The 72,089-nt window shown below is 39.5% G+C and overlaps 4 protein-coding genes across 5 annotated transcripts; all 4 read right to left on the bottom strand.

The window, feature by feature from the left end:
- Positions 1-14,853: 14,853 nt before the first annotated feature.
- LOC137124559 (E3 SUMO-protein ligase EGR2) lies at positions 14,854-18,217 on the bottom strand. Its single transcript, XM_067499631.1, has 2 exons — positions 17,836-18,217; positions 14,854-17,573 (listed from the first exon to the last, which is right to left on the bottom strand). Exons 1-2 carry the CDS (start codon positions 17,990-17,992, stop codon positions 16,255-16,257), a joined length of 1,476 nt encoding a protein of 491 aa, XP_067355732.1. The 5' UTR covers positions 17,993-18,217; the 3' UTR covers positions 14,854-16,254.
- A 9,224-nt stretch (positions 18,218-27,441) lies between these two features.
- On the bottom strand, positions 27,442-34,588 carry mogs (mannosyl-oligosaccharide glucosidase). The gene is made up of 5 exons (XM_067497174.1): positions 34,469-34,588; positions 32,712-33,075; positions 31,772-31,995; positions 31,412-31,602; positions 27,442-29,921 (listed from the first exon to the last, which is right to left on the bottom strand). Exons 2-5 carry the CDS (start codon positions 33,058-33,060, stop codon positions 28,151-28,153), a joined length of 2,535 nt encoding a protein of 844 aa, XP_067353275.1. The 5' UTR covers positions 33,061-33,075; positions 34,469-34,588; the 3' UTR covers positions 27,442-28,150.
- Positions 34,589-36,070: 1,482 nt separating this feature from the next.
- Positions 36,071-51,473, bottom strand: pdcd4a (programmed cell death 4a). The gene is made up of 11 exons (XM_067497175.1): positions 50,982-51,473; positions 44,681-44,983; positions 44,231-44,328; positions 42,371-42,484; positions 41,924-42,145; positions 41,413-41,510; positions 40,938-41,052; positions 39,349-39,456; positions 38,306-38,416; positions 38,042-38,181; positions 36,071-37,818 (listed from the first exon to the last, which is right to left on the bottom strand). The coding sequence occupies exons 1-11, from the start codon at positions 51,025-51,027 to the stop codon at positions 37,767-37,769; spliced, it is 1,407 nt and encodes a 468-aa protein (XP_067353276.1). The 5' UTR covers positions 51,028-51,473; the 3' UTR covers positions 36,071-37,766.
- Positions 51,474-52,065: 592 nt separating this feature from the next.
- On the bottom strand, positions 52,066-63,387 carry LOC137124123 (uncharacterized). Of its 2 annotated transcripts, XM_067498813.1 has the most exons (6): positions 62,865-63,385; positions 59,016-59,060; positions 58,633-58,677; positions 58,180-58,327; positions 57,397-57,558; positions 52,066-57,265 (listed from the first exon to the last, which is right to left on the bottom strand). In XM_067498813.1, the coding sequence occupies exons 1-6, from the start codon at positions 62,913-62,915 to the stop codon at positions 56,142-56,144; spliced, it is 1,575 nt and encodes a 524-aa protein (XP_067354914.1). In that variant the 5' UTR covers positions 62,916-63,385; the 3' UTR covers positions 52,066-56,141. The 2 variants fall into 2 exon arrangements, with proteins under 2 accessions (XP_067354914.1, XP_067354916.1); XM_067498815.1 differs by lacking the exon at positions 59,016-59,060 and having other exon boundaries at positions 62,865-63,387.
- Between the last annotated feature and the right edge of the window lie 8,702 nt (positions 63,388-72,089).

Here is a 72,089-nt window from a genome sequence, read left to right as displayed (position 1 = left end):
CATGAGACGTCCTTGAATTCATAATTGGCTGCAGCTTGTTTTCTTCTGGGGATACTCAATAAAATTAAAAGTAGCCAAGATGGAAATTGTTGTATTATTGCCATTATTTTGATTCACTAAAAGTTGTTGGATAATTTAAAAAAATCCCCCTAAAAATCTGTGAATTCTATGAAACAGGCGTGATCAAGCTGGTGTTAAGTTGATCGATAAAGTTCTGTCAGTGTTGCTGGGCAGACAACTGCAGGATGCTGTTTAAATCCATCCACCCATCTATTACCTGCAATAGCTACACCACTTGTCCTGTTAAGGGCTCCAGGTGGGCTGGACCTGATCCAAGCTGCCACTGGGCAACAGGCTGCTGAGACTTGTACTGAGACAGTCAGTTGTTTACACTCATATTCACTATAGTTTTATGGCTAAAACGAAATATATATAACATTAGCACAATGGAAAGCAATCTGCAAGTGGGCAAACTGAATCAACAGTTTAATATTAGTAAATGTTAGGCACTAAAATCTACTGGTCATAACAGGAGTATAGGGACAGTGCCAGAGGGGGGATCCCCCCCCCCCCCCTCGCCAGAGTAAGAAGATTGTAAGTATTAGCTCTAGCACTTTCAGCTCAAGGAGAACTGACAAAATCTGAAGCTGTAATAAATCATTATCAACATAAATAAAGAATATTACATTATCACTGACATCTTAGGTGTTTTCATATATTTTGTCACAACATAATTTTGTAGCAGGTGCAATGAGGCAGACTGGTCCTGTAAAGGATAGATTTTTACCTCTCCCCAACGGTTTATTATCATTTGTTTATGACTAGTTCGAGTCACAAATAGGGGTTAAGTTATATATTTTAAATTTCTGTCACTGAACAATAACTTTATAAAGACACTATTAGCCTATTAATATTAAGTTTATTATTTCAAAAAAGGTTTTTAAATTTGAGTTTCTAACCTTTTCTAACCTTCTAATCACAATCTGAGCCCCTTCAGTAACTTCTCTCCATTGGCTTCTCATAAAATCTAGAATAGAATTTTAAACCCTGCTTCTTACATATAAAGCCCTCAAGCTTTATATGTATCAACCGCCATCATATAAAAGATCTCATAGTACCACATCATCCCAGTAGACCACTTCGATCTCAGAATGCAGGCCTACTTGTGGTTATATAATTCAATTCAACTTCATTTATATAGCGCCAATTCAGAACAAATTTATCTCAAGGCACTTTACAGAATAAAGTCTAGACTATACAGAGAAAAGCCAACAATTCCCCCCTTCAGCAATCATAGACAGCGTTCAGATCACCATTTATCAGTTCATTTCTTGTTACCAATACACATTCCAACCTTCATCTTCTGTTCTATATTTCTGCGTCCAAATACAGAATCGTCACACTTTGGCAGAAAACTGAATTCAACAATGATGCATATTATTGCTTGCGAATAAAAATTTTATTTGTAGGAAGATTGCCTTACGTCTCTCTTACTTGAGATTCCTAACCGAATTTTACATTTAAAATTGAATAAATACAGTGAATACAGTTTAAAGAAATACTCCAGTAATTAACAACTTGCAGTGAATCTTAAAATGCTTTTTGCCATGATGAAACAGTTCAATTAATAGCAAATTCCTAAGGTTTTTTTGGGCATCTGTGCTTTTTTTTCTTTAGAAAGGTGATCGTACATGGGTTATGAGGGAGGAGAAGTCAGTATCAGTGCATTTCTTTTTGGGTCCTTGACATCACAAAGTTTGGGAACACTCTGGATCTATTTACGTCGAGTGTTTGTGTATTACAGTGGGAGGTCATACCTCCTGCCACCAATCACCCATTAAGTTGATATGTGGTGACAGGAAAGAGAAACAGAAACAAGATTGCACAACAAGAAATCAGCTTTTATTCTCCATCTGAGGTTTTGGTACCGTACATCATGGCATGGGGGGTTTATACTATATACGATACTGTATACTTTATACAATTATACTACGCACAATTTGAGCCTTTGTTGTCTTCAGCAGGTTTCCTATTAATTAAAGCATTATCACACATAATATACACAATGTACACAATGTAAATTGGGCCATTTAGATGGTTTCAACTAATTGAATGTGTAAATATTGTTTATGGAACGTATAACGTCACACTTTGGATAATAAATCACAACTGTGGTTCAGGGGTTAGAGCAGTCATTCACTAATCCTAGAGTTGTCGGTTTGATTCCTGGCCCCTCCTGTCACATGTCGAAGTGTCCTTAAGCAAGACACTTAACCCTGAATTAGATGGTCCCATTGAGTGCAGAACAGCTGCAATATGGGTCAATGAGAAGCTGTGTTAAGTACTGTGGGTACCAATAAAGTAGAAAAGCACTATATAAGTGCAGACCATTTACCATTTAAAAGTGTGTACATAAGTAAAGACAGTCATTAAAAGTGCCATATGTTCTTTTGTGTATTAATGCACACTAAATCCCTCTTTATCTAGTAAAATCTTTGATTTATAAGGATGAACCTCGCAGGTTAATGTTTAGTGTAGCTTAAAAATAAACACAGCCATAACCAAGAAGTGTATCTGTGAGTGGGAGAGAGGGAATGAATTAGAGTGAGAGTTTCAGAATCCCCAGATCTCACATTTAGGAGCTCAAGCACCACTTACTGGTCAGAGAAGAGAAGTACATCATGCGCAAACTACCATTTTTAAAACAATGACTGAGCATCATTGTGGATAACTGACTTACTTGTAAAAGTACCAAATAAACATGTAACCATAGTTAGCACTGAATAACTGTCGCACTACTCCCTTACATTGTTCGTGCATACGAAATATTTTTTAACATGTCATCACATACTGAGTAACACACAGCTCGTTTGAGACTTTTTGTCCAGTTTGAAAACTAACATTAATTTTACTGTAAGAGGCACAAACAGTATTATACATAACAAACTATAAAAGCTATTATAAATATCACACATGTATAATTAGTTATTAGTAATAAGAAAAACAAAACCTACGACATCATTACCTTTTATACCATACATGATGTGACATGAATTATCAACATAAAGAGACACAAATACAAGCCAAGTACAGGCTGTCACCTGTAACAACAGAAAATAACCATTTTTATGGTAGTGTCTGATTTTAGGATGCCAAACTGACGAAAATACATTCAATAAAGTACAGTTCTTCACAATGTACTCCTTTGTCCAATAAAACGTATAAAATTAAAATTGCAATTAAAGTGCCAAACTCTTTTTTTTTGTACTCTAATGTTTTTAATTAATTCATTTAGTCCGCTCAACTTTATTCTTAGCAAGTACGGAGAACATTAAGGTGTCAAATGGGCCATAATTCATCACACTTCAACCATCAATTTATTCGTTCCAAATGGCAACATTTTCCTTACTAATTTTCTCTGTAAAGCTTGTAGGAAATCAATGATATAGTGTGTTCTTTGTGGCCTGGGAGTATTTACATAAGAGCTTACTGTGCTGATCAAATAGACAGTAAATTTTTTACTCTAGAATGATTCTAAATGACATACACACCTTATCCTGTCGCTTCTGTCACATACAATTTAACTTTGTAAAGGTGGAAATTCTTACATTAAAATGTATGTAAACACCAAATGTAAAAAAAAAAACAAATATAGATTTTTTTGGTGTTATTTACTTATAATTTATAATTAATATCTTCTTTAGCAATGTTTGTATGGTATATATTTACTCTAATTAAACATGGCTGCATCATTTGTTTGTATATCAATTAAAACCAAAATCCCCACAGCACTAAGACATTCAGACATTTTAATAAACACCCATCACGTACTGTAGCCTGAATAAAATGAAGATTAATCAATTATTCTGAACTTTACTATAACACTTTATATTGTTTAAATGTAATTGTAGATCATCAATCCTGCCTATTACGCCCTTCATCGATGCTAAGTGATACGTGTGCTGCAGGAACAGGAGATTTTCACCTAGCTCAGTATCATATAAACTAACAAGTGAGCAAAGCAGTTGTGGATGTATCTTTGCATTTTATAAATGTAGATTTAATGTCTGATTTATCCTTGAATGTTTCCTGCGGTTTAGAGTAACAGCTGATCCCTTGAGGCAGTTTCTTAAACATATAACCCCTTCTATAATTAAAAAAGTAAAAACCCAAACCTGTTACATCAATCTCTACCCCTCTACGCCCTCTACATGCTGCACTCCTCTAGTCATGACAGGGAAAGACTGACACACAAAAGCCTAAAAACTCTCTCCCTCAGGAGATTTTGATAGGATCAATATGATGCTGGGCCGTTTTCTCGTTCTCACGTCAAAATCCGTAGCAAATTTAGACCGAACACCTTTATCCGTCCCTCCTTATTCATATTTATGAGAAGTGACTGACAAACTCTTTGTTGGGTAATTACAGTGTGGTGAACCTTCATTGTCTTTAGACTGGTAGAGACTGAGACATGCTGTGCTTTGGCTTGCTGCACTAATGCAAACCTCTTCCATGTAGATATTATTAGTCACTGTTTGCTTAGCAACCACAACACATGTCTGACATTTTTGTACAATGAAAACGTTTTGCCTGGAGTTTATTATATTTTGGCTGTAAAGATGCTTAAAAGGTGATAAAGGAGGAGAAAACAGAGGACAGAGTAAAGTCTCTTGTGTCATTATTATTATTATATATCAAACTAATATACTCAAGTCAATTAACAATTGTGTCTTTAAGTATTGTCAACATCAAATGTAAAATGAATGGAAGAGAAAAACATCTAGAAGCAGGTGTGGTAATCACGGGTTGGATACATCATGGAGAAAATCCCAAATTTTTATATTGGGGATGTGATTAGCTCCTTCATCGGAAATATACAGTAGCAGTCATTACTAAAAAAGAAATGTGCCTGTCTGTGTCAACTTAAGATCTATTAAATTCAATAGGTCACGTTTGACTAAATGCGCCACACTTAGCCACGTCTGTATGATGCAGCAGCAACATTTCAACAGGAAAATACCTGGAAAGCATTTAAAGCTCTGAACAGCAGGGGGAAGCAGTAATATTCAAGCATTAATTGATGAACATTATAATCTAATATTTACTAAGAGAGGTACTGCTTTTTATAACTTTGGAACCAGAATCAAATATTTTTAACGTCCGTAAATGTGCAGACATTGTGTTTTGATGGGCGATTATCCCCTTGTTGTCAGTCTGTTGTCTACACTTGTCTCATTTCTAAACTCAAACCAACATAATGCTCAGAAATGATTAGATGAATACTGGAATATGTAAAAAGGATTTGAGTGCCAAATTACTCCTCTGTAAACATTGATTTATAATTTCACAAATCCCACTGATCAGAGACCACACACTGTGCAAAGTGACAGGAAGCCTGGCTTCTTCAAAGCATGAGGAATTCTTGGTGCATCAGTAAGTCAAATGGGCCTTTGCCATCTGTTAACACTCAGGGTAACACAATAGAGCAACATACAAGACTGTGGGAGCTCAGACAATATCAATATATCACCTCAAGTCCCAATTATAGTCATTAAAAGGATAAAATGTGATGAAAATGCAGGCGAACAGCCTGAAAATCATTATCACATTCACTTCACGACAGTGCAACTCAACTGTAAGTGTACAGTTTATTATCGAGCAGTCCAGCTATGAAAATGAATGTGTGCACAGACACTTTGGGACAAAAATATAAAACATCACTTGACAATCACTTGAAGAATTATTCAAGTAATTTTATCAAACGGTGCTGCTATTACTTTTTTATCAAAGCGCTGCCGAAATGGTACAGCTCCAGAGCAGTTACTGCATCGAAGAATTATTGTCTCCTATCTCTGCTGAATCAAATGTGTGTTTTCATTTGTTCTCAATAGTCTGGTTTTGTCCAACAGCAATTAAATTGTTTCTAAGTGTAGCAGACAATGCCAGCTGTCATTTTCACTAAAATAGAAAAACTAGAAAGATATGTTGTCATGGCTGACTGTTTGAAAATGTCTGTCAAATTAAAATGTTCAATCAAGCACGAGCAACTCAGGAAGTAAAGATTATAGTGAGGGTTTTCCTTGACTGTGGTCTTTGAACCATTCAAGCAACTTACTTTTTTACGGCAAATACTGTAGTTAAATTACATTTTACACAATTACAAGTACTAGTATTTACAATCATGTTGCAATGCTGTTTTTATTTGAGTGTAATTAAACTACTACTACTTTTGAATCTACTTTGTAGATTAAAAACACTCTAAAACTGTTTCTGCACAGCATCCATCAAATGTTTCAGGTGCTTAAGGTCAGAAAAAAAAAAGGAAAACAGAATAGATTTAAGATGATTTATCATTTGTGCACACGCTGCCACAATATTGTAATTTAAGTGCAAGGTGTAACTTCTTTCTACATATTTGTGCAAAAAGGAAAGCACAGAGGATATAAATCTTGAAAACAGAGTTATAATGATGGACAGAGGCTTTTGTGCTGCTGACAGATGAGAGTATGTATAGTCATTGTTAAGATGACTTCCCAGTGGGAACTGATCTTGCTGACTGCAAACGCATTAATGTCCCAGTATAATGATACACAGATTTATAGCAAAACCCCATGTATCACAATGACAACGATTATCCAGATCTCTGCATTCTTAGCTTGAGCCATGGGTGTTGCCATAGTAACAGGAGTATGTCTTATCAAGTGCGGCCCTTGTGATTTTTCACTGCAACTTATTTAGGCTGTTCACTGTAGGTATGACAACAGGCTATTGAGTTGTTGCATTCATTTCCATGTTAATAGCTTTAACAGCCATTGTGTGTTAGCTTAACCTTTGATCTTGCCTTGTCAAATTGTTGTCAGCTAATATTAAATTAGACTAGTAATAGGCTAGGCTTTTTATGTAAATGGTGTAAAATGTTTTAAAACTATAAATAGGGATAATTCAGCTGAGAGCTAATATGATGTTCTGTGTAATATCAAAACATTTTTGCTGCACTTAATGATCAGACTGTAAAAAGGCCGTTTTTGATCTGGGATATTCAGAAGTGCTGATGTTGAATCTTAATCATCATAATCACAGCATATTTGGGATTTATTAGTATGGTGACCAAGCATGCACAAAGTAGATGTACATGCAGGTTTGTTGCTGAAGAGGCTGAAGTATCATGTTAAAACATTACAGGTCCTGATTTCACATAAATTTTCCCCAAATACTGTGCAAATATTAGCATAACTGGAGACTTGAAGCCCCATGTCACTAGGCTGAAGGCACACAGCACTTTAATCTCAGCAGCATTTTGCTTGCTTAGTATAACCACAAAGTGCAGATTTTATTTGAACTTGGTAGTCACTTTTTAGCTCAAACTCGTCACACACTTGCGCTTCCTCCCTCGTTGAAAATAATGAGGCTGTTTGATGTGAGACCACTATGGGCCGTAATGAGAGGAGTAGACTGTTCAGGACACATGAAAGCTCTTCAGTCCATTTGGACCGTGAGCGGCCATTACGGCGCGGGACCGAGACACCATGGAGGTCTGCTGACTTTATGGAGGGGTACAGAATTTAATGATGGAGGCAACAGCTAAATCTGTCACCCTTTTAACTTCTCGTCGAAGGAGGGAGAAAATATTTCAGAGGTGTTAAACACTGGGAGACCTACAGCATTTGAGGGCATTGTGAATGGGCCATACTAACAGAAACATGGTCACACTGAAAATGACTTTCTACAGCACAGGTACTACAGGAGATCACAAATGAAGAGAATCTGCTACATAAATTAAAGTCCTTGATTGTACCAGCTCTGCGACTGTTTAAGTGATTGTTCAACTTCAATCATACTTCTGTATTCGTTCATAATGATAATTTCTTTGAGGGTTATTCTTTGTTCGAAAAAATACAGTTTTCACGACCTGCACAGTGATGAGTCCATAAATTATCTCTTTCTTGTCCAGAGGCAGGAAGCAGCACATCTACCTCTCATCATATCAATCTCTTCCTCCTTCACAAGACGCCACTGTCAGTGGTGCCAGAACAGACACTAACACACAGAGCGGATGAGTAGGAGGAAGGCAAAGCTGATGGAGATGGAAGGATCAGCATCTCTTCATTTATCTGCACGGTGATAGAGGAAGAGCCCCAGCTGTGATGGGGTTAATATTTCTCCAGGCTAAGTTCTGGGGAACATTGTGATTTGTTACCTCAGTATTAAGCCCCAGTGCCAAGAATCTAGTTAATGTTTAGACACAGCATCCTGCCACTGGGCACCATTTTGGCTTCTTTAACAAAGGAAGGCCTGCCTCAGCCACCGAGTCCTGGGAAGGACTGGGGACCCTGTCACTTTCTGTCCCCCCTGAAGATGGCAGTTCCTGATCAGTTAATGGTTAACGGACATAAGGATGCATCAATCTTGAGGAGTGACAAGGAGTATAAATGCACAAATACACAGACGGTGGGAGCCCAATGCTGATGCTGTAAACACATCTTGTTAACAGGAAGCAGACCCTATGCCGCCACAGCATTGACTGACAGGATCACAGATGACTAACAACAACAGCACTGTTTTTCCCTTTTCTGTTTCCTTACTGAGTAATTGTGTGCTGCTAATTGTTCATTGCCGATATTAGCTGAAATTATTTAAAGGCCTCACAGGCAACTAAACTCAGGAACGTTTAACACAAGGCAACATAAATAATTTGGACCAGGGACAATAAGGGAAACAAATATATCTTTAAGCTATATTCAGAGGCTTATAAAACTACACACATTACCGTGAGCTACTGTGCTGCAAGCTCCATTTCTCAATTTTCAGCCTTACTTGGACATACCATACTTCAAAGCTACAAAAGCAGTTATGAAAACTACAACCAAAATCTCATTGTTAATTCACATGGTGATTGCATACAGCACAAGACGAGGGAATTTGGGGACCTGCAATTGGAGAAAGTGTTCTGATTTTTTAATGTGTGCTGCTAATCTGAGTCATACATATGAAAGCCCTCATTTAAAGTGCCAAGAATCACAGGAGGGGGCAAAACACGTCTCTTCAGGTTTCCAACACTCTTGAGATCCAACCATCTAATGTATGGTTGGGCCTTTTTAAGCTTGGGAAACTCACTGTATTGAATATGCCCCTTTGTGACCTCAACATGGCTCCTATTCACCCAGACAAGGAGAGACGTCACTCTCTGGGCACCCCCCCCGTGAAAAGTGATGGTCCGTCACGAGCTAAAACCACTGGGGGGGTAGAGCTGGCTATTATTCACTGCTGTGGGGAAACAGCTAGGAATAAGGAGAGGAGGGGAGGGGGAGTTTCTGATTCTCCGCCTTACCTTTAATCAGAGGGGGGGTAGCAGGCAGAAGCAGGGCTGACTGAATGAGACATGTGTAAAGAACATTTCAATTAGAGGCCCATTTCAATTGTGCACAGCAGCTCTATAGTACATCCTTACTGACCCACATTGAACTCAGTGGTGGAAATACATTTACTCAAGCACTATAAATGACTACAATGAAGGTACTGAGGTATTTTTACTTCACAATATTATTTTAAGCTGCTTTAGACTATTGCATTTTACAACAGTAATTTCACAGCTATATTTATACAAAATACCTACAATAAGCACAACCTCAACTAGTTACAGCACTGTTATTTAGATTGTTAATGTTAATGAATAGTTGATAATATTAGAATGATTCAACCTACAGTATACAATGAGCATTCAAAGACAATCATAATTTATCAATGCGCTGTATGGATTTGGGATTCTTACTTATTGCATGTATTTAAAATCAGAGAGATATTCATAAGATTTTAGTTTTTAGGGACTACAACTTTAGTGACTCCTCACATGATGCTGAAACCTCAGAAAGCTCTGAGATGGGTTTTGACTACAAACTCTAGAAACATTCAACCCTTTCAGTAAAATGTAGTTGAACATGTATTGACTTATTTCTCACAGTAACTCATAGTCATGAGAAGTCTAAAATGGAGAAGAGGAGAGTAGAATAGCGCACTTCTATTAATTATAAAACAAAAGTGAGAAAATGCATGTAAACATAAATTAAGTGACGTTAAACCTTTATAAACAACCCCTGTATGATTCTCTCTGTAGGTCACTAATGGGAGTCTGCTCTTCTTTACTAATGGCTCCAATTCACAATGATCAGAATTCAGCGGGGCATTAAAAAAAGTGTTGCTGTAGAAAAAGCAAGCTGCTAATGCTGAAGTAGCTATATTCTGCATACATTTCATGGATTCTGAAGAGCGTTGCTTGATTTTGATGGTTAATTTAGATGCAGAATACATACTGTAGCTGAGGCGTTGAGACTGGTGTGCACATGCAAATTGTCGCCCTGCCTGACGGGAGGGTGCACTGTATGAGCGGAGCGTGTTCAGCCCACTCATTTTTTATACTAGTCTTTATGTCCCAGCCCAGCCTCCTCTCCCAGTCTCTGATTCCATCTTGGCAATGACAGCCATGCATACACACACACACATAAACACATACGCTAATACGTACACTTCACATGCACTCACAGTCGGCCTCCCTCACTCACTTCTTTCTCTCACTAAACACACATGCGCACACTTTCCTTAGACTTCGACACATTCTCTCTGCTTCTCTATGGGTGAGCCATCATTATCTAGAGAGAGTGCCAGTGTTTGGCCACAGTGTGCCTCCTTCCCAGTGTTGAACTGAACAGCCAAGACATAGGCTGCTGGTAGTGACACAGCTGTCACAGACATGCCTCATTACTGCTGTTGCAAATGTCAAAGCACTAAAGTAATCACTCACAGCTCTATTGGACACACGGTCACACATTAATTTATTTTATAGGAAGAGGGGTTAACAGCGGTGTGTATATATGGTGATGTTTTATAGATGAGTGGATCTTACACAATTTTTGAAAGATGGCTGCATGCTAATGTGACGGCAGGTTTTCTAGGTATTTGCAACAAGTAATAGAATGCCAGACACACTTCTTTTTATTATTTTTTTTTTATTTGAAAAAGCACAAACTTGCTTCAGAGTTATTACTGTCACTCCAATCTATGTTATGTTATATATGCACCTGAAGCTAGTTTACTCCGCAAATGTCAAAGTATTTGTGCTGGATTAACAAAGTGATGAGGTGAGAAATGTTTTGTGCATATAGCTATCGACATATATCATGACTGATTTAAGTGATCATTCACTGTGAGAGGAAGCTCCAGTGTTCTGCCACCAGCTGATTGAGTTAATGGTTAACATTTCATCCTGTTGTCAGATCAAGTCGCTGTCAAAGCCGTCTGAACTAGACTGGACCACAGTCAGAGTGGCATTGTGATGGAGGGAGGTTAAGAGAACCTAATCAGTATGTTGTTGTAAGAACATGAGTGACTTGTCTCTGACAGAAAACAACTGATGGCATATTCTTTTTCTTCCTCTAAAGAAGTCAAAGGTCCCATTTATCTTAAAAAAGCTGTAATGACTTTTCAGGGAACTGAGATGTGCAAGTGAGAACAGACAACAGTGACATATCATTATGTTAAGTTGAAATGGGGAACTTGAAGATAACCGACCCATTTTATATTATACACGGGCATCTTATTTTTGCTTAGTATAAAATTTTAATTAGTACAGCTTTAAATCATCTATTATGCTATACTGCAGATAAAAACATTGGCATTTCAGACCAACAGGTTAAATTAATACATGGTTGTAAAGGTAAATTGTGTATGGGTTGAAATTATTATTTCCATTGACTCCAGATTCCTGCAGGTTGCTATGGTATACAGCTCCACCACAGCACTGCAACAATACTGAAAGGGTTCCAATCTGGAATGTTTCAAGGGCAGCGATACTGTAAATTCTCCAAGCAATTGAATTATCATGAAGTAATTAAGCTGGCTTAGTTATGTTAACACCTTTCAATTCAACCCAGGCGTAGCATATATCATAACGACGATACCACATGCACAGGATGGACATGGTAGACTCGGTTCCTTGACCCTAGAGCTCAATGTGAAGGGGAAAAGAAAAACTTCTTTTCTCAGACTTGTGCTTTGCTTGATCAGTAATATAAATGAAGAATTTGGGAGCCAGAACAATGGAAAGAATTAGGCACTTTAAAATGTTTGCATAACAAGCTCCTTCTCACCGCAATGGTTCTCTTCTTTTTAATCACCTGCACTCTCCAGACCACCTACACCCTTCTTCATGATCAGATACAGGACCGACGCGTTGATGTATGATCTGGGGAATTAATCTGCTAAGCCTGATTGCCATTATCGCCATGCGATTATGCACCTTGATTGCTAAGCCCACCCCAAGGACCATGACGTGCCCCAGTGCACATTTTTAAAGGTGCACATAAAATTATGTGGTGATTACCCCACAATAGATCAATCCACAAGCGAATGAGAATGTGTGGCCATATAGACCGTCTCAAGTAGAACTGTGATTATTAATAGGTACTTGAGGTGACCTGATACCTGAAGCCTGAACCACTGAAACTGCTTCTGAACCTACACATAAGCAAATAAATTCATTTTCATACATTCTGAAAGTCATTATTGGATTATTGTTGTAGAGGTAGAATTGTTTAGAGTTCAAGCATTGACAAAAGGGATGTTAGGCTCTTCAGAGACGACTGGGGCTGTACTTATGCCTCTTGAGATAGACTTCAGACATTTAATGGCTCCACAGATGTGGATGTGCTTGACACTGATGAAGGCAACATGCTCCAGGTATCAGTCTGCATGATATAAACATATTGGAGGTTAATGTTTGCTTGTGTATGATGCAAATGAATTAAAAAAAAAAAAAAAAGGTTGTGTGGAAAAAATACTTTTGTATATCAATCAGAAGAAAAAGGGAAAGCGTGTGCTTAGAAGTAATAAACATGTAAGTACATATCATTCTGCCATGACACTTATCCTCAAAATTTGGACCCATCTAATCCCTCACTGTCATTTTTAAGAATTTATTTTAATCCTGAGCCAAAGTACTCATTTGGTACAGCAGATAAATAGTTCTATTGACTTATCCAGAAGCAATCCTACATCAAGCGATTAATTGGATGAGACAATAAAGATGCAAAATCACATTTGTTTATGGTTTTCTCCATATTTACATATGGAATATGTTAGTCACACAGGAACACTAGCTTGGATAAACCCCCAATCCAGCATTCCCAATGTTAACAAGTTTGCATTAGTAATACCCTGGCAAGGATTTAATGGACTTGATGTGCTACCATTCACAGCAGAGGTCCACATTCTGAGAAAGCATGGTTCTCAGTGGCAGTCAGGAGTCCTTCCTGCACAATTACTTAATGGCTGCAGCAATTACACATATCCAGAAGAGTAAAAAACATAAATGTCACTCAGTGGAAAATAATTTGATTTATGTCTTTTGCATGAGTTAGGAAGGTTTACAACAAGGTAAACATATTGGATAAAGACAACACAGCTGGAATCATGCTCACATGCTGTAGATATATCAAGGACCATTTACAGTATGCAAATGTGAATTTGAGCTTCCAAATGCACAAATGCAGAAATTCCATCACTGGCCAGAGTTCAATAACTCTTCAGTCTTCAAGTGTCTGCATAATGGTCACTGTGACTGCACAGCACTGCAATTCAAAACCTCAACTATCCATCACTGGACAATGCTAACCACTAAATCAACATGGATAACGGAGTGCGTGCTGATGCTGGTTGGGCCCTGTGCTATTGTAAGTGATGATGAGTGATGGACAGGAGAGGATGGGTACATACTATTCACAGTGCTCCGTGTGGCAGCTTGCATTTTCACACTTGTACAGTATGTTTGTCAGCTACAGGCAACGCAGGCACTTACGCACTGCCGTGGGCAAGCAAAGCAGTGTTCTGCCAGGCGACTGCGTCACGGGCACATGCATGTCCTACGTACCACCATGGAGTCCCTGGTAATACATGCCCTCATGGTTTGCAAAGAGAGACGTAAAATCTTGGCATGACGGAGAGATGCACAGAACACGAAGCGTCGTGGAAACCCACTGTAACAGTCTTCTCTCAATTGTTTGTTAACAACTAACATTTGCTTATTTGTGCTATGCTGCATGCGAAGTTCACCACTTTATACAGAAATGACATTTTGGTTTGCTCTTGGTTTTACTGGCACGGTGGTGTTGTTGCTTTGAAAGCATCACAAAAAGAATTAACAGCTGGCGCCACAGTTTTTCTTGTTTTTTTTTTTCTTGTTTTTTTCTAGCTGAGAGGTTTCAAGACACGGAAACCATTTACTGCATTTGCAAGAATGTACAGACAGTTTAGACAAGAGGAGATTTCAGTGCCACCATTCTTTGAGTGAAAAAAAAACCCATAATAATAGACCATAATCACATTCAGCAATTGAGTGGAAATTAATATCCTTTTATTGCAAAAATGGATGAGTCAATGAACAAAGGAATGAATGAACTGAGAGCATCAGATCATGTCACTGACATGGCAAGAAAATCTCCTGTTTAACAGGTTTCCTGTAGAGATTTTCATGGCATTCATGGTGCTCATCTCTACATTTACATCATGAGAAAATTGATCTTTGAAGTTGAGGGAATTCAGAATCACAGCACTGAAAAACAGGCTTTTTAACTATAATGTGTTTGAGTCAAAAGCTTTGTGAGTCACGGGGCTCAACTGTGATGTCTAATGTTAGGGCTACAGCGTGGTGCCACAGGTGGCCTGTTATAATGTATATTTTGGGAAAAGATACGCTCCTCTGAATGCTCCGATAGGGGGTCTCCACTGTATGAAACAGAGTGGGCCCACTGAGAAAGGGAAAGTTGTTGCTGTTTTGACCGTTCTAAATCACACACAAGAAAACTGTTGCTTGCAGAAAATGTTTATTTTGTTCATAAATTTTTCATAAAAATAACAACATCAATATTAATTTAAAGTATTGTAGAAACTGTGTATGTACAAAATCTTTACTTCAACAGTTAATATAACTTAAGGCGAGTTAAATTACTTTTTGCAGTACCCTGTTGGTGACAATTTCACCAAACTCTCAACATTGTCTTTTTGTGAACATTTCAGCCAACAGTATCTCCAGTCAAAGATAGGAGGTGTCAAACCCTTTCATCACCAAGGTAAAGTCCACAGAAACTCGCAGCAATGTGTGCTACCTGATTACTCAAAAGCAATGTTTATATGATTTGCTAGTCATTTCTAGCTTGATTAAATATACTTCTGTACAGACTGTAAAATCATTTTTGTTTAAAAGCCATACCACAATTAGTCTACATTCTGGTCCCTTCAAATCTACATCAGCAGTCCAGTGAAATAACTCTTATCATACCAACAATGGAATGAAGTGCGAAAAATGTTTCTGATATCAAATTGTAACATTTAAAATATTACTAAACAATAGCCCTCAAAAACCAAGACATTATTAATGATTTAGAATACATTTCACCTTAGAAATGATGCTCAAATGTGATAGATGTAAAATATTCAGTTATCTATAAAAATACAAAGAAGTACAGTAATACAAATATATTTATTTTCCATTTATGATATATCTTCCACAATTGTAATAATCCAAACAATTGTTACACAACACAAAGACCAATGACAAAAAACACTGACAGCCAAATGATAAGAAGTTAAACAAACACTAAATCTGATCAAAGATGGACAGATTTATAGCCAAAGCCATAAATATGTTAGCCTACATTCATTCAATAACCCTCACTGTGAAGTGAAAGGTGAACCTTGACAGTGGTTGATATTCCAATTAAAGGAAAAAAAAAACACTGACATAAACATGCATTTTAAGAAACATAGTCCAAACCATTGCTCTAAGAATGCTAAAAGCAGAAAAAAAGAATCTTAAATGGAGATATTAATAATCTTTAAGTGCAATCCATCCAGGATCAGAGGCGGATGGAGGTCGGAGCTGTCCAGATGAAGAGGTGCTGAACAGCAGTCATGCAATGCCGCAGCAGAGAGGTTTGGCTCTACTACAGTAACAGCAACAAGTCACCGTTGAGCTGTTTACCGAATTTTACAATTTATGCATGTTTGCATAAAGTCAGCAGCATCAGCAGCTGGTAATAAGGCCGAAGCAGACCTCTTTCTTACCCCTTGCTTCTTAAAAACTGCAATTTTTGGAAAACCTCTAATGTCAGCCATTGGCTTGCAGGTCAAACCAACTCGGACATCAACTCGTTGGCTTATCTTCCAAGACGGAAAGATCCTAGTATTGTATGTGTGGTCACATAGTCTTCATATTCCCTCGGGAAGAGTGAATGGCCATGCACCGGTGGTAACTTGTGGCTTTATTTCCATTTTCTCCTTCTGTTTCAGGTGTACGCGCCCGTGCCGTTTCCTCTCGTCGCTCCGGGCAAACCTTTTACCGCACACGTCGCAGGAAAACGGCTTCTCGCCGGTGTGAGTCCTGGTGTGGGTGGTAAGGTGATCGCTACGGCTGAAACTGCGCAAACAAATGCGGCACTGAAAAGGTTTGTGGCCCGTGTGGATGCGGATGTGCCGGTTGAGCTCGTCCGAGCGAGAGAAGCGCCGGTCGCAGCTCTCCATGGGGCAGGTGAACGGTTTCTCCTTCGCTGGGCCATGAGAGGCTGCGGGACTCTTTCTGGCCCTCGGGGACTTCGTTGCACGGGTAGTGTAACTTTGGGCAAAGGAATCTGGCAATAAGGAAGAGTACATGATGGAGTCTATGGTGCTCGGTAATGCTGGCGATGTGTATAAGGAATCACACTGATTAGATGGCTGTGGAGGTTCGGGAAAGGGCTTCAGGTTAGAAGAGAGGCCCATCGGTGGGGGTGGGAGGTAATTATTGTACAGGGGGCTAGAGTAACTCTGAGAACAGGTGTCAGAGAAACACGGTTCCTGCTTGATGCCTCCTTCCACCTTAAACTCTATCTCTGGGTTGGGGCAAATTGGGGGGAACGTGTCTAAAAGTTCCTTTACGTCCATTTGCTGGTCAGGGGGGAAATCGCTTGACATCGGGAAGGTTTCTGTCTGGAAACTCGTCTCCAAACACTCAGACTTATTAAATGTCCCCCACTCGTAGCAGCTGCTTTCAAACTCATTCTTGACCACGACTGGGAAAGAAGCGGCCTCTGACTTTGGTTCCGCCGTCTTCTGGTTTGGAGCTCGGGAAGAGCCGAAACTGATCTGGGAAGTGGACGGTTCTTGGGCTTGGCTGCCCGCCTGATCATCGGCATACCTCTGGCACGTCTGGTTCGGAGAGTATACAGGAGGAGTAGGTCCGGAGCAGGTGTAAGATTGCCTTTTTGGGTCTCCAAAACTGCCACTTTCCATCGGGGCAGGCGATGGATACGTTCCCCGACTGTTGCCGCTCTGTTGCACTTCTGAAAGTGGCAGTGTGGATATACCAACAATCTCGGTGATCATATTGAGGAGTGTTTCGGTGCTGCACGGCGCTCCCTGAGATGCCTCAACATAGAAACTGCCAGAGTAGGAGAGTGAGGTGGGGGTGTATGTGTCTTTTGGGCACTCGCAGGGGTTAAAAGCAAATTCCGAGTTGGAAGCTTCGGTTTTGAGGGTTGCAGGTGTTCCTTCTGTTGAATTGAAAGGACAGAAAACTTTGTCATCGCGGGTGTTTTATATCTGAGAACAAGTGCAAATTAAACGAGGATGGAAACCATTGTTACATAAACATTCATGCGTATTTTGGCACAGACGTGTCTCGATGTGAAGCCTTGACATAGACAATTGCACGAAAAGTGTTATCTGATTCCATCGGCGCTCACATATTTACTACATTTTAATCAAACACGCATGCACATATTATCGACTGACTGTGTAAAGACGCGAACTCACCGTGGCCAAACTGGGCAGGTACCCCCCGCTCTGCATCGACGTACACCTCCTGGTTGTCTTTCCGCACGCTGTTTTCCATTCCCAGGGAAGAACTGTTGCAATTCTCAAACTGAGGGTAAAAAGAATCTTTCGCGTTCAAATCCATATTGTTCAACATAGTGATGCGCTTAGAGGTCCGTCTCTTCCAGGGAAATGAGGGGAAAATGTGAAACAATTTATGCAGATGAATGTTTTCTCTCAACCCCCTTTTTGATAGTTTTCAACAAATGATCCGAAGTGGCCTGTGTCAAACGGTGTAAAAAGCAATTAAAGGTATTCCTTTTTCGTCTCTGCTCCTCGGTTGGTATTTGCTTGCTGTGGATTTCACACCAGCGACTTCCCCTCTCTCTCCTTATATACACTTTGGCAGCTCCCTCGGCCCTCCTCCCCATTCATCAGCTCCAGTGAGAGGATTCCCCGCTGCGTGTAAACTTCATGCCCATATATGGACAGAGGATGTGACGGAGTACCCTCCCCCCTCCAATCCTCTCTCCTCCCATGTCGGGGAGATGGAGTCTGACGTTGCAACAAGTGGCGACCAGTGCTGGGTGGTAAAACGTTGTAATGATGGTATTTCTTAGCACATTAACATCGCAATTAAAAGGACATCAGACTAAACATGAAGATGTTTATTTCAGTAGCACCCTTCACTTTGAAGGTCGATTACCCCAAACGGTGTAGCCGATTACTTCGATGGGCTCTTCTCTCATGTTGATAGGTAAGACATGGCAAAAAAGAAAGTGGACAGTGGGGCTGTCGATCACCCTCAAAGCATTATTATTGCACTTTTTGTAGGTACGGAGCCGTGCAGTCGGCTACTGAGGAGGTGTGATGAGGATAGTGTGGCTCAAATTTACTCCGGGTTCATCAAAAGTCAAAGACACGTTTTCGGGAAGATCCTGTCAGTTAAACAGCCACATCTGTCCTCTCAGCCTGTGCCATATCTAAAGAAAAGCGTGTATCTTAGAGATGAAATATCATAAAACAGATTGTATATATTAGGATCTGTTATTTGGAGACTTGAAACCGATGTTTGTTAGGTCATGGATTACCTGATTCCATAAAACCTATAGCTAACCGAGGTTAATGTGAAATTAATTTAGAGTATTTCAGAGCATAAGTCAAAGCATTAAAGGACGATTCATTTTAAGCCAAACCTCAACCTCAACGGAGTCTGAGCCCGCTAGATTATATTTTAATATAAGTTGAAAATAGTTCAATAATCACTTTCAGACTAATACAAGGACAGCGTTTAGCTGAGTTTAACTGGTTTCTCTCCTGGCGCTTCTCTCTTCATTTGTGGGCCAGACTGCATGGTCTAGATGTTTTCATCAGTTACTCTGATCACCTCTTCTCTACCTCTCGTGTGGCTGCTGGAAATTGTGGTTGCTTACACCATGAGGGCGAATAACTGCAAAGCCCGGTCTAAACGAACCCTTGGCCTTTAAAAGCATTGAAGGGAGTCGATATCACCCCTGAGGTGTTCAGTGGTTGAACCCAACTGTTCACATGACATTTCAATCCCCAAAGCATTTTTTTTCTGTTTCGCATCTGTTGCTGGGTGCACTCTGCGGTCATACTTCCTATTACAAAAAGTCGATACTCTTTCATACACTTTCCAGTCTGCAGCAGACCTCTGGCACCGGCTGGAGGTTCAGGACCACGGATAGCGACGGTGCAGCATTCAGCCGTGTAATCACACATGAACCAGCAGCTCACAAACTCTTTACTTATTTACCTTGGCTCTGAATGGGTCTTGCGGTTCTGTATTCGTGTGAATGGCATTCTTTTGCATGAAATCAATTCAATCACACCTCAGACAACTATGGAAGAGTTTGAGTAACTACTAAAATAACAACGTTGCCACAGTGGTTGGGGGCATTACTTTTTACAGTAGCAGTGATCAACAATGTGGAAAGTAACTACTTAAATACAAGGTAATCGTACTTTACTAGAGTATTCGATGTATTTTCCTGGAATAACTGAGTGAAAACAGTGTTAATTTTACTCCAAATCACACACACAGACACACACAAAGCAACACATGATCAGCTTTTAAAATATGTCTAATCTATTTTGATATTCAAAAAATATTCGCAAACCTATTTGAACCTAATAATTTAGCTCCACCTTGGCCAACTACAAAGCATTGTTTAGATTTTAGTGCATCAAATATGACAACAGAAAAATAATATTAATAAAACACAGACAGGGGTCATTTAGTATTATGAGAACTTTTCCTTTTTTTAATACTTTTGAGTACATTTAGTTGTTATTATATCAGTATTTTACTGGTCATTCCCATAATAGGAGTTGATGTCTTTATTATAACCTATAAAGAAATCCACAAAACCATAAATCTACATGACAAATAGTTTTTTTTACTGAAACTGAAAATGTCTACATTTGGTAAAGCTAAATTTGATTTAGCACTGGACTATATCATATTTAGAGGTGCCTCTATATTTATTGTTTGCTTACATACGTCAGACAGGATAGTCAAGTTTGGAGACTTCTCAGTATGACACAGTCCAGGTTAACATTACCACTAACTGTGAGATCAATGGTAGTAGATATATTTTAATTCTAACTTTGACAACAGTGTCAACCAAAAACGGAACATTAGAAGCATCATAAAAGTTTCACAGCAGAACATTTGTTCTGGATTGCATTAGGTTTTACCAGTGTGCCGCATAAAGTGGACACTGAGTGTAAAATGGCAAAATTGAGATTAAACAGCAGACAGCTGTGACAGACAGGGATCAAGGAAAAGGAAAAAGAAAAAACAATCTAAGGGGAAATCACTCTTCAACTGGATTTCTCACAATAGCAATGAATCATGTGACATGGGGTCACCAGTGCACATAGTGAAAATGTTAAAAGGTAAGTGGGCCAAAACCAGAAAATCACATCATTCACACCACTACGACATTTGACTAATAAGCACAGGATTTTATTCTTATCCTAAATGTCATGAAAGGGCTCCTCCGAGCTCAGATCTCAGGACATTTGAATAGTACAGGAGTGTGCTTTGTTATGGACAACATTAACTGAAGATAAGAAAGCTTGTGGGCTATATGGAATAAAATATATTGTGTCTACTGCACAAATGCAAAGAGATTATTAGACATAATAAATGGCCTGCTTATACTAGACTACTAAAATTTTATGTTATTTTCTTCAATACCGAGCGGTGGAAAATGTATCAAAGGATCTCTGAGTCACTACCCTGTCATCTTTTTAAGGTAGTGTATGATAATAGCGTATAAGCTCTTTCATTGCAGCAGTGACATTCTCCGGAACAAATCGTTTTCACCTTAGATGTGCACTCTAATTCTAGGCCCAGAGATGTTTAGCTTTGAGGAACTGCCTCCAAGTAATCCAGAGTCTATTAAAACCAATCTGATCACACAGAGTTCAGATCACAGAATGCTGTGATGATAACTGCAGTGTGGCTAACCTCTCTCCTCCATAAAATGCCACAGCACGGGGACTAAGTAATGGATTTATGTAATGTTAGCACTTACTGACATTATAGCGCAGGGGTATCTCCATGCCAGCGAAAGTTTAATGAAAGCCTTTGTTTTATTCCCTTGCATCTGAGTACTGTGAGACAAAATGCTCTTGTTTCTTAGGGAATAGTCTGGTAAGTAGAGAAAGAGTGTAGAGAATATAAAGTGTTTTCCGTGTTAAAACAAGGATATTGACTTCAAAAGGGGATTCAAAGTGCTGGCAATAAAAAGTGGATCAAACATTGTCTTAATGAAGAGATCTCTTAGTACTTTACTGAACAGTTGTAGTAAAGCACTAGTAAAACATACTTTAATATAGTCCTGACCTAAAACTGGCTCAAAGTGCACTACAGTGTATCATTCTACTTTTGTCAATTGCCAATAGATTAATTTGTCTTTCTACACAAGGTAAGAAATTAAATCTATATATCCATTATTTCTTGATTACTTTAAGCACGACCAGAACCCTTGCCTACCTCTGTTGATTATGTTTCGATTTCATTACTCATATTTTATTGATTATATATGCCATGCCTTATACAACTTTGATAACTGAAGTGAAATCTTTGTGCACCAGGGGAAGGCAAATACTTTTCTATATACTGAATCTGTAACCCCCTGACCGTGTTATTTTCAGGTTCACTCCTGGACAAGGTGTGGGAGTTGCTTGCAGGTGGGTGACTGGTAGAGTTGAAGAGGCAGTGAGGACTGACTGCCCTCTGAGATCACAGCCTGCAAGATGAAGAATAAGGTGGACAGTAATGTCTGTTCTATATAGTTTTTATTTTGACAAAAATAAAAAAGCATTATCCATAACTGCATTCTGCGTTTGCCAACCTGACACACATCTTGGGACAGAATCTTCAGGTTGTGGTGATTGCTAAACTGTGCAGTGGTCAAGCTGTTTGCAACAACTAAGGCAGAGAAACTGATTCCTATTACTCCTCATTTACTGTACATGCTAGTTTTAAAATGAACTCCCCAAGAATGACAATGTGAGCCCTGGTCTCACCCAAAGACACAATGATCAGGGCCTGTTCAGCAGATATTTAGACAAAATCAGTGTTATGCTTTAAGAATTATATCATTATTTATATAATTACTTCCTTTATTCTGTAAATCATATTGTACTTTTGGTTTAAGCCGAATCAGATATGTGACCTTCACTCGTTATTGAAAATCAGTAGTCAGCATCTGTTCATCCATGGATTTCCAGTGGAAGTGTCACTCTGCTGCTCTTCTGATTTTCTAATATTTTAACCATTTAAAACTGAAACCAAATTTTGTTGACTGTTTCCAGTGTTACATCCACGTTAGTATTTCACATAAGAGACATTGTCACTTAGTACATACCTTTCTCACTTCAAAATGAAATGTAGCTCACTTGATGTACAATAGCTCCTCAAAGTCTCAATGTATGATGCCCTGGCATCATGTCAAACTATGCAACCCACATTGTTTGAGAGTAAATAATAGAAGAACCTGATCCATACCAGGAAATCCACTGAGATGCCGAGGCTGTCGTTACAGTTTGAGATAAAAAAGCCCTTCAATCCTACAATGATCTGCAGAGGTTATACAGGAGACACTGAACTGAATCTACACAACAAATACAAAAAACACAGGACTCTAAAAATAAGGCGGGCAACAGCTCAGCCTGCAGCCATATGGTAAATACATATATATTTCATAGTATTCATCATTAAATGCTGTGTTGTTCTTTTGGCTATTTCCTTTTTAAGTTTGTGGATGCAAAGCAAATGTTTTGGAGAAATCCCACGAAAGCCAAGGTTGCACAAGAGCAGGAAAAATCCATCTGCCTCCCCCAAATCACATTCTGACATGTCTCACAGTCAAATCTGCCCCCAAGGCGCTAGATGAGGGAACATCTTCAATCTAAACCTGTATACAATAGGTCCTGTAAGACACCGCAAAAATGGATTGGGAGTGCTAAAACCACAGAAACCTCTGCCGGAAACACGACTTTCTATAAATACAAGATACTCGCCTCAGCTGCCAAGTTCGTTATTTTTTTTCTCTCTCTCTCTCTCTCCCTCTGTCATGTTGGGCTCTGTATAGTTATATATACTACATCATCATTCAAACGCTGGGCAAATGAAAGGAAAATGGCAAAACAAGAAAAATAAAAGCATCGGAAGCGTGTTTCTTCTTTTGAAGGAACATCTCTCTCCTGTTCTTCCTCTGAGAGTGGGAGTGGGTTAGGGAAGCCCGGTACCAGGCCCCGATGCTGCTGCTGCTGTTGGTGTGGCAGGTTTCCCATGCAATCCAAAAATACTTTCACACTCGCCCACTTTGGTCCCCAGCCGCCTGTACTCTTTGGTTCTGCAACAGGGATGGGTGAGAATCATATTCAGCTCTCCAATCGTGATTTTGGAATGCCCCAGTGTTTCTTTAACCATGCCCCCAGACTCCTCCACACGCACTGCACTCGCATGGCTCCCACCTTGCCCTCTTCTCTGCTGGATCCGTGCTTGCAGCAATCTGGCAGTCCAAATCTTGGGCCTGATCCAGCTACTGTACCTGCTGTTACCTAACTGCTTGCACATTTTGAAGACAAATCCATGAAAAAGAATAGTAAATTGTCTGTTTTTTAATTACCCCCACCAATTGAAAAACAGTTTGATTCAGTCTACAAAAGTCTTTCACTCCCTGATAACTGATGGTATGTTATGACAGTAACTCTATATTGTGTCACAATGCAAATATGTCTGTTATTTTTTTACCATCTACAACAACAGCCCCCTTAGAGACTCAATAACATTTACTACACAAAATCAATACGGTATCAGGCAACATGGGACTAATTGCATGTACTTTTGACCAACAGAAGTTAATAGGTCTACATATTCTAGTCTCTGACTCATCTGCACCCACACTGATTTCTATTTGTTGCTCTTTCTTCCATCCAGCCACATCACAACATGTATAAGAAAATATGAATGTTAATAATTAGAAAGCATTATTTCCATCTCTGTTTCATTTATGCACATACAGTCATTACGGGGACATGCAATGCAAACAGATTCAAACAAATAGCTAACAGCAGACATGTGAGGAAACAGATGAAGAATTTTAAGAGCTTGCAGCTAACAAAAGTAACTATGGAAACGGCCAGCTCTACATTGCACTAGCTTCCACAGCTCTCTCCAGAAATAAAAACTGTTGGGCTAAGAGCGAATCAGGTAAAGACAAAAGATCCCGGGTGAACCTATTTATAGTGGGCCTTACATAACATACATAGACCTATGTTGGCTGAGTTTGTGCTCAACAGTAAGATTCTGGGGGGCAAAGGCAGGGTACAGAGAATTGGAGACGCTGGATCCTAAAGGGTATTTTATATAAAGACATGAAATAAAAAAGCAATTAGGCAAGTGTGGATAATGATGCCGATGGCAGGTGAATTAAATAGAGGAGGGAGGCTTGCTGTTTTGATGTGAGGAAGCACAAACACTGTTAGAATGTCCTGAGAGGGCAGTGATGTCAAAGCCGGAGTTCCACGAACAATATTAACATGCAGTGAGCTAATGTAAATTGACACATTAAACAGTTCAGAGCCATCGGGCTGAAGGAATACAGAGAGAAATGCAAACGTCACAAAAAGGTAAGTTCATAATGAGTTCACCCAGAAGCCTTGTTTACTTGTATGAGGCAAAAAAAAGTTAGGTCAGAGGAGAACAGACGAAACACACTTATAATCATGTGGCTCCAGGACAAAACATTTGACATCTCCAGCGAGATGATATGAACATACAAGCCCACATACGCACAGAGAACCTGTGTGAGAGCCACTGTAATGCAGGGGCAGTGATCAACTAGAAATACAGCCTGCCACTAAATCTTAAATCCAAATTGAGCCATTAGCATAATTATCCACTTTTACTGCTTTAATTCTAAGTAGCTCTCCATTGTAAGTAAAATGGTATCTAAGCTGTATTCAAAAAACCTCTTTCCCTCTCACAAATGCCTTATTAATTAGCTCCCTCTAGCATAAGTATTCAGTAATTGCATTCAATACAGCAGTCAGTGCGACAGGGGGGGTATTTCCAGCAACTATTTGAAAACTTTTTTATTACTTTGCAGATGCATAATAATTTTTTTCTTAAAAAATATACAATTTCAACAGCGCAGCAGCCATTTCGACACTGCATTCACTCCATATCCATGCAGTCACTTGCCACAACAGTGGCAGTAGGCAATCACAAAATATTAACTATATAGAAGCTCTGATAAGGTTGGGATGATATGCAAATGAATACTCCGTGACTCATCTGTTTATTATGCAGTCATATTAGTTAGCTCTGGTGCTGTTTGGCTATTATCCCATCTCACTGTGAAAAAAGGGTCTTGGGTGAGGGGGATGGATTGCGCACTGAGTGCTTTAGTCACACAGATTGTCCACACTCTTCAAAGAAATAAATGCATTTTCAACTGTAGTTGCATAGAGGGAATGTAGAATCCATTTCCTGTGAGAGAAACAGCAAAAGGCAGAGGATATGGCTCATCTGTGTCCAAATCCCTTGATACCATCGTTTGCGTTTACAGGTCAAAGGGTCAAACAATGAACTCGTGTCTCCCACGACTGAGCCAGAAGGCAATTATTACACATTCGTATCAAAAAGTTGTTTTTCGAGATCTAAACTCACCATACTTCAGTCACCTGAATGTTTCCTAATGATGCTAAAACATGAACATGAACTCTCTTTAGGTTACATGCAGTCACTAACTTTGCTGTTACCATCCCAGGTAATTTACAGTAAAGAACTGAGACATACAGCACGGTCTCTTCTGACGAATGTAGTGTAACAAATAGTCTGTGGCTTTGCAGCCTATCTGCTGTTCTGCTAACTGATAGAGCCTCTATTTTTAGTTATGCAACCTTAATGCACCATGCTAGGCCTTCAACTATACAACTACACATTTAACCCATTCAAAGGATTCATAAAGGTCTAGAGGTTGGAGCCCAGTGGTCATGCACACAGATTCAGAGCCAGTACCAGTGCTCTCAGTAGCAGCATTTATATTTGGTGTCAATCTATTAATAAGAACACTGCCACTGTATGCCCTGGTCTGTGAATGTATGCCAGCATATGTCAAGGAGTGAAAAGAATTTGCCATCTATGTACACTCCATGCCTTTTGATGTTAGCTAATTAAGCACCAAGCCCTCACAACAACCACGCTCCATGGAAACCATGCCAAAAGAAAAAAGAAAAAACTTGCAGCAGATTGACGTCAGCTAGAGGCCTTCAAATGTGCCATCTGACAAAAGAAAGAGGACCAGAACGCGGTACTTAAGGTCACTGTTGAACCTACTGACATCTGTAGTGAAAATGTGATGAGTTAAGTCAATAAAATACATTATCTAATGTCAATACTTTACACATTAAATACTGCCAGCTTATTTCAATAACCAGTCATCTTGAATACTTCATTATGCTGCAAGAAAAAATGTATTTTCTGTTAAAGCTGTACCCTAAGCAGAGAGTTAGAATACCCTGGCTTTTTACTACTTTGTCAAAGAATTCTTTACATATTATTCAGGTCATATGCTCAGTTTTTGTATAATATTCACTCCTGGCATTCCAGGGAAGATAACCACGGATACTGTACAAAAACTTGTACACTAGTACTTGTATTTTAAGGCTAAGGCAGATTTTCTTCACTTTGTATTTTTCTTCAGTCACTGAAGAAAGATGTTTAACATTACTGTAGGTTAAGGACGAGTTACTAAATGGTCTGTTGTATTTGTGATAATCAAATTACACTTTCATCTATAACAACTCACAAGCAAAAATAGACTGATTATTCATTTAGAGATCACCTATTACTATACAAGTGCCCAGTGTAAAACAGTTTCAGGGTCTGAGACATAACAACAGAGCTAATTAGAAAGCGAGGGCAGAGATGAGAAGTAATTTTCCATCTCTTGCATTTCAAGCAAAGATTGTAGCTATAGGCAAGGATTCAATCAGCAATTTGTGTCCGTCAGTGGAGGACACATACCATACTTACCCAAAAAAGCACAATGACAAAAATTAATTAAAACAGTTTATTGTCTTGAACAAATCAAGACCAATATCACAGCCAATGTTGTATTCCCTGCCAGTCTTGCCACAGGTGGTGTGTATAGAAAATACATCTGCTTTTAGAAGCTGAAATTTTAGAAAGGTCGAGCAAAACCGTATATAACTTTTTTAAACACTGTGACCAACATTTACATTTTAAAAATGATCTTTAGAACGAAAGAAGAAAAAAAAATGGCACAATTAAAAGATAATGGCCCTTATTTGTCAAGTGAAAGCACAACCTGCTCATAGATGCACTTAATTTCCTAGAAAAAGGTGAGAAATATACCGATTTATATTAGTCCTCACATCTAGTGTGAAAGCAAGAATCTTCAGTTTGTGAGGTGACCATCAGCTCACTGCAGTAGAGAAAAATAAATGTTTGTCTTTGTTTTCCACATTGGTGATGGGAGTATGAAACAAAGGAGGTTTAGGTATGTCAGTATTATGATTACATAATTTCAAGTATTCCATTTTTGTGAAACCTGTTATTTCAATTTAAGGTGAAATGTGATCATGAATGCCTATTTGTCATTTTCACTTGCTGAATGTTGGTAGAACTTAATCAAACAGATGAAAGACATTTCTTCACCTCAACACCTGATTATGTTATTGTTTCAATCGCGTCCAGGTAAATGACGGGCAGCATCTCAGAAAACGTGAGATGAAATCTACAGTATCAATACTGTTCCGCCATCATTAATACTGCCAGTGCCGACCAGCCAGTGAAAGGGTGGCTTCCTTGGCCCCTGCCAGTGGTATCATTGTACTGCTCCCATACATACCCAGTCTCAAGATACTGTCCATAAACATTGTTGATAATGTTAGTCCTGAGTTCTTCATAAAGAGCAGCTGCCTTCTCTTTGTATGGCCCTTCTATGTTGCTGTAGTGGTGGAGGGCTCTCACAGCCAAATAGTTGATGTTAATCCATATCGGGCCCCTCCAGTAGGGGGCATCATGTTCTGTGTTTCGCTTCATATACAGGGGATCAGCCTTGGAGAGTGAACGTAGGCCATAGGGGGTCCACAGCTTATTAGAGTCTCTCATGTCACGGATGACATGCTCTAGTTTAGGTGAATCAGGCTGGAGGATCTGCAGTAAGAAGGGAAACAAGCTAACATAACCCAAAGCATTTACATACTGCATCTTGGGGGGCCTGCGGACTGAACGCACAAGGCGAGCCACGGGGAACTGATGGCGAGGTTGGCCGGGAGGCACATACACCTTCTCCTGCTGCAATGACACGGCGTGGGTGTGGTTGCCAAAGTCACTGAAAGCACCAAGCTGTTCTGACCAGTAGAGCTCGTTCAGCAGGTTGTTGTCACTGAGCACTTGGTGGGTGTGTTCATAATCCTGATGGGGCTCGCCTAGAAGCCGAGCTACACTAGCCATGATGCCTGAGGACAAAGCCATCCAGCAGTGTAAATCCACATGCCGCTCATCTGCTGATGGGTGTGATGCTCGAGGGTAGTCATCCAATCCAGAAGTCAAGGTCTTGGGATTGAGGAACAGATTGGTGTCCTTGTCCCGTCCACGCCAGCGGTAGGAGTTAGGTAGGGGTCCTGCCTGTGTGATATTGTACCATTCAAACCAGGTTTTCAGTCTAGGGAAGAGACGTCGTAGGAAAGGCAATGTCGGTTGAGATTCTGCCTTGTCTGGGTTAGCAAAGACATGTTCCACAAGTTCCTGAAGGGCTAAAAAAAGAGTAGGTGGGTTAGCATTCTCATTCCGCTGAACTACAAACTCAGCTGGGACCTTGCTGCGGGCCTCATCTCCCAAGATCTGTTCACGGGGAATCCAGCCCTCCACATTCATCAGGTCTATCCAGTGGGCAATAGCTTCCCTTGTCAGCTGGGGATCCCACTTACTCAGCAGCAGCTGGTGAAAGCCCTCATCCCAAAGGAATCCTCTGGGAAAAAAAGAGCGTGATGGTACAGCTGTAAATAAAGCACCTTCAGGGTACAGGAGCGGGTACTCATTGTAGACTGACTGCACCACTGATTGGCCGTAGAAGTAGCCCATTCCACCCAGCATGTTGCTGAGTGCTGCTTTAGCAAATTTAATATGAGCCTGGCGAAAACCTTTGCTCTCTAAGCCAAAAGTCTTCTCAAACTTTAGGTCAAACTCTGCTTTCCTCTTCTCCAGTTCCTCCGTCATGATCGAGCCCACAAGCTGGTTAGGACGATTGTGAAAGCTCCCAGACTCAAACAGAACTTCAATCTGGAATGGTGTCTGGACAGTCACCTGGTGGACCACAAAGTCACTTTCTTTCCTTGTGTCTGCAGGCTTCTGATGATTCTGGTGGGGCGGGGGCTTGTAGGTGTCTACAGCAATGTAATGCCTCTTCTCCCCAGAAGGGGGGCTGTACACAAACCTGCGGTTCAGACTGTGCTTCACAATGTCAGTTAGTTTCTCCAAGCCAGGGGACACAGTCTGAAGATAGTTGTAACTGAAAGAATAAGACTAAGATTTGTTAACAGCCCTTGGTTTCCAAATCATAGAAACAGATTTCACACAAAACTTTTGAGGTTTAGTTTATATACAGTTACCGGTTTAAACTCTACTAGCTATTGGGTGCCTAGTATCTTAGCACACTGTATGTTTGCCTTTGCAATCTCATCATGTGCTGGTGACTCACGAGGTTAAGCTATTGGTGACAAGAAAAATGAAACCTTCAGGTCTCACTCACACTACATCCTAACTCACACATGTCTTATGGTTTCTATCATTACATACTGTACCTTTGTATTTTGCTATGTTCATCCTTTCTGGCTCTCATTAAGTGTGAAATACTGCTGCTCCTTGTGAATGCCGCTAGCTGAGAGTCCTGATCTATTCAACAACACGAAAATGGCAACTAGCTTTTTCTAAGGGGGATAAACACCTTCACAGATTAAATGGCAGCAGTGTTTCCGTAGTTTAAACCTCTTAAAAAAAAACGCGCTCAATTTGTTGCAGTGGAAAGAAAAAACCTTTGGATTTACCTGCATCACACATACATTTGTATGATTAAGCTACTAACACAAAAGAATTGTGTTCTTGTGCGTATTAAATGATCACAGTCAATGTTGGAAAAAGTATGTGAACCTCAAGGCTAATGACATCAACAAAGGATAATTCGAGTAAGCAATCCTCAAGCCAAATCAATGAACCCAGACTAGAGGTGTAGATTACAGCTTTTCTGACTTATAAAACCACATTATGAGTTTGTGATTCACAAAAAGTGATTATATGAACCATGCCTTGCAGTGGTTCAGAAGACTTCATATATTTGCACATAATGTAGACACTGTTTATTTTGCACTTACTGCTCATTTTACTTCTGGTTAGATACTAAACTGCATTTCACTGACTTGTACTTGTACATGTACAAAGAGTACAAAGGGTTGAATATAATCTAATAGAGGTAAAAGCCTCTTTTGTGTCCTGCGATGTCCTGAGATACCATAGACATGTTAGCTTAAGCAAGTTGTGCATGTATGTGTTTTTTCAGAATGTGTGCTTACAAAACCTAAAATCTAAAATGGATTAACACGTCAATGAAACAAAAGCTAAAAATCCTGCGTTTGCTGCCATCTAGAGGCTACATTGTTTTTTTTAACTAGTAGAAATATCAGATGATACACTACAATGACTTTCTTCTCTAAAACGCTTTGGTGTTTCATCACACTTTGATTTACCACATGCATTTTCATGCATAGATATCAAATCACGACTGTTGTTAAATGTCGTTCCATATTTCTTTCAAGGTTTAACCACATATGAATTCTAAAGCATCACAGACAGAGATTTAAAGAATTTCTACTTATTAGTATAACTTGCTGGTTGCTTTTAATCCAGACAAAATTCTTCAGTTTCTTCCTTCCAACTTTCTTAAATATGATCTTTCTTTAAAAGTGCTGCTGATTTTGCCATTCACTAATGTATTTATGCATTTACCTGGCATATTTAGCGCTGGATTCCCCTATAACGGGCTTTCGGAAGGTGATCTTAAAGTTTCCAAGCTCCTCTGAGAAACCAGTGATAGATGCGAGGCGGTTTCTTTCCTCCACTTGAGCCTCCAGTGAGCCCTGTGTGTCAGATGCTGCGTAAAACAGCAGGGAAATGACTGGCGCTTGAGGGGCAGAGCTCTGGTGGGAAGAGACAAAAGAAATACATTTGCTGTAATAGCTGACATACATAGAGACAACATTAAATACAAACATTAAGTGCTATAATCGTGGCAAAACCTCGTGGCTGAAACTTTTGGGTCAAACACTACAAAAAAAGTAAGGCTGAATAAATTAAGTCAGTACTCACATGCTGCTTAGCAGTAACCCTCCATGTCCAGTCTCCTCCATGATCCCCTCCCATCCTCTTAACAAACTCTGTGGTTAGTGTGAAATCACTATCTCTGATTTCCTGGACACCAAAGGAGATCCCATCATGCATCAGCCAGCCATATCCTTGCAAATGATCCCCCTGCTCACAAGTGTGCCTTAGGTTTACGTCAATGTCAGAAAACTGACGCATCCACATCATGCCTGGGAAGATACAACCAAGTAATTAGTTAATTGTACAATACTTAGGATACACAAATGTGTGAAAAATAATACCTTAAAGGTAATTCCCAAATTAGCTGGCAACATGTGGTAAGATTCCAGCCAACTGAGATTTTAAAAACAGCAGTGCATAATTACTACTTGCTCTGTAATGGAACATTGTAGTGCACTTTGTGCTGTCAAGTAACAATATTGGTCATTCAAATCTGCTGACAAGGTAAACAGTCATCAAAACTGTGGCCAAATTTACTTGAATTTGACAAGTGCCTGGGCTCATTTCCCACCCTGTTGCTAATCTGTAATTAAACACTGAAGATATAATTATTGCAATAAAGCAAATATTTTCGTACAAAGTAATTAAAAATTGGAAGGAAAACTCTTCATAATGCAGAATTTGAAATGCACTATTTCAATTACTTCATACATTAATTATTACTACACTGATCCATTTAACTGAAAGAAGATTTTATCTCTAGAAGGTACACAGTATCATTTCATATATATTTTGGCATTTAGTAATAAATTTAGCGTATTCTTTCAGTATCATCTAGCCCTACCCATATCCAGCAAAAATCACACGCGAGGTTTCTTTTGTATGATATTATAGAAATACCAAATGTCAAACTTTACTAATCTCCAAGCATCACACGATAAATGCGCTTGTTACCTTCAGCTTGACTCTGAACATGTATGCATACCTGCCACAATGGACCGGGGACTCCTGGTTTTCATGCCAAAGTAGACCTGAGGCCTGTATGAACCCCAGAACCTATCTGGGGAAACCTTTGCACTGGTGCTATTGGAATCCAGGACAGGAGGTGACGGATGCAGAGTCACTACTCGTTTGGCCAGACTGGACTGCATGTAGAGTGCATAAAAGAACCAGATTAGGCTGAATATGCAAAGGCCAATGGAGATGTTGATGAAGACTTTCCCAATGTCCATTTTCTTTTTCTTCTCCTTGCGGTGAAATGTAGAGGGCTTTTCATCTTTCCGTGGAAGAGGAGCAACTTCACCAGCCCCCATCCTCTTCCTCTGCCTGCCCATCCTACCCTTCTAAACCTGGAGAGGGGAGGAAGAGAGAGCAAAATTCTTTTTTTATTAATTCAATAGTCCAATTTTGAGTATCGCTGTACCACAGCAACTGACAGGCCAAGATATGTTATAAATTTTAGTCATGCACTAACCACTTTATGAATATCCGTGTATACTTTAGGTGTTTTACTTCTTTGAGTAATTTTAATACACTTATTTATGAACACAGAAAATGCTGCACAACAATGGACAACACAGTATCCACAGGATTGAGGAGGTACACTGACCGACACCACTCAGAAACTCACTTTTAATTATCAGTTTATTGGGTAAATCAAGCTATAATTATTGCAAGTACTGTGACAAATAAGCAGTAAATGTAAGATTTGCTTTATGCCACAATGTTTCAATTTTCTTAAAATTGTTTTGAGATGGCATAATTGAATTCTGCTGTTTCTGAGGTTTCCCAATTTTATGATAAATTTATGAAAACTATTTTTTTTATTATGATCAGATACACATTGCAGGGTAATTTTAAAATTGAAACATGCATTTGTCAATGCTTTCCAGAAGACAAACTGTGTAATGATTATGAATGAATGGTCCTACTAGAATCAGGTCAGTGACAGTCTGTCAATTCAAATGACCACAAACATAAACAAATACATATAACTTCACAGACAATTACTACAAAGATATGCCAAAGAAGCGGGCTGACAAAATCCTGTATGCATGAAACCAGCAAAACAGTGGCCCAAGGATGTCTTGTGTCATATTTCTGTGGGTCTCGCCCGGTGGCCCACGGTCTCATTTTCTGCCCAAGCAGGGCATTTATATACTGCGGTTTCTAGTTAATTATCGATGATTTCAGATAAAAATAAACTGTCCATTCATTTGTTGGCAATGACTAATTGACTAACAATTAATAACTGCAGCTCAGGAAGGATGTGTGGGTATTATTATTCCTCACATTATACATTATGTCCATAATTATGATACAAATATGAGGATACAATGCTGCTTGAGTCCTGCAGTAGTAACGTGCTTTAGGTTATAACGTCATATAAGGCTAAAAAGGAGCTCCGGCTAACCTTAACCATGCATCGTGTATGACAGCAGAAAACGCGTCCGTCTCATCGGCTATTTGGTCATTCTACCGATCGTAGGTTTATACAAAATAATTAGCAATCGAGGAAACCCGTTTTACCGTTTACACATTCGGTTTCGCCGCTACGCCCCGGTAATGCAACGCTGGCTGCAGGCTGCACGCTAGTGGTGCGGTAAGTTAATGCTTTCTTTATTTTTAGCTGTAACCACCGGCTGTCGAAATATAATATGACTGCATTCGTAAATAACTAATAAAATACGGGCTTCCTGTCCTGGATCTAGTATAATGTTCATTGACCAAATGAGTACCAACCTGTCGAAATAACAATGTCTCAGTAGTTCATTCTCCGTTGCTAGCTAACTAGCCTCTTCCTGGTTACTACTCGCTTTTACTGACGTGTACTCTGCATCCTCTGCTGCGTTCACGTAATGTTGGCAGAAAACGAAAAACAGGAATTAAACTGTAATTTCCAGTTGGAAAATATTTTCTCCATTTCACAACTTTGAAAAACGCATTTAAGAGTAATTAAACCGGTTCTGGGAAATTCAAATTCAGTCTACATTTCAATATTCTAGAAGCTAGATTATCCTTTAAATTGATGGCCAACATCCCCAGCAACATGCTATTAACATAGTCTAACATTTACAGATATGTTTTTCTATAAGTACCCTGCTCCATTTTGTACAAAATGAAACATTTAATACATTGAAAAACAACTTGTAAAAATGTGATGCCCTCCGGGTTTATATTCGTGATGTGTCCACAATGTAAACCTACTAAGCTGCAATGCGCTGTGTACACATTTCTCCAGCCTGTCTATCCTTAGTGGAAATCCTGTTCCTGTATGTAAAGTTGCCTTCATTCATTCCTGATTCATGGATTTAGGAATGTCTTTTCCAGTGAAGCAACTTGTGATTTATTTGATTATTGATGGAGTGTATTAATTATATTGTTACCTACTTAATTTGTATATATCGTATGTGCATGCTTTTACATACTAATGCAATTTTTTGCATGGAGGATGTTGTACGTCTTACAGACAGTGGCACTGAAGAAAAGACAGGAGGCAGAGCTGGAGGTAGCAGAGCTTAAGATGTTGAGGTTCTCTTTGGGAGTGACGAAGATGGACAGGATCAGGAACGAGCACATCAGAGGGAAAGATTCATGTTAGATGTTTTAGAGATAAAGTCAGAGAGGTTTGGACATGTTCAGAGAACAGACCGGGAATATATCGGTAGAAGGACGCTGAGGTTGCAGCTGCCAGGCAGGAGGTCTAGAGGAAGACCAAAGAGGAGATTTATGGATATAATGAGAGAGGACATGAAGTTAGTTGGTGAGAGAAGAGGATCTAACAGGGTTAGATGGAGGCACATGATTTGCTGTGGCAGACGCCTGAAAGGGAACAGCCTTTCTTGCATGGAGGTCCTGATCTTAGTGCATAATTTTTCTTTTTATTAAATTTGAGAACACAATTCAATCAAAATACTTCAAGCAAGTTTGAAATTGGGAACAGTGCTTAGCCTCTGGTTATTAAAATTAAAAAGCCCATAATGCCTACACTATCCTATTAAAATTAATTTGTAGAGGGATTTCTCTAGAAGCAAATGGACTTTTTAGCTTTGGTCTCTATTAACAAAAGGGTTCGTAACAAATTTTATCCAGCAAAATGCTACTTTTGATTTGTAAAGCACTGAAATATTAACATTTCATCTTACGTGAACGCCTATTTCTATTAGCATTTAATATTTCCTATCATCTTTTCATTGGATGAAGTGACGCTTTAATAGCTGTTGTTGAATGTGGTTTTGTCGACATTACCTGAATGCAGCACGCGTATGTCGTCAACTACCGTGTTGCTTCCTCATGTTACAAACAAAAACCGCTGACGTGCAAGAATAAAAAGCAATGCAAATATGAGGTTTTAGAGGGAAATATGTCATTTTATTGAAATATATAAAATGAACCTGTTCTGTGGGGCAGTGTATTGTGCACACTCTGCTGATCCAAAATAAATCAGAGGTACAAGTATGGCTGTAGATATACAAAACATCAGTGGATAAGTGCATGCATGAATGGATTTATCTTGTGAATTACACCTGTTTCAAATATCAGCATCATAAACTCCAAATATTTACAGTGTAGGCATAATATAGCTGAGATTTTAATGCACACAACCAGGTATCTTTTATTGTATTTACCATAATTTGGAGCGAGGAGTCAGAGCCTTTTGACCTTTGGCTATGAACCACTTTTTCATTACAGCATTAGCATTTTACCACCTGCTCTGACCAGTCATAGAGAAACATTAGAAATGAGAAACTGATGGAAAGTTCTTGAGAGAGACAATGTTGAAACATACATATAGTATCACAACTGATGACTACAAATGTGATTGACATACATCTCTCCTGAACTTGCCAAGTCACCTATTCCTGTTTACTCTTTCATCAATACTGCTGGCACAAAAAAAAAATAATCCTTTTGTTTTTTTTATTAAAGAAATATATTTATTACCCACAATTAACTTTGGTCGACATTTAAAACTGCTACAGTGTCAGAAAAAATCTGAATATATGTCTAAACAGTCTTCCAAGAAAACAAAAAAATGGGGTTGCCATATCAGACAAACAGATTTCAAATTTCAAGTCAAGGCAATTTTTAGATTGAACACTATTTTTTCAAGAAAGTTTATTTTTTAAAGGTAACCTGTCCCGAACACACTGCTGAAAAAAAAGCGGTAGATTGATTTAGTGCAAGCAAAGTCGGAATACTCAAATTATTGCTTGTTTAATTATTTTTACACTCAAACTCCAATTAATTTCTATTTTCAGAAAGGGCTTCCAAAGTATGATATTTCCCCAAGTGTAAGTTTCAAATAAACACCCAATCTGTTTCCAAACACTTAACTGATGTGCTTTACAAAGTGAACATTCAGCATCCGCCCAATATCCAAAAGGGAAAAAAAAAAGAACAAAAAACCTGTTTGTAAATCATCAACAGAACTGCTTGAACCAAGAGGCACAAGGCTTGATGACACAATTTCACAACATCAATTGTGGGAGTAAATAAAGCGTAAGATCCATATTGTCAAGCCAAATAGCTAAGTGGTCAATGACTGTTCAGCGTGCTCTGTCTTTTAAGTGCTTCTTAAAATTTATGCCATAACATGAAAACAATAGATGCATGGCAACAGCTGAAACAAAGCGAGTAAAGCTTCCCAAACTTATCTCCCACAAAACCCAACCTGTCCACCTCTTTTTATCTGTAGCTCTGATTTTAATTATTTTTGACAAAAAGGGACAAAGACTGAGGCAAGAGGGGCACATCAACCCCAGATAAAAAGAATAATCTTACAAAAAATAAACAAAAAAAGCATCAACAGTGAATAACACGGTGAAGAGAACCGAACACCCGAACCAGTCTTCAGTCTATTTTCACTGAACGTCAATGCTGGTTTGTGAAATGGGATCATTTTCAGGAGAGGAACACGAAAACTTTAGACTCCCAGCATGCCTGGTTTTTCATACTGGTTTTGAAACAGGGTGTAAGAGCATGTAGACACCCCTCCTCCCCCTGCCGCCACCGCTGACCTTCCTCTTCCTCTTGTGAATTAATTCTTGATCACTCCTCCATCTCCTTCACTTACAAAGCGCTTTCGTCCTCTGGTGGAGCAAATAAAGTTTAAAAGAAAAATTATTATAGCTCTGGTATGCATTTTACTACTCGTGTGTTCCTCTTAAGCACAAACGCATACCAACAGGGTAGGGAAGCCAAGAAGTCTTTTGAAAGATATTAGAATGGCCTTTGGGCGATTAGCCTTTGGGCCCTTATTAGTGACTAAATCAAAAATAATGCACTAAAGTGCTTATTACTGGACCAACTAACCTGGAGGGACAGGCATCCCTCAGTTGTTTGGTGATGACAGACTCTTGGTAGCATAAGTCCACAAAGGTCTCCATTATAGAGTGGGCATGTGGGACATCAAGGCTGATTTCAGGGAGTTCATTGTAGACACGCTGGAACCCCTACATGGAAAACGATGTGTAATCATGGTTAGTATATTAGGAAGTTAAGCACGTGAATTTGCATGTATAACTTGTTAAAGTACTACACGTTAGACTAAAAACGACAGTACATTAAAGAACTGACCCTATTCATCTGGTCTACAGTGATGAGGCCCGTTTTCCAGAAGGACTGCAGCAGCTTGATCATCATATGACTGGCAGTGTCCCCTGTTGACTCCAGCACCATCACTACAGCCTGAAAAATAGCAATGTACAACACAGTTTCAAATAATCAGAATTTCTTCTTTAGATTTGAGAACATTCTACATTTAACCACTTGGTGGCAGTGTGCTGATCTACATTTTCCTATTAGAAATTTTCATAAGACAAGGCAGGACAAAGGTGTAGTATGACTGACAGCAAAACTTTGCTTTCCTCGTAAGTACACTTACTAACACGGAAGCAATAAGTTTAGTGTTTTTTTACTTCGAATTTTGGTTATCTGGTTAGTGTGTTGAAATTTGTGAGAAATAATGGTAATTAATTTGTCAGGCTGCAACTCCAACATTTAGAAAAACTAAAACCATTGTGGCACCTATTGAACATGCAGCACTTGCAGTGCAACTAGCGCAATTAGCACTAAGCTCTATTAAGGTGCATAGTCCAGTGTGTGCACAACTGCTAACAAACACTATACTCACTTATTACTACCGTGGCATCTCTTTGTATACATTTATGCGTTTTTGTTTTGAGGGAAAAGACATCTGAACCAGTGAGAGTAGTTTTATGGATATAGGTTTTTTTTTAAAGAAATCAAAACCTTGCTGAGCAATGGCATTTCTATGGAGGATAGACCATGTTATGCAAAGAGCTTCTTTATTTTGGACTTACTGATTTAGAGATGTAATGCAAATGAGAGAAAGTCACTGCCAAACACACAAACACACTGTCCTTGGCAGGAAACAGAAATTACAGTTTTTCGAAGCCTCAGTTATTCATTTTTTATTTATTTGTTTACTCCAACTAGACAACAGAAAGAGGGAGAAAGCGATTCTGACATCAACCTTAGACTATATGATTGATGTTCTCACCAACCTCAGACTATATGATTGATGTTCTCACTGCAAATGTGACCTTTTCTCTTCTTCAAGACTCATACAGACTGATATAAACAACGTCTTTTTTTACCTCATAGACAAGCTCATGGTGGAAGTGGGGGACTTCCAGGTCCCGCAGACAGTGCTCAGCCTCTGACACATCTCCTGATATCAGGTACTCCTTAAGCAGAAGGTTCATCTGGAACACACACACACACTCATGAGCTTTTCTGTCTCCAAAGCATGTCAAAGACAATTTTCTTCAGAGCTTTGCCGGCAGGACCATACAGGACACAGAGTCACTGCCGTTCAGATCAAGCTGTGGGTTGAAAATACACTAACATTTATTGACCTGCATAAGTCAAATTAAATAAGGAAGTGGGAAGGTTGGAAACAAAACAAAGAGAACTCAAATAATGTTCCACCATAATTTAAATAGCATATTAATATGTTCTATTAAGGCAAAATGTTCTTGTTACCCAGCCTTTATATCTTATTACAGAGCATGGATGTAGAAAATCTACAATAGTTGGGGAATGAAACCTTGACATCTGTATGCCCAGGGCTGAATAGAGACTGAGACCAAAAGACCTAAAAATAACTGTCCCTCTAAAGTATTTTTAACAAACTCTGATGGGATTTACTCCTTAATAAAATCTGCACAAATGTCTAATATACATGAAGAACTTGTTTAGAGCGACGTTAAAACGTTTTAGTCTGTGCTTCATTTATCAGTATTGCTTGGTTATGTCATGCTCAGTGCCAAGCAGCATGTACATCAACAGGCACTGTAGTAGTTAAACCTATTTCTGAAACAATTAGTCACACCACTTGAGGTTTGAGAGAAGCACGATTGATGAAACAAGTTCAAAACACTGTGCGCTAGACCAACATTTCTAACTCACTGAGCTAAGGGAATGTACGGCTGTCTGAGCATCAAGAATAACATAACAGGACGGAAATGTAATGTGAACAAGCAGAATTATTGACAGGAGAAGAAAAACCAACTGAAATGATTAGAAGAAGCTACAAGTAAGAGGATACTAATAGAGAGTAGGAGCAGTGGGTGGACGAGGCCTTGTGCCTCATCCAGCTCACTACACTCCCTCTGGGGGTGCACACAACCATGCAGGAAATCAAAGGGTCTCAGGCTTATATAATGTTGTACAACTCACTGACCACTCTCTCGTTTCTAAACAATCACATAATCGCTCAAAATGTTGCATAACATACAATTTTACAAGATGTACACTGAAAACTCCCACACTAGCATGAAAAACTCCAGAAAATCAAGATCATAGAACAATACTTGTAGACAGCGTGTGTGTACGTGTGCACACACAGACACACACACACAGGGTGTTTTTCAGTCCAAGGCATGGGTGTGTATTTGTGCAAGCCTCTCCTGCATTCTCACTTTTTGCAATTCCCACTTCTGGGGGGGGGGGGGGGGGGGGGGGTGGTGGGGGGGGAGTGTTCTGCTGACACAGCAGTATAGCACAGGGCTGGCCTGTGGCTCACTACCCCGCACGAATCTCTGTCTTGTGTTCACCTTTTGTAAGGTCAACAAAGGAGCAGACTTTGACAATACAAAAACACTCCAAGTTTAAAAGATGATGATTTTAAATTCAGACATGAGCCAGTAACGGTTTGTTCTTTTTAAAATCTGCCTCTGCCCACCTCTTTGGTGAGATGTTTGACAGGTCTCAGGCCTCCTCCCACACCCCACACGTTGTCTAGACGAACCATCTCCCTCTTCATCGTCAGTAGCACTGCAGCACGGTCTAAAGCCACTCTGAAAACAAATAACCACAGTATGAGTTCTCAAGACAAAAGTGGACATGAGGTATGCACATAAAGTCAAATTATTTGAGATTAGAGCAAGACAACAGCGATTTATTAAAATTATGCATGTAGCTCTGAACTGACCAAAATAACACCACAGCAACAGATGTTTTAATATGTCTAAACACTGGGAAACCCCGATGTTCGACAGAGGAGAAGGACATCTGTTCTTAAACAAGTGGAAAGTAGCAGCTTTTTCCCCCAACACGGAGAAGGGGAGCCAAAAGTGTGTTTCTGCTGCATCTTTAATCAGCTGTTCAATGTTAGGTTTTGATTAAACTGTATGTTAACCTTGGTCATTGTGACTCACCTGGCATGCTCACAGTCCACTTTTCCTTTGTAACAGTCCAGGAAAGACATAGGGAGGACATGATCCGCTATGGCTCTGGCTATAAACTGGCCTAACATCTAAGAAAGACAAGAGAAAACGTCTTTTAAACACATAAAAAACAATGTTTAGTTTGCTGACAGCATACAGTCATTTTTCTTTTGTGCAGGTACAACTTTTATCGTAAGTGCAAATAAAACCAATTTCAGATCTGACTAACCACATTCAGCCGTCACAGATTTCACATGGTAGTGCGGTTCATAAAAATACAGCAGGGGTGGAAAGAAAAGCATGCATGAGTCAGTGATTCAGTAGCCTCAGTGTGTGGTTGATGTCACAAGCTGAATCTCATCACGTTTGTATGTGCACCTGAATGTCATATTTAATCTTTTAAGTGTATTAAGCCCTGCAGTATGTCTCCACCCAGCCATGAGCTTCTTAAGCACACAAAAGTGTTAGAGGTCCATTTGATAGAAATCTGTCTCAACTCTACCTGAGGAGCCTCTGGTGTGTCCAGTATGAGGTCTGGCAGCTCTATGAGCATCTTGTCGAAGGCGCGAGCCATGTCGCTTTGTGATAGCAGCTTTCCCGTCAGATCAGAGAGCAGGCGGGAGGTCAGCTCTCTGTGGCTGGCTTTGCCCTCGAGGGACAAGGACACAGCCAGGGAGGAGAACTCGTATTTATGTAGGCCCAGGTTGAGCCCCTTCAGCAACATCTGTCAGCAATGAAGAGTAAAGTAAAAAAAAGTTTTGCAGTCAACTTGAATCAAAAATAAACTCTAAAATATGTTTACAGAACTATCTGATTATCTAGTTCTTTTGCTGATCTATATGTGCAAAAGAGTGCTGCTGCCATTTTTCCATCTATTTATTCTCCACTCATTCTTTGTCAAAATGCATCACAGGGCGATAGAAGAAAATCTTTATATGAAATATACTACCTCCACTTCTTTAGTGTCTCCATGTTCAAAGTACTCCTGTACAATTGGGTTGACCATTTTTTCCAATTCCCTCTCTTCCACCTCTGGTACAACAGTTTCATAAACTGTGTCCCCCTGTGCAAGGACAGACGCATAAGCAGTCACAATGTGCATGAACACAAATATTCTCAACTGAATGAGTGCACATTAATTTTTCCAAGTTATTTTATAAGCTTTCAAGTATCTATCATTTCACATCCATTCTGCGGCACTAATTACAGACGACCTGACTGAAAGCTTGTTATCAAGAGGAGACTCGAAGTTACAAAAACGTTGAAAGCATAAAATGTAAAAATGCCAAGGTTGTCTGTCCCCACCCTTCTGTAATGTAATTTAACAACTTCTGTTTTGGTTCTACACCAGGATTTTTAGATGCTAAGAATACCACAAGTGGTCCGGCACAGAAAACAAATTCTAACAGTAAAATAATTCTATGATTTTAATTTCATGTAAATATCTGACCATTACAAATACCCTGTTGTTTGCACCTGTTCTGAACAACCCAAATTTATATAACAGGAAAACTCAAAAGTTTAACATGGTGATTCATTTTCGTGTTTCTCTTTAAGGTTATGGGAGAGTACAGGAGTACCTGTATGCCAAAATTCAGCAAAAGTTCTTTTTTTCCCCCTCTTCACATGGAGGCCAATTATAATTATTGGAAGGAAGAGGACACATTCAGTTCCTATTACAGAGCCACTGAAATTGTTATTATATTTTGGCACTTTTCTAAGGACAGGATGACCTGTTCCACTCAGACTGACAGGATCACCTGATAAACAATTTCTGACTCAAAGGCCACTGTCTGCACATGTCCTATGTAGTTTCTGTATCGCAATGTTCCAGTTCCCTTTTAACACACTGACATTTTTCCACTGCGTTCCTACAACCGTTAAAAGGCTGAATGACTTTTTACTCGTAGCAGAAGCTCCACTGCCACTTTGTGTTCAGCCAGCGTGACCAACAACAGGAGAGAAACTTGGCCCTCAGTATCACACAGAGCATTTAGTTGATAACAGGGTTAAAGATTGAAAGTACTGTTGATTGTCATGGGACAGAGCCATCTGGATGAGACAGTCTTGTGAGCAGGCACCTTTTACAGACTTTGGCCAAATCATGTTGACTCTTTGATGTAAAACGATAATTTCCCAATTAACCATTACATGACATATCCAGTAAAAGGAAAAACAAAAAAACAAAAAAAAACAAAACAAAAAAAAAATATATATATATATATATAGTTTTAGATTTTTATACACACACACACACACACACACACTGTGGACAGACAAGTAATAGTCATATTACTTGCCATATTGTATTTCTCTCTCAGCGCAAGAGAGCATAGAATGTCTAATTAATTAGAGACGCCAGAGTGCATATGCTTATTGTCTGAGAGTGCACAATCATTATCTTGTTCAGAGCGAAGCCTTTTGTACATACAACGTAGCCCAACAGCAGCAATCCCTTCAACATCAGCACATTTGTTTGACCCAAAACATCACATAGCTTTCATCGGCGACATCTTTGAAATTAAAAGCTGACCTGAGCTGCTGATGCTCAATCGTTCAAGTACCATTGAAAAAACACATTGTAGAATCACTTTCCATATACCAGATAAATCTGAAACTATTTTGATCAGAAATTAATCCAATACAAATGCAATTTCCCAACTTTAAGTGCAGACTTATAAATTAAGTGAGAAATAATGTTTAGACTATTCAACTGCATTATCAAAATGGACACTTGTTTAATTAATGTGGCAAATATAATTTGATCTAAACATAAATCAAAATACAAACCCAGAAGAGCCTCCCTTACCTGAGCAGATTCATCATAGTTGGGGTCCCGTGCATCAGGCTCCTCATCCTCATAGACCATCCCGGCAGCTCCCCAAACGCCTTTACCACCTGCCCCACCTGCAGACAACCAGACGGCCACCAACCCTTTAGGGGAGCTCCAGTGTAACATGTGAAAAGGCACTTATCGCAACCATAGTTTCTGCTGCCAATGAAAGGTAGGTCATTGGACACACGTTTTAAAATTAGTTGTCACAGTCAACAATCTGAGTCAAACAATACACAAATCATAGACATCAGAGGTTCCCAATGTTTCTGTGCACTAACTTTTCCAATTTCACTCCAGCAGCTGAAGCTGCTAATTGTTGTTTCTAAATGTCAGAAAAAGAGGAAGCCTGTGTTTTCAGAGCTACAGTACAAGCTGAACTTGGCTGAGCTGCAAAGGAATAGGGCGTTTTTTTTTTTTTGGTACCTTTTTTTGGCAGGCCTCTCCCCTTGCCTGTCCTGGATTTGCGGTCGTTGGTGTTGACTTTGCCCTTTGGACTGTGTGGGTCACTTCCTGCCAAATCTCCTGACTCTGAGAAGGACTCACTGGCAGAATTTCGGGATGAGGACTTGCGCAGACGGCGCTTGGCTTTGGCTTTGAGCCGCGCTTCATGCAGTGCTTTCTCCTGGGGCGTCCAGTTACCGTTCACCTCCGCCTCATTCAGGGGGTCTTCGTCATCACTGTAGGGGTGGTTAGTCTCTGCCTGGTTGTCATCGATCTGGAACATACCTGATGTTGGAGAGTTGGAAAAGTTTAGACATTATCACTTAGACATTATTCAACAATTGGACAGTTTCTAAGTATTTTCAAACTATATGACAACCCTGCCCATATTCTGTTGTTGTTCTCTTTGATCTCTTGGTCCAGGATAGGCTGCTGGATTCCAATTAAGATGCACAATGCTTCAACAAACCATAAGAATTAAGGTCATTGTGTGGCAACTTTTTACCAACCTTCCTATTTATTCCAGTTAAAATAAATACATTAAAAAAAAAACAGTCGAGTGCACAAAACAAAATGGGTTTTCTGACTTTGATGTTGAGAATCCAGGCCTCATCACCAAACATCAGTAGCCAGCTTCAGTAATGCTTTTTGTGCAGAATGAGAGCAAATCCTTGAGGCGTGTTCTGTAAAACCTCCCTATTAGAGTGAAATCATCACTAACACCAACTTTAAACTAACACTCGCAATAATAACTGAGATGAACCAAAGTAAAGTATTTTCTCTCCACTAGTAAACTGATTTGGAGAAGTATGCAACTTTTTATCTTTCAACTGAGCAGTTAGGAAAACTTTAATGCACAACTCTGCAATAAACAAAGTTTAACAAGGTTGATATCTGCAAACATGTTTCTGTTACAGTTACAGTCAAAAAGATGTGGCAACAAGTGAAAACTAAAGCAGCTGAAGTTTGCTGGCTGCACACGGTGGGTGTATTGTAGTAAGATGAGAAGGTTAATATTACGACTGCTATACAAGAAACACAGCTCCAAGATTTGGTACACACAAAACAGCTCCAGACTAGAGCATCTGATGATTACGTAGATTTTGTTTGGCTCAGATGCAGCTGCTCACTACAGTAGAGATCATACAATATACATATTAAGTAAAACTGCATGAACACCTTAACCATAAAGAACTGTTTTGGCTATGTGTGTTGCAGCCACCTGTATAAGTCATGGCTGTGTCTTGCACATAAATCCAAAGGTCACTTAACACCCAAAACATAACACAGGAAGATGGCAGTGGGACAAATTCACACTCGCCACCCACTTTCAGCAGATGTAAATTTGGTCAGATAACTTGGTGTACTATTCTTCTGTGGGAGTAACTTTTTTTTTTTTTTTTTTTTTTTTTAAATCTAATCTCCTGTTACTTCATGGAGGTGTGGAGAAAGAGACACAACAACCAACAAGAAGTAGTGGGACCAGAGTGCCAGAGGGGATTAAGGGCAGCACATGCTGTAGAAATGCTGACAACACTTTTTTAAAAGTTCCTCTGACTTCTCGCGATCTGTCCATAGCAGATACATTGGGATGTGACTGCATATGGCATGGTAGGGTCTGCGACTGATCACATGACGGGGCTGTGGGAGAGAAGGAAAGCAGCAGGAGGAGGAATGTCTGAGGGTGTAATGAATACCAGCATCTCTTGTGCATGAGCCCAAATGACAGTTTGAGGAGTTAGAGGAGCTATAGATTACAGGACATGTAGAAAACAGAGGGGAAAGGGGAAGATAGCCAAGCCACAGCTAAAACAGCAGCAGCAGTTTGTGTGCCACGCAAGTCTCTGTTACAACTTGTGTAATTATTGTGCATGTGTTAAGTCAAAAGGTGCTCAAATAATCTCAAACTTTTCCAGCGTTTATTTGGCTAAAAAAATAACGAATGAAAAAGAAGCCTTTTTGAGCCAACGCAGGACACTTGCCTATATTAACCTGTAAGAGCAGTACCACACCCTTGGCCTTGACAAAATCTGTAAACAGCCGACCATGTGTCATCTCCTCCTCCTGCTCCTCCTCCTTCCCTCATGCAGGCCACACGGCCTGCCAGCACTGTAAATTAGGAACTAACCAATGGCAGCCTGCCAAACACACGGCCGGCCAATGGGAAAAGAGCAGAAAAGTGAGAAAGTCGAAAAAGTCGAAGTAATTTGCCAAGACAAGAGTTGCAAAACAGCAAAATGTGGCCCGCCTACCTTTTTAAACACAGAGAACCATGAGATTCACTCATATTCAGTCTACAAAAGGTAGGTCTGTGTGTCACCATCACAGCCCCACAGAGCTGCAGAAACCACTCACTCCTCACCTGCAGTCTTTAATCCTGCACGCCCACCAGAGTGCACAAAAGTGAACACCAAACCACTCAACACTGTCGTGATGCTTTTCAGAAGTGCCCACACAAGTTGACTAGTTTTAAGAACACAAAGCCAGTTGCAGGCGAGCGGAGGACCTCTGCCCTATATACTGTGTTTTAGCTTTGCACAACCAGTAGAGCCAAACAGCAGCACTGAGGCCATTCATTTAATATACCCATACAGTAGCAGTGTTTATGAACGAAAATGCATGTAATGCAACAGTCTTCACTGACCTCCTTTGGGACAGATCTAGTGCTCATTACTGTATATGTAAGTGTAAAGTAGGCAAAGCAGGAATCTGTCAAATCCAACCGAAATTTTGAGGGAGGTGTTTGATTCGATAATTTTGGAGCCTGCAGAACAAATAACGTCTTCCTTAAACTACCATATCAACACATCTTTAAACCAGTAAACTTAATAATTTGAAAGCTTTGCATTAGTTTTTGCTAACTGTACCTTATAATCTGGTAACAGAGTGAGTGTGCAGTTTGACACAGCAGCTTTTCACTCCACTTCCTTAAAAAATGTGTTTGACATGTACATTTAAGCAGGATTTGTGTCTTTACAACTAGCTTGTGGCCCGGAGTCAATTTAGAAATGGACATTATTTGTATATTATTATTATTATTATTATTATTATAGTATCAATATGTTCTGTTATTCTTGAAAAGAAACAAATCCTTTTGGTAGGTCGTTACAAATAAGTTACAAATGTCTAAAAGCAGATGTACATCTTAAAAACTGACTTCAGGGGATCTCTGAAAGAATCCATCAATCCAAATGCAAATGAGATTCAATAATAATGGTACATCAAGCTGTCCACAAGCAATTCCTTTTACTATGACATTCTTGTACTTTTATATTTGAGCGTTGGTGGACTGGTGATTGTGCAGCTGTGCGCAACATTATAATCTTTTGATTAACAGATGAGGCAGATTTGTTTTCACTTCTACTTTCAAAAATCTCGACTAACTCACAGACTGCTTTGATTTAGATGCAGTAGAAAAACGAGAAATGAGAAATTCAGTAGAATTGAGTCCTATTTTATAAAACCGTGCGTGTCTTAAACATACTACAACAAATTAAAGACTGTTAGCAACACATGCATATTGTATATGTATATTAAGTTTTGATGGTACTCCTCAGTGAATTGTTATATAAAATGCACAAACCAACAACCCTGTTGAACTTGTCTGTTTGCAGCAAACATTGCACACAAGGACACACAGTGCATACTTCACTTTAACTGTCTGTTCAATGGTACTGCGTTAGTTTGTGAAATATAATGCTGGCATTGTTGCCTTAGAGACTCTCCGTTTAACATCCCAGTTAAATAAAGGGTAAAAGCATGCACAGAAGAGCACAAGAAAAAAACAATTGGCTGTAATGTAAAATAAGCATCTGCAAAATGATATAAGGGACAAATGGAGAACAGCCCAACTGTATTTGGCCCTGTGGTGACTATCTGGAGACAAAAAGGGTGTGGACATGTTGGGGGTTAAACTGTAACTTAATTCAAAGAAAGGAGACTGAAAAGAATATGCCTAGAAACAAAAGCTAAACTTCTGTGCATATGGTCATATGCGATTATATATGAGCTACCTACACACACACACAGTACATTTGCTGACTGTGCTTTGAGTCACTGTCTGTGACAACAACAACCGATAAAGTTTGAAGGGAGGTGCAGAACAGATTAGCGCGTCAGATAAATAGTTATGGTCTGATAAGGCTTTTTATTTAACTAAATAATCAGGCTTTCACCTTCACTGGGGTGTTGTAAAGCACTACTTTCCATGGGCGGGGGGATCTGTTTCTAAATGGATGGTGTGTGCAAACATATTTACATAAAATTATGCGGGGGTGGGGGGTTAACAAAAGGGAGAGACGGCAAGACCATAACATAATGTTTACTCGGCAGGCTACGAAGAGACTAGGCTTGACATTTATGAATGTGGGTTTCTTCCATGATTATCACGCAAGACATTTATTCAAAGAGTTGGTGGTTATTTTAACAGGTGGGGCTCTGCACAGGCCTTAAATCTGGATACAGAGCACTTATGGCAGCACAGACTGGCCATGTTGTTTTTGAAGTGTACTGAAACACTACTTGACAAGTGCAGATCAAAATTTTAGATGTTATATTAATATCAAATATTTAGTTAAACTACCAAAAAAATCCACCTACCTGAAAGAAAGAAAAAAAGTCAGCCAACAAGTTACTATTATATTTTGCAATAATTGCAGACAACAGCAACTAAGTTGACTAACAACTTTCAACTGATCGAAGCTGTAAAAAGTGAGGTGAGGTTAGTGGAACATGAGTAAAGCTTAACTCTTTATTATTTCTAAAGTCAAGAACTTTCAAAAGCAACACATGCGCAATGAGCTACTCGAATTCTGCTGATATTTATCATTATTTTTAAAAATCATTTGTGTGTTCATAGCTGGTGGACCCCTGAGCCATTTAAAGACATCATTTCAGACCCTATAACCCCAAATTTGACAAAAGGGAGAAAAGATGTTCAATATCCAATGACTGGTCAGGTGGGAAAAATGCATGTCCAGTAAAGCGTTCTCCCCACATACTGACAAACTGTGCTATACCAGGTCATTGTTCAGTGGGAGTTCAGTGTCTAAACTGAACTAGAACTTAAAGAAAGTCAGCCCCTTCAATGTGCACGGACCAACTCCTCTAACCGATCAAGCGTCTTGAAAAAAATAACTTCAGTTCATGCAGAAAGACCCATGTTTGCACTGGCTGCTTTGAAACACACACACCACTGCAACACACCAATAACATGCATATGGTATGGCCCATTTAGGTCCGTGTGATCCCGTTCAAAATCAAACCAGAGAAGCAAACACAACGTGCTAGTTCACGTCTGAGAAAGTTTATCAGACAGTTGACAACTGATAACCTGCTGCTAACAGCTCCAACTATACATCCCTTATGTAAGCTTTAAATACACATCAAAGCAGAGATTATGTAAGACGTTTCCCACTGGCTCTTATAGGCTTTATGTCGACGTCACCAGCAGACAGACGCAAGCTGGCAGCCCAGTGTGCCACGAGCACAAATATCATTCAAAAAGCCAATGCGATCGGTTGTGAATGATTGAAATAGTTATTCACACAGGCTATAATGTGGTAATGACAAATGTATGAAGCGGACATGAGGTCAACATCCGTAGAATTCAGTTTAATCGACATTGCATCCTGTTTTCAATGTCTCGATAACAAAATTGAGAAACCACTTGGCTGACAAAACGTATCCAACATATCATGCAGCAAAAGGGGGCGTTCAATATCAAAACTGCGTCTCGGTGTAAATTAATGGTTCACACACCTAAACTGGTACACAAGACAGGGGAACTGTGACAACAGATGTACATTTAGGTGGGCGAGGAACCGAGAACCAAAACAGATCATTCTCTCACGCATTTAGTGGTTTAGCTGCATAGACCAGTCTCGGGTATAAAAAAATGCATCGAGCAGCTGCGTCAGTGTGTGCACCGAGCCACTTGTCAAAGCGGAAGTAAGCGTTGGGACGATCGTCCAATCAGAAGCGTGAAAAGGGTTAAATGTAAAAGCACTTCAACAACAAACATCTTTCGAAAAGTTCTATTAAAAAAGGGGGAAAACCTCCAGTTGAATTCGGCTCTGACTGCAACGTCGAGCGCGCAAAGCTGCGTCAGTGCGCAGAGATTTCTTGCAGCAGCGCTCGGTGTGCTTTAAACAGAGCACATGGTGAAGCATGTCTGGACAATGGATCGGGGAGACTACAGCAGGCCCAGGGGTAGCTCGTTGAGACTAAGCAACGGGGGGGAAAGCGACACAAATACAGTGCACGGCTGAATTCATCGGCTCACCTTCGGCTTTTGGAGCGGGGGCCCATGTATCCACTTCAGTCGCCATGGCGCTCTCCAAGTGCTCGGTTTAAAAATCCTCCTATCGAGCTGCAACAAACACCCCAAAAAGCTACACGCCACACGTCTGCACAACAACAAGCTGCCTGTTGTGACAGTCTTTCGACAAATGACGCGCTGTGGATGGGAAACCGAAGTCCTCCCGAGTCTTTAAATTCTGCACTGCACGGTCTCAGCTGAGACAACAACAAAAATGGTGAAATTAAATTACCAAAAAAAATAAAAAAAGCAGAAATGCCGAGGATTGAATGACAGAAATGCAATAGTCAACACTCCTAAAGTCTACGGCGGTGAAGAGTAAAAACACATAAACACTGGGGACGAAACGCGCCTTGATTAGTCGGAGAGCATTTCAGCAAACGGCCCGTATGGTAAACAAAGTCTGTTTTTAACTTTGCAAAGCGATCCGAGCGGAGTCACGTGGTGAACGGGCGACTGAGGAGTGAGGAGTGGTGAGTGGGGTGGGTGGGTGCTAGGCCACCCCGACCAATCATAGAGCAGGGAGAAGATCCACGCTTTCAACGTCAAATCTTATTCTTATGAGGACTGTTGAGACAGTCTTATGGGAAGTGCTAAATGAATAGAAAACGGTAGATTGTGTTAAAGATATTCGTCCCTTTCACACCCTGGGCTTCTCGTGTGTGTGTGTGTGTCTGTGTGTGTGCGTGACTGCATGTCATCAATGGTTACTCCCACACAACACTACCCCTTGTCTTGTGTACAGTGTTGGACTTGCATCTTGTGTGTCCTCTCTCATCTAACTACCTCATTACCTCTCAGGTCACATTGTTCCCTATCAGGCAAGACAAACAAATGCACTTAAAGGGAAAAAACAGTGCAGACGTTTAAGTTAAACATAAAGGTGAACCAGACCTGCCCACAATGTGTCACGTATAACAGAAGATATTACAGTGTGTGAGGATCGTGTTGAAACGTGTGTGTTTCTAATTCACACCACCTAGTGGTGCTGAAACTCGTTGTAGCTAAGATTGCTGGTGGTCAATTGGCACCCAGGAGAACAGACATGTACTTAGTAGCACTTGTTAACATTTATTTTGACACAAAATCCATAATTTTTGTGCAATTAATTAGCGCAGATGTCCAACATGGTAACATCTCAATAAGCAATAATGAAAAAAACATCAAATGAAATACAACCTTTGGTAAAAGCACCAAAACAAATATTTAAAAATATGGCAGCATCTCATTGTTTGGATTTTACATCAGTATGCATCAGAAAAAAACTATGCTTTACACCAAGATACAAAATCAACTTCAAAGTCTTGATGACATAAAGATGTTTGGATATTTATATCGACAAATACCATGTTAACAAATACCAACAACACCCATATTAAGCGACAGTTATTTAACACCACAACAACACGGCTAACACCAACTCTCTCACACATGCGTACACCACACTGAAGAGCTGCAGGTAGAAATGCACAAATATACCCTCAACAAATACCACATTTTGTATTAATATTAATCTGAACTATTCCACATACAATCACATATAGACACTGCTAGAAACTCCTGCTGTGTCGTAGCTGCAGGAGTAAAAGGAGAACAATTTGATTCTGGACAATCAGTCTTGAGTTATCCTGAATCAACAGGGTTTGGTGATTTGTTTTGTTTATTTCCTGGCAAACTAGTTCAGCCATACCAATGTGGGACTGTTTTATATTTATTATTATTTCAATTAATCAATTATTGGCATTACAAAATAAAGTGAGTACAAATATAGAGTAAATACTATGTTGATAAGGAGAAGTAAACAGTCCTTTGCAGTCAAAACTCAGCGAGGTAACAGTCTTATATCAGGCCTAAGCCTACAGTGTGATGAGGGTAGAGTTTGGGCTTTGTCTGTACGTATGTACTAGCTGCTGACAAGCCTAAAGAAATAAAACTCATTCTATATACACTCAACTCAGATCAGTTTGGCTGAAATCCGAGTAGAGATAAAACTAGCCCCAGTCTGTGTCTCTCATGTATCACACTTATATTAGAGTCAGGTCTTCTTCCAACAGATGAATATCAATGTCCAATTATTGTCTTTGTTGTTGTTGTTACCAAGATGGACAGAAGAGTTTTTGAGGAACCTGGAAAGATCTTCAAAGCAGAGACCTTCTGCGTTCTGTCATGTTTCCTTGTTCAGATACTCTGAAGCTTTTTTATGTGACCTGGCTGTAATTATAATACCCAAGAGACTCCACACTGGACTAAAGTAAAATCAGATCATCTGAGTTTGCACTTAGGAGAAACCTTAAGCCAAAGGCATTAAAAATGCTGTGTTATTTACAATCGAGGGCCTCTGCCCAGCACAGCTCAGGAATCAGTAACGAAGAGGTAAAAGTCTTCTTCACAACAGTTAATTTCCTATCAACCAGCATTAACTTGAATAAGGAAAAAGTGTGGATACTATTGCTAAATACTATTCTGCTAGTCTCACATGTATGTACTGTGTATATTTTATCAAGAGACTGCTAAACTTTGCTAGAAAATGTTTTCCCGTTCACTTGTTTAGCTACACACACTTTACAGAAAACAACCGGAGCAGAATTAAACTACATAACGTCAAACAGAAAGTCTGCTTTCATCTATAGGCACCATATACTTTGATAAAGAACATACACCAGCTAATGAAACATGAAAACAATTGTCCATTCATTAGCCAAAAATGTCTTGCAGCCAAAAGGCTTTTATGCTGATATGTCAGATTACAAATGGTTACCATCAAAGCACTGAGCACCTCTGAAACACACCTGTGAACCACTGGACTGCACAGCACTGGGCATTGAACAGGGTTGATCAGAGGATGTTAAGGTGACTTTTATAACAAAAACAAGGTGCAAATCTTACCTTCTACATATGCACTTGCTTGATACACTTGATTTGTCTTTGACAATAAAGATAATTAGACAGTAGAGGCAAAGTTTTCTGGGGACAGAGCAATTAAAAAATTGAAAGCTTTGCCTTCAGACAGACGGTCAGGCCAAGGTAGCTTTGCGGTGGGCCAAGGGCACGACAAAGTGGCCTCAAGTCAATGAACCTCAGGGACACACGTCCCATAACTACAAGACAAACGTGCAAAATGTGACATGAGATCCTCTCTTTGTAAAGCTGCAGCCATTCTTGAGTAAAATTTGTGGCAGTTATGAGAGAGAACCTGTGTGCTGTTTCCTCAATCTAAGAACATTAATCAAGGACATTAGAGTCAAAAACAGTAAATCTGGACATTAATTGATGAATGATTTTACAGGTACATAAAACCCACCGGGATACATGTAGGGAAAAGCAGTCTGAGAAGTGACCGTGTGTTCAGCCACAGCAGGAATCAATAAAGCATCACTCAGGCTGTGATTTGAAACCCTCGCTTCATACACTTGACATTTAACAAGCATTACTTGACTTGGATAAAAATTACAGTGGGCACTTTGTTTCAAAGTGTCTTTGGAAAAAGCCCACACCAGGCAGATTGTATTGTCTTGCTGCAGTTTTGGAAACTTTTCCAGAGATTTTCAGTCAAACGTCATGCTATAAAAATTCTCATGAACAATTTCAGTGTTTTTCTTGCCGCAATGCATAACATCTACATTCATTATCAGTAATGAGATTTAGCTTAAAGTTTCTGCCTTGTAAAAACTCGACAGTCCGTCCACTGAGAAATCAGAATGCATTAAAAAACATGGCAACGACGAACTAGGAACGTGCTCAAATGCATTAAATCCAAAGTCAAACAGTAAAGAAATTATATACTGTGGAATATTCATGGAACAGTCTGAAACAACAATGTATTGTCATAATACCATTGTAAAGCTTTGCCGCCCACTTATTATAGTCAATGTTTGCATCGCTTTTACAAACACAACAAAACAAACAAAACAAAACAAACACAATGTATAAAACACACACCCCTTGAATCAGTAATAAAAAAATATTTTCCCTAATAAACAGTAATGTAGGCTTGTGAAAGGAAAAAGTAACTAAACAACATAAAGAGCCAATATTTTTAATATTTCTTTGTTCAATAATAGCAAACCAGAGTTCCTCAGATGTTAGAAAACATAAATTATCGCTTATTCTGGAGCTTCTTTTTTGAAAATTCACATCATTTTACTTTATTTACTGCAAAATATAACACTTTATTTAAAGAAAATTTGAGTTAATAGTAGTAGTACCAACACACTGGCACTGCACTGCTGTCACTGTTCTTAACCTTTTTGCCAAAGGTCCCCATGAATTAAAAGTATTTTGCTGTGACCTCCTCTCTCTCTCTCTCTCTCTCTCTCTCTCGCTCTCTCTCTCTCTCTCTCTCTCTCTCTCTCTCTCTCTCTCTCTATATATATATATATATATGTGTGTGTGTGTGTGTGTGTGTATATGTATGTATGTATGTATGTATATATGTATGTATATGTATGTATATGTATGTATATATAACAAACAGTGCGTATCTACATGAGCAGTGTGACCAAGATTGATTTTTGCTTCGTAGATTGCTTAGTTTGAATTATCTGTATGTAGTTAATAATGTAAAACTACCTATAATTTTACAGAAAAAAGCAAATCCTATTGAAATAACATAGGCTTCTGTATAGCAGAGCTATGTTTTTCCTCTTTTTATGCTATAATCCCTCTGATTTCTCATGGGACCCTGTCGAGGGTCCCTGACCCCAATGTTGGGAAAACTATTATGAATTTTATTTCAAAGAGCTACAATGTTACTCCCATTGTCACATCAAGCAATAAAAAAAGATAAAAAGTAAATAGTCTAAGGATGTTGACACAGAGCCACCTGTATAAACTGGGTTTAAGTAGCATGTGGGAGAAAAACGAGTTATTCGTTAGCGGAACAAAATGTGCCTTCTCCTAAACTACAAACCAAATTAACTGACAAGAAAATAAGACTTTCAGTTGCTGGCTCCTTATCTGAAATAGAACACAGAGAGAACTCTCCATTGGCTTGCAACTGTGCAGTCAAGACTTTCCTTCAGTGATTCACCCTTTCACCTACTAGTCTTGATCTGTAAAGCTGCTGTTAAGCAAAAACACCGCACTTCATTTCACTTGTTTGACTAAATCTCACAGGCGGGCAGCTTAGGAGGACTCCACAGTGATGATGGGTTCGCTTGGCTTCTGGATAACACCAAAGGATGACGAGATGTGGCCACGCTGCTCGGTGCAGTCGTGGCGGAGAGGTGACTGCACAGCTGCCTTCGCTCGGAGGGAACAGTCCACACTGTCATGCTGGGAGTCTGCCCTCTCCTCCCCCTTAGCAGCTTCTTTCCTTCCTTCACTAATATGTCCTTTCTGGATTTTGTCTTCCTCTTGTTCCTCTCTCTTCACGTGGCAGCGACACACCTCAATGCCCGAGTCACCAGTGAGTCGTCGGTGCCGAAAATGATCCTCCTCATCATCTTCTTCCTCCTCTTCTTCCACCTCTTTCTCTTGTTTGTGCTCCTCTTTGCTGGTAGAATGTGTGAAATTGGCCACATTTGAGGACAAAAGAGCCTGTTTTGGAAGAGATGGTGTGGACATGTGGTTTGGACCATGAGGTGAGGACTCTTCTTCTTTCTCTTTATGAATAGCCACGGCTCCAAGCGGGTCTGATGGGCCAAGAGCATGCACTTGACCTGGAGGGAGGGAGGATAACAAGATGAGTGGAGAAAGTGGGAGGCGACCTGGATGTGAAGAACGAGAGTATAGAGGAAGAGAAAGTGGTGGGGCTGGAGGTGAGATTCCTTCACTGCCATTAGAGGAACATTTCTGTACAGGTATGATATCTGGAGTGGCTGCCGGGATAACATCTGGTGGAGCTTGCGATGTTGGTGGCATAGAGGGTGTCGCTGTGAAGGTGGCACCCACTCTTGGCATGATGTTGCAGTCTCCCCCTGGTTCACTGGGCGTGGAAATGTGGCTGCTGTCATATGTCTCATCTGTCACCTGGACAGAAAAGGAGGTGCTGGAAGGGGACGTGAGGGAGCACGACTCGCAGGAGCAGCTGGTGTAGTTGTCAGAGCTCTGGGAGGAAGTCAGGTCGCTTGGGCCAGGGCCAAGATAGGGAGGGCAGGGATGTCGGTGGTGGTGATGATGGTAAGACGAGCTTGGACCCCCCATAGCACCACACTGCAGGGCAAAGACAGAGCTGTAAGGCGGAGGAGGGGTGCTGGGCTGTGCGGCTACCTCCTCGTAGGAGGGCAGCTTGAAGGAAGCCAGAAAGCCTGTGACCAAAAACGTAAAAAAGTCATCCAAAAATGTATGTAGTGTAATCAGCTTAATCTGTAATCTGTTACCTAGCTAACCTAGCTGTAGAGCTGCACTTATATAAATGAGTCAAATTAAATGAACATACTGAGGTCCAGCATTGAGGAAGGGTAGTTGCAGGCTCCATTATAGGCGATCAAGTTGATCTCCCTCTGCCTCTGCTGCTGCTGGATTCTCAGTTTAGCCCGGCGGTGACGGTAAGCACAGAAACAGCTGAAGAGGATCAGCACCGTCCACAGCAGCCAGAACCCTGCACAAAACAAACAAAATATTTAATGTATCAATGTCAGATCTAGTCAGATTACAATTGCGACATTTGAGACCATGGCAGGATTTTAGTTTTGTTATTTTAATTTGCAGGAATTTTTAAAGTAATAGTCAGAGAGAAGGAAAAAAAAGCAATACAGCAGCATTTTAAGTCGTTGTTCAGGATTTTCTGTAATTAAAGAAGAAAACAAATGTTTGGCGAGTGATGGCCCCTAACTCTTATTCATTTTGATTGTTGCCTGGTTGTCTCCCTGGTTAGACAAGAGAGAAGTAATTTGAAACTAAGTCCTGAAATCAACTTTCCTCTCCAAATTCCCTGGTCAGATTTGTTTCACATTGTTTCACAGTAGCTTGTCTATTGTGGTAGGATTCATCCAGTCAACACAGCTAAAATACCATCGCAATCCAAGACACTGTTATAACTTATTTCAGTTGTGTGTGTGTGTGTACATGCACATATGCCAGTATACACACACAGCCATTATGTAAGTAAACACACGGTAATGTGTCATGATTTTTCACATAATGCTCCCTGGCAGGACTAGATGCCTCAGGACCATGTTCACAATGGCACATTGGACGAGAAGTCAGTCTGTTGACTTACACCAGAGTTCATAATAGTAGGTACAGCAGCCAGTTTCTCCGCAGCAGTGTCCTGTTTCACAGAGGTAACCAGGGTTGTTGTTTACTCCGGGACAGTACTTCGGGCTGACTGCGAGGTGGCTACCAGAGCCTCCGTGTGGCTTCACCACCTAGTGGACAAAAACCACATCTTTATATAAAAGAGTGAAAATAATGATGGCTGGTACAGATGTGGTTTCCCTGCTTGACAGACCACAATTTTTACTTCATTCTCAGCAATTTGAGAACATACAAATTCCAAAGGTTCAGTAATTGAGCCACAACATTAATACCACTTGGCTGCCAAAAATTGGTCTTAATATTGTGGCAAATCAGTGTGTTAGTAATATATGGCAGATACTTTAGCACATATAAACCAACCAGAATGGTCAGTGGCAGCTGCAGGTTAAGGTTAAATATTTAAAAAAATTCATACCTCATTAACTGTGTCCGTCTCAGCCTCCATCTGGGAAAAAGCCACCTAAAATCAGAAATGAAATGACCAGCATAAATTTTACATCTTTATCATTAGATAGGCACTGTGAGGAAGACAAGTTAGTGACGCACTAAACTCAGACAAAAATTGAACAAAACCATACACCACAGAAAACATTCTTGCAGCAAGAAGAGCTTGCTAAATCTGGTAGATGTACATAAATACCACACATAAGACTCAGAAGTGCTGACAAATAAGTATGCATTTTCATGGCAACCAATGTATTTATGCTTTAAGGCTGGTTTTACTTATGTGGACATCGTTTTATATTACCCTGTTGTATAAAATATTTAGTTGTGGTTAATAAAGGTTCAGCTCCCTACCGTAGCAATTTCAGGCCCGTCCAGGCCCTGCAGAGACATGGTCATCTGATAAAAGACAATAAATAAATAAAAGGAAAATAAACAAAAGATAGTTGCTGCATGTTTAAACTGACAAGAGCACAGGCTTCAAAAGAGCACAATTATACTCTGTTGTAATTCCATTATTCAAGCATGACAAAAATAAACAATTGAATGCCTGTTTTCCAGTCTAAGAATGCTGGTTACCAAACACTCCTGGTGCTGCAAGGAGATGGCAAGGTCAATGGCTGTTGAACAAAAACCTATTTCTCCTCTGTGAATTAAGAGAGCAGACAGAAGGCACCAATTTCCAGACATACTCCTAAATCCTTGTGTCTTCTCTCCCTTTCTCTGCAAAACCCACACCTCTAAAACAGTGATGAGCTTAAACACTCAAAGTTTACGAGCACAATTTGTTTCAATACGAACAAATGATTGTTTTTAATAAATTAATTGTTTATTCTATACAATGGCAGAAAATAGTGATAGAAATGTCCAACGTGCATTGCTGAATTGTTTGCTTTGTCTGACCAACAGTCCTAAACCTAAAGATATTAATTTTACGCTCAGTTAAATAAAAAAAAAAGGTCAAATGTATCAATCATTTCATCATTTCATCTTGATGAGTAAATCTTTCAAAAAATCATTCCCTTATAAACACTGATAGATTTTCTATTTACCAACTAATTAACAAAGCACTAAAACTATTACATACTGTACATTCAAAACATGTGGTTATTTTAAAGAATATTAACTTTGTGAAGCATCTCACCAGGCAATGAAACTGCACAGACTGACCTATCTATGAGGTTGAATGCTAGCACATAAGCACTGTTAGTGAGTAAATATATGATGATGTAATGTGCAAGTTAAAACAATGTGTACATTCACACTTCCCAAATACAATTCTGTCAATTTCCAGCTTTCAAAATTCAGTGTGTCACTTGTGCCTCTGTAAATGTCATGCAAGCTCCCTGTGTAGAAGGAAAAAAAAATGTCTGTGTGTGAGAGTGTGTGTGTGTGTCTTGCTGGACATGGGGCCACAGTCAGAAAACAATGTGGAGACACTGGGGGCCGACTGGCTTGTTGAATTTCAGGCCTGCAGCCATGTAAATGAGGCCTCTCTTGTTAACCACTGGCTTCTGGTTATGTAGTGAGCTCAGAGAACAATGTTGGCCCTGGACTTCAGTGCATGTGTGATTGTCTGTGTGTACATGCACACATGCCAGTACACACACAGCCATTAACGCATTCAGAATTGGAACCACGGGCTATTTATAAAGTACCAAATGATAACAAGCCAAGTTTCATAAAGCAACCAACTCAACACATGGCTCTGAGGCTGCAGATGAGACAGTAGTAGCTGTTAGCCAGCCTAGAGACATTCACAGTTGTCGTATATCATAGCAACGCTTCTTCAACATCCACAGCTTTAATAATGTTTGTATATCACAACATTACAGGAGACTTGAAGACCAATAACTCCTCAAGGACACACAGGGTCCAAAAATGCAAATAGCACTGCAGCACACAGAGTATCAAACAGATAGCTCAAGATTCCTGCCAAAGATTATCCAACGATGAAAGAGTAAGTAGAGTTTATGCAGTACTAAACCGTTTTCAGTATACTGTGCTACAGACACATTACAGACAGTATTTTGGTTTTATAGAGAGGTACTAACTAAGTCCTAACTAAACAGATACATTTCAAAATGATTTCATGTTTGCTATGTTGTGTTTTTCATCTAGTTCTACATAAAACGTCTTGCAAATTGTGTGCTTGCTTATGATGTACAGTGTCCAGATTAGTGGCTAGTGTAAATCAAAACTCAACAGACATGTGCTGCACATTCGACTGTCAACTTCTGTTGAGCGCAAAAGTTTGCATCCTGTTATTTATAAATGCTAAAAAGAGTAAAATAAATAATTTTTTCATCAACATAATCTTTAATGCACAATGAGCTATTACAAATGTTACTTAAACAGGTTATTTCTTATTTAATTTAGCATGGGGGATGCAAAGAAGTGCACTGATATCATTTTAATTATGTATCTTTTTTAACACATTCCTTAAACCTTGCTTTTTACTTCTGATGATAAAGAACATTTGTACGGGCTCAGTGTGCATTGCTATTATGTCTGGTAAGGTTGGCATCGCCTTCATTGGCATTGTTATGTCAGATGATGAGAACATAACACTGAACATAATATTTAATGCAGCCTTTGCTACAGTACAAACGTTCTTTTAACTCTGGAAGTAACAGAAAATGGTTGAAGAGTTTATAAACAACTAAATCAATAAATAATTAACTTTAAATTCTCATAAAAGCACAATTGTACTAGCTAAGTGAGTATTAAATATTATGTTGATAAAAAGAAAATCTGTGTTTGACTCTTTTTGACATTTCAAAATAAGGGGATGCAAATTTTTGCACCCAAAAACCTCAGCTAGTTCAACATTGGGTTTCAATTGTTTTATAAAAATAAAAAACAGCAGGGGAAATGTTCCGGTATCAGGGAAGCTGAGCTGAGTTCTTGTGGTAAGCTCACCACACAGCACTTACAGTATACAAATAGATCATTTATGCTTCCCCAGAGACCACAGACTAACCACGAAGGGTTTCCTCCTTTGGGGTCTCAATGGTCTCCATTGCATTGCATCACAAATCATGAGGGATACATGGTGATATGTAAGCTGCCACAGAAATGCCATTCAGCCATAAGTCAAACTTGCCAACATGCAGCTAGAAAAGATGTTTCATTGTACATAACATGCTTAGATTATGACCAAGAATGAATCTGCTGTCATTTTGTGGTTCAAGGTGTCACTGTCAGACTGAATGAAATATTAATTTTTTAAGCCGTAGAACTGCTGGCAGTGACTGGCTGAACACAAATCATTGAGTACTTTTAACAAACTTTTAACAGTACAGTATGTACTCACGGCCTACCCTCATCAATCGATAATCTTAACCGCTGTTCAGAGTCACTTAGGGCTGGAGAAACAAGTGACCAGTCTATCTCAGGGCCAGCACTGAGAGAGATACACTGACAGACAACCTTTCACTATCACATTCACAGCCATGGACAATTTAGAGTCACCAGTTAACCTAATCTGCATGTCTTTGGACTGTACCCAGAGGAATCCCACAAAAGCCGGTAGGTAGATTTCAACCATGGATCTTAAGGCTGTGCTAACCACTCCACCAACTTGCTGTCATTTCATTTTATAGTTAAGTAAATACACGTATTCTTCTGCTAGACTAAAGACCTGCTTATTACAATGGTCAGGCAGTAAAATCTTTTTTTAATTAAGGTTAAATTCTTGGTGCAGTGACAAACGTTTTTAAAGGCTTAGTTGTTGTAAACAAGGAATAAAGTAATGTATAACATTCCTTTAGCATTCCCAGAAAAAAAGATCAATTTACAACTGCAGTGACCTTATAGTGAAATTTAAGAGGTGTGTAAAATAGTCCTATAATACTCTGGATATTTTGTTATGCAACAGTACATCCTCTCTAAAACTTCCTAGCATATGATTTTGTCACAAACAGCTTTTCTATTTCCTGCAATCAAATAGAAATCATGCCTCCCCGACTCTACAAAACACGCACATTTGCTGCAGTGGGGCAAAATACAGCTGTTATTTCGAGAGAGAAAAAATGTCCAAAGAGCCAACAGGATAAAGAAATGATAAGGACGCGTACAAAACATGCGGAGGCCAATGTTTGTCAACAGCAACAGAGGCCTTGGGAAGCATGTTACTCTGCTGAATCATTAAAGCCCAGCTGTTGACAGCAGCGTGTGCATCAGACCCTTGCAGCGCATTACCTCATCAGCCTTCAGCCCCAAGCAGAACGTCAGCGTTTTCTCTGGATCCATGGCGGCAGATGAACCAAACTACACAGAGAAGATAAACCGCAAAAGTGTGTTGTTATTCTGCTAAGCCCCCATCACTGCTGTCCCACTCCACAGACAGGGTGGCTTCCGCATCTGCCATTCCCGCAGACGGACGGACGGACGGATGCGCCTCCCAGACTCCGCTCCGCACGCCGCGTTTTAGCGCCAGACTCCCGCGGTATGTTCCGGGTAACGCAGTGAATATCACAGTGTCGGCGGCGGAGTCGTCGTCTTTTGTTTGCTGCGGCGAGAAAAAGATATTTCAATCTTTGTTTTCGCAGAGAGGGCCGGGGCTCTGCATGATGTCATGCTTCTCCAGCCCCCAGACTACTTGTATGGGAGCTCAGCGGCTTTGATTGGCCGGACGGAGCTCCCAGCAACAGACTCACTGTGGCTGCTTCACATGGCTGCACTCCACACACGGTGGCTCTGTAAAGACTGCTCAAACCGTGTTTTTTTAAATTTTTATTATTATTATTATTTTGTTATTTTATGTGTTTTGTTATTTGCCCATCAGTTTACACTCTATAACATAAACTGAAAAAGTAAACACGTAGTCAGTTGTGCTGTGGTTCTTTAAACTGTGGTAATTCTGTTTGCTTTTATTGTCATTAGAAGTTAATCAGACTGCATGTGGCAAGCCGAATGTGAACTGTTGAATATCACAGCGCTTGTTTTGGATTGCAATGCTGTGTTAAAGCAGTCACTGTGTTAAAGCAGTCACCAGTCACTTTCAGTTGTTTTCATTCCCTGTTCGAGACCTGCCACACACACACAAATGCACGCGCACACACACACACACACACACACACACTGTCTCCTTTCTGCAGTTCCTTTGTTCCTTTCATCTAGCCAGGCCTACTGTCACCTGGAGTTCACCCTTCACTCATTTTGGTCTGTCTTCACATTACATCTCTGCCTTTGGTACATAATATTATGAAGTTACCGGTTGAAATTAAAAGCATGAAGTTAAAGAGCTTGGCTTTACCCAACTCCATGTAATGCTGTATACCAACTGCATGAAATGAGTTTTGGTTAACAAATCTAGTTAAACTATACTCACCTTACCTCTGCATTTGGGTCCATGACCTGCCCTTAAACATGAAAGCTATTGGTATGCTGTACATCAATAGTTACAGGACTTTAAAGTTTTATATTGTGGTTAAACAAACACAGTGACAGGTTTTAAATGTGAGTGATTTAAATCATACCAGCTGTCTCACATACTGTATCAAACAAAAATTGAGTTTGTGCTAATAAACCATCAGCGTTGGCTCATTATGTGAAGGGGGACTGGTGGTTCAGTGGTAGAGCCCTGAGCCCGGATAAAAATGGAAAGATTGCGGCATAAAAACTCATGCCAAATCAATGTGCAGAACACATTCTGCTGAGGCAACCCCTGAAGGGACAAGCTGCGAGCCGTTGACCTTTTGAGTAGTTCAGTATGTGAAGCCTTGTGGTCGCAAGTATTTTTTCTCAGAGTTCATTATAACTTTTCCTTGTCAGTATTTACATTAAATTGCAAACTCGTTGATAAAGTTTATAAAGGTGCAGTTTGGTTAAAGGCTAAAGGAGAAAAATTTGCCTTTTCACATTATTTTATATAATGTCATTTATAAATTTGTGGGAAAATGTAGGTATAAATATGCAATAGTTTTCATACAAACAATAAAAAGGGAATACTCATATAAAGAAGGGTCAGTGGCTGAGGATTTTATATAATTATTTTAGTTTTCTCTATTCTGCTTGCATATGTTCAAATAATAATAACTGTGAAAAGCTTAATCTGTGAACCTACATGGGCCAGGGGGGCACAAAACCACCATGTTGCATCTGTGATAGTTGGGTCTACTACTCACAAGAGGGCAGCAGACTACAAGCTTTGCTCTTTGTGTTATTTTCAAAAGAAGACAAAAAAAGATTCTGTAAAGTAGAATTAAGGATCTGTTGCAGGAAAACCACACCTGCTCTGGAAGGCTTAGACCTAAAGTCAATGCTGTAAAGTTTCAGTAACGTCTCTCTGCATGTGTGTGAACACCTGGATGCCAAAGGGGGAGGGTGGAAGCCTTAAAGTAGTCCCACTGCCCCCTCTGCTCTTTTACCCATTTGTCACATCTGTGGTGAAAAACCTCACAGTACAAACACAAGCCTGAGCTGTTGCTCGCTAGGTCTAGTATAAAACCCAATAAACTGCTTGGATGAAATACACCACCAATAAGAGTGTGTTAGCATCCATGGGGTGTTAACTGGTTAGTAACCAAGTAATGCCAAACAGTTGTAAGTGACTTCAGTATGTGAAAGGTTCATTATTCCACTGCAACATGTGAAGTGATGGAATCAGTCCTGTTGTGATGGACACTGGACCAAGTGTTTTTTCTAGTAGTCTTACATTTATGTTTTGTGAATTAAAATTGAAAGCAAGTCTTATTCTATTAGTGTATTAGCTTACAAAAACCTAAAAAATCTGCATCTCTATAAATCCTACATCTGTTTCATCTTGTCTTCTGTTTTTTCAGCACTTCAACCACATTTACTGTAAATTACTCATGCATTAGAGAAAATATATTTGGTCAGCTTGTCTGCTTGCCTACATAATAACACAATGTGATAAAAAACACTTCCTTTGACCTATCTTAGCACATAGAGTGTACATGCACACGCACACCCACACACAGACACCAACAGCAGAACCAAGATAAAGGTAAAAATATATATATACTGTGTGTATATATATATATATATATATATATATATATATATTTGCATAAATACTGTATACTGTAAAAAATGTTGCTTAATGGGCAGTTTAGAATAGCTATAGCTGCCTTGCCAGCACTTACTGTAATATGTGGAAAAGTTAGAAACAGGAACACTTGCCCCTTCTACAGAAAGAGGACTCAAAAGTCTGCAATATCATTTAGAGGAAATCTGAAATAAAAAACCCCACTTGTTTAGTTATGTTTCCACAGTGAGGACATACATGTGACTTACAGTATGTCATAATTAAAGCTAATTACTTTATGCCTTTCTCTAGCCCAAGGAAGTTGTTACACTAATTACAAACTGGTACTGTTAAGAGTATGTGAGATGCAGCACGTCACTTTCTGTCTCTTTCTTATCTATATCAGTCATCACACCCTCCTAACTACACTGTACAATGCATATAAAAAAACATGGTATAACAGGCATGTTGTCCAGTATAAAGCATATATTTCCTCAGATGAACAGAAATTTGCATTTCCATGAATACAAGTTATTATTTGAACAAAAAAAGTTTGGGAACAGTTTAAAGTGACAGTTGAGAGGAGACTTTGATCACTTGGCACTTGATCCTCCTGAGCTCAGCAGACATATGCAAAGTTCAAAATGCATTATTACAACCACTAAACCTTTCTTGGGACCATGCAGGTTCATTTTCTGCTTCACAGTAGGCAGACAGCGTTGTAAGCTGAAGTATAAACTGTCAAAATCTTATTGTTTTGAATGGTTTATTCATGTAGATGTATGTATATGCAGAAATACACAACATTCACTAATTTTTACCCTTTTATTCCAGCTGCTGATAAAACTCACTTGCACAACCAGCACAATATATATGTGTTTTGAAATTAAAAATGTCAATGGTCATACTGTGGATACAGTCTCATGGAGCACAACATCACACACAATGAATGCTGTATGACAGGATGAGGGGCAACAGATGCATTCTGGGTGCGAACAAAACAGTTATTACATTTACATATTTTGGATTGTGGGAAAAATTAATTGGATATAACTATATGTAGGGAATTGTGAGAAAATTTGACAATGATGTCACTGAAAAAAAACACAAGTCATGCAACTTTAAACTTCCCTTTATTGTCGTAACATTCATCAGAAAGTCCACAAAGCAAAACTGAAGCTTACTAATTTGCTAAGCCTGGGAAATGCAAAGTGCCCTGGTGCTGCAAAAACAAGATGCATCTGCCTGCACTTACCACATTGTCAAGTCACATCCTGTGCCTCGTGGACATGTGACATTTAAAAATGCCACTGTAAATGACAGCATGGTGCATGTCTAGGCCCTGAAGGGAAGCGAAAAATTCCATATACTTTGCATTATTACCAGCCATTTTCTAAAGCAGTTAAGGAGCACTGGACTTTTTGCTAACTTGCTTGTTACGTATGTTTGTTTTTTTCCTCTGTGTCTTTTAATATGTGCAGGTTGGAAAAGTTAACATTTAAATTTTCTGCAAGCAAGTATAGTAACCTCCTATTCCCTTTATGTTGCGTAACTCTTGCCTGCTTTGCACTGTATTTGACTTGGTATTCTAAAACATGCAAAGCCACATGTTCTTTATTTACTGCAATCCCTAACCAGAGATTTCCAGATAAATCTCACTGCTAAAGTTCAATAGACCTTGACAATATGACTGTGAGAAAAGTCTAATTCAAGGTCTTTCGTTTGTTTGTGCATCCTTAAAAGGCCTAAAATCTATTTTAAATCAGTTTTTTAATACAGAATGCAATACAGTCGTCCCAAATTTGAATGATACTGGTTATTACTTATGAGACATTCCTGTATTTTAATTCGTCAGTTTTTTTCTCATTGGTAGAAACAAAATAAACCAGAAAATTAAATTTATCAAAAAATAAGAAAGTTAATTTATTATTATTATCTTTTGCTTATTGTGAATTACCAAACAGATTGATTTACACCGCTGAGTATGGCATTTCAGTGCACAATTGGGAACTCGCCTTTTTTATTTTTTGCATTTGGGGAAGTATTGAACCCTGGTACTTTGAGAACTCACACAAAACATCTAGCCTGTCAGATGCAGACAGTTTTGTTTAGGTTTGTTATCTGTGTTGTCTAGGAGAAGCTACAGTCATTCACACCCCATAATAGAAATTCTCAAAATTATAAATTAAATCTTTAGTGCTTTAAAACTTGTAAATTGCCTTTGTTTCTTGTTCCGGCAATCACTTACTTGCCGTCATATGCTCATTTGAGATAAGCTTTGGTCTAAAAAAGTAAATGTGAGTACAAAAGGGGGCAGTTTCCAGCATTTCCAAAATCCAATCCCCTTGATGAAATGAGTTTTCCATAATGATAGGACACTACTGTTAAAATGTTGTAGGAGATCTGTGTTTATGTTTATTACAAACAACTGTTATCCGTAATTTAGATAAAGCAGTCGTCATGTCACTTTGCTGTCTTTTATAAATTAGTTGAAATATGCAGGGAGAGCAAAGAAAAACAAAACATTAAAATTAAAATAAAAAAAATTACTCTTGATATAAAATGTATTTTAAATTGCAAGGCTTTTCATTTGATTTAAGCTCATTAAATGTTTTCTTGTGTAATTTAATAAGAATTCAATGAAATGACAAATATAAAAATGTCACTTTTAAAACTACATTTTAGTTGTACAAAAATACAAAATATGCTGAATAAATTGACAATCTGTCCAATTACACAATAAAGGTTTATATAAACGTCATGTTGGTGATATGAACCAATCAGATCTTAGACCAGGGGATGGCCAGGTGTTTTTAATTTATGTCCTGCTGTCTTGCGGTATGTGGAGAGCAACTGTGTCATCTGACTTCAGAAACTGTAACTATCTGGATCCTATGAGTTTACCATTGCCTACACTTGCATGACATTATCATAAGTCATGCAAGTGTAGGCAATAGTTGGGTTTGCATGTTAGGTGAGGCCGGCTCAATCGATCGATTCCACTTGGACCTGGATCATGTCAAATGTTGCTAACGACACCTGACACTTGCATGAGACCTTCACACTGTATATCTCCTAGAAGATGTTCCAGCACCTGTCACTGGTTAAGACAGACCTAAGTTATTGGATCAGCGCCTTTGGCCTCTTTCTTTGAAGTATAACTGCAGTTTGTTGTCACGAGCATTGTAAATCAGCTGTGCCTGAGCTAATAGACTACAGCTTGCAAACAGAACTACTAGGAGGCGGACGCAAAAAAATATTTCTCTGATGTTTGGGGAAAGATCACAGGACTAATCTGGGTGAAAACAATTGTCATTATGTGCTGTGGTAAAGCTCTATGCCAACCAAATGGAAATGAAATACAGAAACACACAATACCTTGTGTACAATGTATTGATGCACAGACACAACAGGCTTAACGGTGCTTATACGTTATGCTTCATCACTTCATGACACCGTTTGTCGTGTGAGACAACATGTGATATTCAATGGAAAACACATTTTTGCTAGTGTGGACACAATCAGCATGCGGTATTTGGTTCCATGGAGACGTGAGAGTTGTATTGTGAGTCACTAACTCTTGGGAAGTAGGCACACTCAGACTCTGTGTGTAATGAGCTGGCAGTAGAGATCTGCTGTTCAGGCACAAACGTCAATGCACAAACAGCTGCCTGTTCTAACATTCCTTTCTCCTCCCCTGAATGTTTTTTATTTTGTTAATGGAAGTATTGTTTCCACATGAAGGCGTTTGAGGGGAAACATGATGTATTACTTTTAAACTCAAAATTCATTCACAAGGAGACAAACATACTGGTTACATACAGAAAGAGAGAGACAGCACATATGAGTGACCGGCTGTTTTTACACTCCTACTCTCCTGTTCCTCTCTTTTGACAGCTGATTAAACTGACAGACCCGACTCTTTTAGTACACACACGCACACACACACACACATACATACACACACACAGATGGGAACCCCGGGCTAAAGAGAGGTTCATAACAAGTCCTGGCAAGTCAACCATAGTTAACTTAATGCGGGTAGGAGAGACCACAACACCCACATGCATGCCCACATACAAGTGTGTGTTTTCAAACATGATTATCATGCCGGTGAGTGAAAGATCAAAAACACCATATGAGAGGATTAGGTTACCTCATTCTGCCATCTGAAATCTACAGCTTTACATCAGAGTATCAAAACTAAAGAACGCAAACAAAATGTTGTAGCTTATATTTCAAAGACTTGAAAATTGATATTTTTTACTTGCAAGTTAATAGATTCACTTCTGAGCCTTGTGCATCCATAGCGCTCTGTATTTTTTTCTCATGGTCTATAGACCACAGCTTTAAAAGCATGTAAAAACTTTAAAGAAAACCTTGCCTTAGCATAAAATAATAAGAAACCACCACAGCAGTGATGAAAAATGTATAGTACTGTGTATAATCTGCATTGAAATCTTGAGCAAGTTAGCTGCAAAACAGCATATGATGGTGCTTGCATGGTGGGCAAAGCGGTTTGTGTTTCCCTAATATAGTAAAATAGAAGTTAGAGCCGTCCCGTGGGATTTATGCTGTTTTTGGTTGCCAGTCCCTTTTTAACACTTTTTCTTCCCTGTTCACCCAGCAGTGATACAAACAACAGTGCCCAGCTGAGTACTGGAAAATCGAGATGAAACCCATCATACTGGCACACATGCAAAGCAATTATACTCCTTCCACATTAATTATTCACTGAAAAGCCAAGCTTAGGGCCAAGTGTGGAAAGGCTCTGACTAGAATAATGGTTTAGTCTAGTTTAATATACTGGGCAACATTGAAAAGTAGTAAGTAAAGGGGACAAAAAATAAAATAACATGTTCACGCAAGCACGTTTAATAAAAAGCCTCCCTGTAAGTGAAGTTCCTTCCTTTAGCCCCCTGCTGAGTCAACACTGAAGGTTTCTTTGGTTTTTGGTGATACAGCTGCTGACGTGACCCACAGGAAAACTATGCTGCTTGCAGTAGTCTTTGCTTTTGTCTGCTGCTGCAGGAGTTGCATTTTCTATCTTTAGTCTATTCAAATTGTATTTTTCTGTTTTTGTTTTTGACATCATTATGTTAGCCATCAATAGAAAAAGAAACATGAAGCCTATATCTTACTGATATCTCTTCCTTCTAACTAAGATAATACCAGCATAATTAAAAAACGTTTATTTTAGGCCAAAGGTGTGAGATTTTCCTCTTTTTGGTGACTGGCTTTGTCTCAGCCTGGCACAATAACAAGAGGAACCCCTAGAACCATCAGGGACCAGAACGGAACAGAGAAACACGAGCAGAACAACAAGCGCTGAGCTGAGTTTCCCCATTGGCTGCTACAAGCCACTCAGCAAAGGAAACCCCAGCAAAGCAAAAAGCATGTCTCAATGTGTCTGTTTTCCCCTTTGTAGGTCTTACTTGAGTTCATTGACACAGTTTCAAAAGATAGTCCTACTGCTTGATGGTCAACACACCACTGCAGCACAAAATCATGCACAAAGAGAAAACCATCAGTTTTATTGATTGTGTCTCATGTTATGCTGCCATTGTGTCTGTTGACTAAAAAACATCTTCTGGTGAGAAACTGTTGATATAGTATCTATTAAAAGGCCCTGACTGATACCGAAACATGTTCCTTTGTGCTGTATTGCAAACATCGTTGAGGTTTGCATTCTTCTGTTTCACACCCGCTTTTGGTGACACAAGATGAAAGCATGCCCACGAGGAGCCTACTGCTTTTGCAGACTCTACTTATTCGTTTTTTTTTTCTCTCTTTCTGACTCTTGCTAAAACATATCCCAATGTAATCCAATGTGTGTAATCCCCAGTGTGTCTACATAGAGTTTTCCTTCTTTCCCTTTAAATTTGTTGCTGCACATTTCAATCCAATGAATTCTCGGCTGGAGTCCATGACTGACTCTCTCTCAGTTTTCCCTGCTCCCCTGCTCCAGTGCTTTCTATTTTCTTTCGTTCTTTTCTTTAAATTTTTTTTGTTGGAGTCCTGAGACACAGTGACCCACTTCCAGTTCCTTCGTCTCTCTGAGGTAGAGTTTTTTGTTTTTTCTGCAGCATTTTTGTCCCCCAATCTTGGCTCGTTGTGTTTCCCCCATGCAACACACCCATCACTGCCCACGATCTCGCAGTATGACCCAGGGAAGCATCCTGTTTGGGAGTGGGAGTGGACAGGGATCTTTTCCATGAATCATTACCAGGGGACCCCTGGCACTCAGTCTTACCCCTTCTCTGCAGGCAAGGAATGCTAGATAGATGCACTCTAACCTAAATGAGAGGCAACACTTATTCGGATGCAGACAGCAGAACTTTATGAAGGTTTTGATAGACAACAGGGTGTTGACAAAGAAAAGCAATTTGGAAAAATGAAGATTTTTTAGCCGTGACAAGTCCACCCAGAAGACC

The sequence above is a fragment of the Channa argus genome, chromosome 3 (assembly GCF_033026475.1).
Source record: "Channa argus isolate prfri chromosome 3, Channa argus male v1.0, whole genome shotgun sequence".
Taxonomy (NCBI): Eukaryota; Metazoa; Chordata; class Actinopteri; order Anabantiformes; family Channidae; genus Channa; species Channa argus.
This window is presented reverse-complemented; position numbering and strand designations above follow the sequence as displayed.

Bases quoted from the DNA above. Each gene is read 5' to 3' on its own strand.
- LOC137124559 (XM_067499631.1), bottom strand. From the start codon at position 17,992: ATGTTGAACAATATGGATTTGAACGCGAAAGATTCTTTTTACCCTCAG. The intron at 17,574-17,835 runs GTGAGTTCGCGT...TCAATTCAACAG, and splicing joins ACCTGCCCAGTTTGGCCACG to AAGGAACACCTGCAACCCTC.
- mogs (XM_067497174.1), bottom strand. From the start codon at position 33,060: ATGGGCAGGCAGAGGAAGAGGATGGGGGCTGGTGAAGTTGCTCCTCTT. The intron at 31,996-32,711 runs GTATGCATACAT...GTATCTTCCCAG, and splicing joins TCCCCGGTCCATTGTGGCAG to GCATGATGTGGATGCGTCAG. The intron at 31,603-31,771 runs GTGAGTACTGAC...TCTTCCCACCAG, and splicing joins GGGTTACTGCTAAGCAGCAT to AGCTCTGCCCCTCAAGCGCC.
- pdcd4a (XM_067497175.1), bottom strand. From the start codon at position 51,027: ATGGCGACTGAAGTGGATACATGGGCCCCCGCTCCAAAAGCCGAAG. The intron at 42,485-44,230 runs GTAAGGGAGGCT...GTCCTTGCACAG, and splicing joins ACTATGATGAATCTGCTCAG to GGGGACACAGTTTATGAAAC. The intron at 41,053-41,412 runs GTGAGTCACAAT...ATTTGTTTTCAG, and splicing joins GTGGACTGTGAGCATGCCAG to AGTGGCTTTAGACCGTGCTG.
- LOC137124123 (XM_067498813.1), bottom strand. From the start codon at position 62,915: ATGGATCCAGAGAAAACGCTGACGTTCTGCTTGGGGCTGAAGGCTGAT. The intron at 58,678-59,015 runs GTAGGGAGCTGA...TTCTGATTTTAG, and splicing joins ACGGGCCTGAAATTGCTACG to GTGGCTTTTTCCCAGATGGA. The intron at 57,266-57,396 runs GTATGTTCATTT...TTTTGGTCACAG, and splicing joins TTCCTCAATGCTGGACCTCA to GCTTTCTGGCTTCCTTCAAG.